Source organism: Protomyctophum parallelum (genome assembly GCF_964188405.1).
Source record: "Protomyctophum parallelum genome assembly, chromosome: 13".
Classification (NCBI taxonomy): domain Eukaryota; kingdom Metazoa; phylum Chordata; class Actinopteri; order Myctophiformes; family Myctophidae; genus Protomyctophum; species Protomyctophum parallelum.
In genome coordinates this window covers 14,822,385-14,888,064 of record NC_139708.1, presented here as the reverse complement: position 1 = coordinate 14,888,064, position 65,680 = coordinate 14,822,385, and the positions used below count along the sequence as shown (strand labels likewise).

General features: G+C 43.5%; 3 protein-coding genes across 5 annotated transcripts in view; 1 reads left to right on the top strand and 2 right to left on the bottom strand.

Moving 5' to 3' along the window:
* Nucleotides 1-22,143: 22,143 nt before the first annotated feature.
* anapc2 (anaphase promoting complex subunit 2) lies at nt 22,144-38,388 on the bottom strand. 2 transcript variants are annotated; one of them, XM_083780192.1, is made up of 14 exons: nt 38,042-38,388; nt 37,161-37,416; nt 35,975-36,302; nt 35,344-35,476; nt 34,594-34,804; nt 33,870-33,989; nt 33,454-33,571; nt 32,740-32,918; nt 31,336-31,477; nt 31,116-31,191; nt 30,509-30,712; nt 30,012-30,144; nt 24,976-25,217; nt 22,144-24,008 (listed from the first exon to the last, which is right to left on the bottom strand). In XM_083780192.1, the coding sequence occupies exons 1-14, from the start codon at nt 38,150-38,152 to the stop codon at nt 23,799-23,801; spliced, it is 2,463 nt and encodes an 820-aa protein (XP_083636318.1). In that variant the 5' UTR covers nt 38,153-38,388; the 3' UTR covers nt 22,144-23,798. The 2 variants fall into 2 exon arrangements, with proteins under 2 accessions (XP_083636318.1, XP_083636319.1); XM_083780193.1 differs by having other exon boundaries at nt 33,454-33,532.
* LOC310869445 (E3 ubiquitin-protein ligase RNF170-like) lies at nt 25,895-26,446 on the top strand (the record flags this gene model as incomplete). Its single annotated transcript, XM_083780195.1, has 1 exon — nt 25,895-26,446. The coding sequence occupies one exon, from the start codon at nt 25,895-25,897 to the stop codon at nt 26,444-26,446; it is 552 nt and encodes a 183-aa protein (XP_083636321.1).
* Nucleotides 38,389-57,790: 19,402 nt separating the features above from the next.
* Nucleotides 57,791-65,680, bottom strand: part of LOC310868410 (xylosyltransferase 1-like) — a 50,828-nt gene continuing 42,938 nt past the window's right edge. For both annotated transcript variants that reach the window (XM_083778852.1, XM_083778853.1), the window contains exons 10-11: nt 65,357-65,680; nt 57,791-60,297 (exon numbers count right to left, since the gene is read on the bottom strand). The exon at nt 65,357-65,680 is cut by the window's right edge and continues 13 nt beyond it. In XM_083778852.1, coding sequence (XP_083634978.1) covers nt 59,975-60,297; nt 65,357-65,680 — 647 coding nt within the window. In that variant the 3' untranslated portion in view covers nt 57,791-59,974. The remainder of the gene's footprint in view (nt 60,298-65,356) is intronic.

The window sequence follows — 65,680 nt, the reverse complement described above, 5'->3', positions numbered from 1 at the left end:
CAATCCCTAAACCTGGCAAAGACCCATTATCCCCAAAGAGCTACCGACCCATTTCCCTCCTCTGCATCACCTACAAGCCTATCCCGTCACACCAAATTGGTCGACACAGCCCTAAATGACACCTGTGGCATCATCATAGGATGCATCAAGACAACACCTGACCCTGTCCCAACACCTGTTTACATTCGAGGGTCGCCGGTCCTCTCGAACGGAACAGTTTAACGTCATGCCCAGGACGAAAAGATATAGAGAACACCAACATGACAAATAACAGCAGGAAGGCATGGGCCACAATCCACCGTCTTGGCAAAGACCACACCACCCATAATTCACAACGGTCACAGCAAACTCTATTGCATCACAACTGGTGTAGTTATTGGATGGAGCCTGCACACCACCAAAAAAAAGAAAAACAACATACTATAGTATGCCCTCCGTGACCATGGACTTTAGCCTTTCGCTTTTCTGCAATTTAACCTTTTTTCAAATCCTCAACAATGATGAAGAATCGCGCACTATAGCGTGCCACTTAATGACCTTGACCAATATCAATGACCTTGAGCAGTATAAATTACCTTCAATAAGACTAGTAAATGACCTTGACCAGTATAAATGACCTTGACAAGTACAAATGACCTTGACCAGTATAAATGACCTTCACCAGTAGAAATGACCGTGACCAGTATATGACTGACCAGTATAAATTACATTCAGGAGACTAGTAATTGACCTTGACCAGTATAAATGACCTTTAGAAGACTAGTAAATGATCTTCACCAGTATAAATGACCTTTAGAAGACTAGTAAATGATCTTCACCAGTATAAATGACCTTGACCAGTATGCGGTCCGTGACCATGGACTATAGCCTTTTGCTTTTCCTTGATTTTCACCTTTAAAAAATCCTCAACAATGATGAAGAATCGCACACTATAGCGCGCCGCTCAATGACCTGAGACCATGGACCAATGAATGAAATACAACACATTGAGCAGGGCACTGCAGGGAGTTGAACCCCGTTCCGGTAAACCAGAAGTCCGACACCAGTGCCTTAGTTTTTGTGTTGTTGTTCATTTAAAGGTCCAGGTGTGCATACGCATGTGCCCCTGTGTGTGTAGGTGCATGTGTGCATGTGTGTGCACGCTTCAATGACCACTGTTGGACCCAATGGCGATCAAGGACCTCAGGGAGCCACCCATAATTCACAACGGTCACAGCGAACTCTGTTGCATCACAACTGGTGGCCAACAGTCGTAACCAACACCGCCACGACCCACAGGAGAATACCATCGCACAGTGGTATCAGACCAACCACAATCAGCCAGCCCTCAAACCAAACCCTTCGACCTAGAAGAACTCAAAACTGCAATGGGAAAGTTGAAACCCGGAAAAGCAGCAGGGATTGATGACATACTGGCAGAAATTATACAGCACCTGGAACCTAACGCAAAGACCTGGCTCGTGGGGATGCTGAACACATGCATGGCACAGAAAACCATCCCTTCTGTCTGGAGAAAAGCCAAAGTGGTTGCAATCCCCAAACCTGGCAAAGACCCATCATCCTCAAAGAGCTACCGACCCATTTCCCTCCTCTGCATCACCTACAAGAGAGGCTGCTACTCCCAACGCCTCATACCACTCATAGACACCAAGCTGACTAAAGACCAAGCTGGTTTCCGTCCCGTCCTGTGCTGGACAGAGCTCAACCTCACCCAACACATTGAGGATGGGTTTGAGGGAAAACAAATAACTGGAGCAGCAACTGGAGGGCGAAGCAAGCACGCAGGCAGCTTGTGCCTGCCTGCGTGCCTGCCTGCCTTCCTCATGTGGAAGCTGCATAGTTGAGTTTGTGTGTGTGTTTCTTTTTCTGTCTTTCTTTCTTAGGACGAAGATCAAGGTAGACGCCGTTGGAAGGCTCAACACAAGCCGATGCCCCTAGAGATCCATCCCAAAGCTTCCCTCAGGGAGTCCAGCAAGCCAGCTAGCCAGCAAGCCCGCCCAGTCAGCCAACGCAGCCAGCCAGCTCCGCCAGTCAGCCAGTGTAGAAAGTCAGGCTGCCAAGCCAGCGCACATCAGCCCTTGCAGTCAACCATTGTAGCCATACCAGCCTTGCTCAGTCAGCTCAGCCAGGCCTCTCTCGAGTCCTGGCTCTCTGTCTGCCTGGCCCGGTCTGCCCCGCCCTGCCTTGCAGCAACAGAACCAGCCTTGCTGGCAAGCCAGCCAGCTCAGAATACGAGCTCAGCAAGCCAGCGCAGCTGGCAAGCACGCAGTTAGTCTAAACCAGTTTCAGACTGGCAGGCCAAGGCAGACAGACAGGAAGACCGAGGCGCCTAGGCAGGCAGACAGGCCAGGAAGGCAACAAAGTGCAGGCAGGGGGACTGTCCGGCCTAAGGCTGCGCTGCAAGGGTTGGAGCCTGGCCAGCTCCTGCTGGTCTAGACTGAGTGGCTGTGGCTGCACAGTAAGGCTGCGGTAACCTAGTCTGGGCTTGCTGCTGCACTGGCTTGCTCAGCTCGCATTCTGAGCTGGCTGGCTTTCCAGAAAGGCTGGTTCTGTTGCTGCAAGGCAGGGCAGGGCAGACCGGGCCAGGCAGACAGAGAGCCAGGCCTCAAGAGAGGCCTGGCTGAGCTGACTGAGCAAGGCTGGTATGGCTGCAATGGCTGACTGCAAGGGCTGATATGCTCTGGCTTGGCAGCCTGACTTTCTACACTGGCTGACTGGCGGAGCTGACTGGCTGCGTTGGCTGACTGGGCAGGCTTGCTGGCTAGCTGGCTTGCTGTGCTCCCTGAGGGAAGCTTTGGGATGGATCTCTAGGGGCATCGGCTAGTGTTGAGCCTTCCTATGGCGTCTACCTTGACCTCCGTCCTAAGAAAGAAAGACAGAAAAAGAAAGACACACAAACCCAACTATGCAGCTTCCACCTGAGGAACCGAGACGCGAGAAAAGAACTGAGCGTCACTTGGGATGGTCACAAACTCTCCAACCATACCCACCCCATGTATCTTGGAGTTACACTGGACAGGACACTCTTCTTCAAAAAAACACCTGGAGAACACAAAAGCCACGGTCAACACCCACAATAACATCCTGTGAAAACTAGTGAACTCCCAAGTGGGGCGCAGACCCACAAACAATCCGTGCAACTGCCATGGCCCTGTCTTTCTCTACAGCAGAGTATGCCTGCTCAAGCTGGAGCCGATCACGTCACACCAAATTGGTCGACACAGCCCTAAATGACACCTGTCGCATCATCACGGGATGGGTCAAGACAACACCTGTCCCGTCCGTGCCTTTATGCGCTAGCCGGCACCTCCCCCCGCACATCAGACGACTGTGTAACGCTCAAGATGAATGGAAAACACAGGAGATAGACAGTGAAGTCTGGAATGAAATGATAGAGAACACCTCACAGACACAGTTTCCTTTCGTGGCCGTTTACATTCGAGGGTCGCCGGTCCTCTCGAACGGAACAGTTTAACGTCATGCCCAGGACGAAAAGATATAGAGAACACCATAATGACAAATAACAGCAGGAAGGCATGGGCCACAATCCACCGTCTTGGCAAAGACCACACCACCCATAATTCACAACGGTCACAGCAAACTCTGTTGCATCACAACTGGTGTAGGTATTGGATGGAGCCCGCACACCACAGGTATAAGAAAGACGTGATGCAGAGGAGGGAAATGGGTCGGTAGCTCTTCGGGGATAATGGGTCTTTGCCAGGTTTAGGGATTGCAACCACTTCGGCCTTTTTCCAAACAGAAGGGATGGTTTTCTGTGCTATGCATGTGTTCAGCATCCCCACAAGCCAGGTCCTTGCGTTAGGTCCCAGGTGCTGTATCATTTCTGCCAGTATGCCATCAATCCCTGCTGCTTTTCCGGGTTTCAACTTTCCCATTGCAGTTTCACGTTCTTCTAAGTCGAAGGGTTTGGTTTGAGGGCTGGCTGATTGTGGTTGGTCTGATACCACTGTGCGATGGTATTCTATGTGAGTCGGTGGCGGTGTTGGTTACAACTGTTGGCCACCAGTTGTGACCAAGACCGCCACCGACCCACAGGAGAATACCATCGCACAGTGGTATCAGACCAACCACAATCAGCCAGCCCTCAAACCAAATCCTTCGACCTAGAAGAACTTGAAACTGCAATGGGAAAGTTGAAACCCGGAAAAGCAGCAGGGATTGATGACCTACTGGCAGAAATGTTACAGCACCTGGGACCCAACGCAAAGACCTGGCTTGTGGGGATGCTGAACACATGCATAGCACAGAAAACCATCCCTTGTGTCTGGGAAAAGGCCAAAGTGGTTGCAATCCTTAAACCTGGCAAAGACCCATTATCCACAAAGAGCTACCGACCCATTTCCCTCTGCATCACCTACAAGGCTATATGAGAAGCTGCTACTCCAACGCCTCGTTGCCACTCATAGATACCAAGCTGACTAAAGACCAAGCTGGTTTCCGTCCCAGCCGCTCCTGTGCTGGACAGAGCTCAACCTCACCCAACACATTGAGGATGGGTTTGAGGGGAAACAAATAACTGGAGCAGCATTCAGAGATCTCTCTGCTGCCTACGACACTGTCCAACACCGCACAATGGTCAGGAAAAGCCTCCTCAACAACAGGCGCTTCTATGTCCAGTTAAATGACCAGAGGAGTAAATGGAAAACCCAAAAGAACGGCCTCCCACAAGGTAGCGTGCTCGCCCCCCTCCTTTTCAATATCTACACAAACGACCAGCCACTACCCAATGCCTAATGCCAGCATTTCATCTACGCCGACAACCTCTGCATTACGACCCAACAAGCAGACTTCCAGAAGATTGAGTCTGTCCTTGAAAGTGCCCTCCAAGAAATGTCAAGCTACTACAATACAACCACCTGAAACCCAACCCATAGAGAACACCTCACACACACATAATTTCCTTTCGTGGCTGTTTACATTCGAGGGTCGCTGGTACTCTCGAACGGAACAGTTTAACGTCATGCCCAGGACGAAAAGATATAGAGAACACCAACATGACAAATAACAGCAGGAAGGCATGGGCCACAATCCACCGTCTTGGCAAAAACCACACCACCCATAATTCACAACGGTCACAGCAAACTCTGTTGCATCACAACTGGTGTAGGTATTGGATGGAGCCCGCACACCACAGGTATAAGAAAGACGTTCTTTGTTGAAATACTGACAGCGTTTCGATCCATTTGATCTTTATCAGGTCATGTGTACACAAAACATACACTTTTATACTAAGGGAGTGCCCCCATTAAACAATCAAAATACCACATTTTGGTGCCCCTCCCATCACTGCAGGTGTGACACGTCAACCCTGAGTGAGTAGGTGGGGACCCAGACATATTGATGTAAATATAGTCTGTTCAGAAATTGTAGTGCCTCTCATAGAGCTTGTAGGTGATGCAGAGGAGGGAAATGGGTTGGCCACCAGTTGTGACCAAGACCGCCACCGACCCACAGGAGAATACCATCGCACAGTGGTATCAGACCAACCACAATCAGCCAGCCCTCAAACCAAACCCTTCGACCTAGAAGAACTTGAAACTGCAATGGGAAAGTTGAAACCCGGAAAAACAGCAGGGATTGATGACCTACTGGCAGAAATGTTACAGCACCTGGGACCCAACGCAAAGACCTGGCTTGTGGGGATGCTGAACACATGCATAGCACAGAAAACCATCCCTTCTGTCTGGGAAAAGGCCAAAGTGGTTGCAATCCCTAAACCTGGCAAAGACCCATTATCCACAAAGAGCTACCGACCCATTTCCCTCTGCATCACCTACAAGGCTATATGAGAAGCTGCTACTCCAACGCCTTGTTGCCACTCATAGATACCAAGCTGACTAAAGACCAAGCTGGTTTCCGTCCCAGCCGCTCCTGTGCTGGACAGAGCTCAACCTCACCCAACACATTGAGGATGGGTTTGAGGGGAAACAAATAACTGGAGCAGCATTCAGAGATCTCTCTGCTGCCTACGACACTGTCCAACACCGCACAATGGTCAGGAAAAGCCTCCTCAACAACAGGCGCTTCTATGTCCAGTTAAATGACCAGAGGAGTAAATAGAAAGCCCAAAAGAACGGCCTCCAACAAGGTAGCGTGCTCGCCCCCCTCCTTTTCAATATCTACACAAACGACCAGCCACTACCCAATGCCTAATGCCAGCGTTTCATCTACGCCGACAACCTCTGCATTACGACCCAACAAGCAGACTTCCAGAAGATTGAGTCTGTCCTTGAAAGTGCCCTCCAAGAAATGTCAAGCTACTACAATACAACCACCTGAAACCCAACCTATAGAGAACACCTCACACACAAATAATTTCCTTTCGTGGCCGTTTACATTCGAGGGTCGCTGGTCCTCTCGAACGGAACAGTTTAACGTCATGCCCAGGACGAAAAGATATAGAGAACACCAACATGTCAAATAACAGCAGGAAGGCATGGGCCACAATCCACCGTCTTGGCAAAAACCACACCACCCATAATTCACAACGGTCACAGCAAACTCTGTTGCATCACAACTGGTGTAGGTATTGGATGGAGCCCGCACACCACAGGTATAAGAAAGACGTTCTTTGTTGAAATACTGACAGCGTTTCGATCCATTTGATCTTTATCAGGTCATGTGTACACAAAACATACACTTTTATACTAAGGGAGTGCCCCCATTAAACAATCAAAATACCACATTTTGGTGCCCCTCCCATCACTGCAGGTGTGACACGTCAACCCTGAGTGAGTAGGTGGGGACCCAGACATATTGATGTAAATATAGTCTGTTCAGAAATTGTAGTGCCTCTCATAGAGCTTGTAGGTGATGCAGAGGAGGGAAATGGGTCGGTAGCTCTTCGGGGATAATGGGTCTTTGCCAGGTTTAGGGATTGCAACTACTCCAGCCTTTTTCCAAACAGAAGGGATGGTTTTCTGTGCTATGCATGTGTTCAGCATCCCCACAAGCCAGGTCCTTGCGATAGGTCCCAGGTGCTGTATCATTTCTGCCAGTATGCCATCAATCCCTGCTGCTTTTCCGGGTTTCAACTTTCCCATTGCAGTTTCACGTTCTTCTAAGTCGAAGGGTTTGGTTTGAGGGCTGGCTGATTGTGGTTGGTCTGATACCACTGTGCGATGGTATTCTATGTGGGTCGGTGGCGGTGTTGGTTACAACTGTTGGCCACCAGTTGTGACCAAGACCGCCACCGACCCACAGGAGAATACCATCGCACAGTGGTATCAGACCAACCACAATCAGCCAGCCCTCAAACCAAACCCTTCGACCTAGAAGAACTTGAAACTGCAATGGGAAAGTTGAAACCCGGAAAAGCAGCAGGGATTGATGACCTACTGGCAGAAATGTTACAGCACCTGGGACCCAACGCAAAGACCTGGCTTGTGGGGATGCTGAACACATGCATAGCACAGAAAACCATCCCTTCTGTCTGGGAAAAGGCCAAAGTGGTTGCAATCCCTAAACCTGGCAAAGACCCATTATCCACAAAGAGCTACCGACCCATTTCCCTCTGCATCACCTACAAGGCTATATGAGAAGCTGCTACTCCAACGCCTTGTTGCCACTCATAGATACCAAGCTGACTAAAGACCAAGCTGGTTTCCGTCCCAGCCGCTCCTGTGCTGGACAGAGCTCAACCTCACCCAACACATTGAGGATGGGTTTGAGGGGAAACAAATAACTGGAGCAGCATTCAGAGATCTCTCTGCTGCCTACGACACTGTCCAACACCGCACAATGGTCAGGAAAAGCCTCCTCAACAACAGGCGCTTCTATGTCCAGTTAAATGACCAGAGGAGTAAATGGAAAGCCCAAAAGAACGGCCTCCAACAAGGTAGCGTGCTCGCCCCCCTCCTTTTCAATATCTACACAAACGACCAGCCACTACCCAATGCCTAATGCCAGCGTTTCATCTACGCCGACAACCTCTGCATTACGACCCAACAAGCAGACTTCCAGATGATTGAGTCTGTCCTTGAAAGTGCCCTCCAAGAAATGTCAAGCTACTACAATACAACCACCTGAAACCCAACCTATAGAGAACACCTCACACACACATAATTTCCTTTCGTGGCCGTTTACATTCGAGGGTCGCTGGTCCTCTCGAACGGAACAGTTTAACGTCATGCCCAGGACGAAAAGATATAGAGAACACCAACATGTCAAATAACAGCAGGAAGGCATGGGCCACAATCTACCGTCTTGGCAAAAACCACACCACCCATAATTCACAACGGTCACAGCAAACTCTGTTGCATCACAACTGGTGTAGGTATTGGATGGAGCCCGCACACCACAGGTATAAGAAAGACGTTCTTTGTTGAAATACTGACAGCGTTTCGATCCATTTGATCTTCATCAGGTCATGTGTACACAAAACATACACTTTTATACTAAGGGAGTGCCCCCATTAAACAATCAAAATACCACATTTTGGTGCCCCTCCCATCACTGCAGGTGTGACACGTCAACCCTGAGTGAGTAGGTGGGGACCCAGACATATTGATGTAAATATAGTCTGTTCAGAAATTGTAGTGCCTCTCATAGAGCTTGTAGGTGATGCAGAGGAGGGAAATGGGTCGGTAGCTCTTCGGGGATAATGGGTCTTTGCCAGGTTTAGGGATTGCAACTACTCCAGCCTTTTTCCAAACAGAAGGGATGGTTTTCTGTGCTATGCATGTGTTCAGCATCCCCACAAGCCAGGTCCTTGCGATAGGTCCCAGGTGCTGTATCATTTCTGCCAGTATGCCATCAATCCCTGCTGCTTTTCCGGGTTTCAACTTTCCCATTGCAGTTTCACGTTCTTCTAAGTCGAAGGGTTTGGTTTGAGGGCTGGCTGATTGTGGTTGGTCTGATACCACTGTGCGATGGTATTCTATGTGGGTCGGTGGCGGTGTTGGTTACAACTGTTGGCCACCAGTTGTGACCAAGACCGCCACCGACCCACAGGAGAATACCATCGCACAGTGATATCAGACCAACCACAATCAGCCAGCCCTCAAACCAAACCCTTCGACCTAGAAGAACTTGAAACTGCAATGGGAAAGTTGAAACCCGGAAAAGCAGCAGGGATTGATGACCTACTGGCAGAAATGTTACAGCACCTGGGACCCAACGCAAAGACCTGGCTTGTGGGGATGCTGAACACATGCATAGCACAGAAAACCATCCCTTCTGTCTGGGAAAAGGCCAACGTGGTTGCAATCCCTAAACCTGGCATAGACCCATTATCCACAAAGAGCTACCGACCCATTTCCCTCTGCATCACCTACAAGGCTATATGAGAAGCTGCTACTCCAACGCCTTGTTGCCACTCATAGATACCAAGCTGACTAAAGACCAAGCTGGTTTCCGTCCCAGCCGCTCCTGTGCTGGACAGAGCTCAACCTCACCCAACACATTGAGGATGGGTTTGAGGGGAAACAAATAACTGGAGCAGCATTCAGAGATCTCTCTGCTGCCTACGACACTGTCCAACACCGCACAATGGTCAGGAAAAGCCTCCTCAACAACAGGCGCTTCTATGTTCAGTTAAATGACCAGAGGAGTAAATGGAAAGCCGAAAAGAACGGCCTCCCACAAGGTAGCGCGCTCGCCCCCCTCCTTTTCAATATCTAAACAAACGACCAGCCACTTGAAACCCAACCCATCAAAAACCCAAATATGCAGCTTCCACCTGAGGAACCGAGACGCAAAAAAAGAACTGAGCATCACAAACTCTCAAACCATACCCACCCCATGTAACTTGGAGTTACACTGGACAGTTTAACGTCATGCCCAGGACGAAAAGTTATAGAGAACACCAACATGACAAACCCTACACTTAAACCCTCTATATTTAATAAAAAACAATTCTGGACAGGAATCCTGTATTGCAGGGGTGCCCAAAAGGTACATCGTGATCTACCAGTAATCACAAAGGCTGTGCAGGTAGACCATATGGCATGCCCCTGTATATAATCTATCACTTGAATTAAGGTGACTTGACACCAGCTCAAATGTTGCACACAAACATCAGTAGCAAAAGTACAAAGTTATTGTGACAGTAATAATTGCTATAGTGTGTGTTCAGTAACAGGAATATTCCTGTCTCTCCAGCTCTTTAATAAATAGAAAAGGGTTTAATCAGGAGTTGTAGTAGCCACAGGATAATCAAAGCGGTGGATATTGCTCTTGTCTTCATGTCTTTATGTATGTAAATTGTCTTGTTGTTTGTGTTATGTCAAATGCGTGTATACGTGTTCTGCATATACTTGGCTGCTGTGTTGCAAGATAATGGGAGTTACTGATACTATGGGACTGAATGGGAGTGAAAGGGAGGTACTGTTACTATGGGACTGATACTATGGGAGTGGATGGGAGTGAATGGGAGGTATTGTTACTATGGGACTGATACTATGGGAGTGAATGGGACTGAATGGGATGTACTGTTACTATGTGACTGAATGGGAGTGAATAAAAGTGAATGGGAGTGAATGGGACTGAGTGGGAGTGAATGGGAGGTACTGTGACTATGGGACTGTGTTTAACAAAAAACTGGAGAGACCGGGAGACCTCTGTTACTGAACAAACACTATAGCAATGATTTTGTCACAATATAGAGCTATTTAACACTGTTACTGAACACACTATAGCAATGATTACTGTCACACTATAGAGCTATTTAACACTGTTACTGAACACACACTATAGCAATGATTACTGTCACACTATAGAGCTATTTAACACTGTTACTGAACACACACTATAGCAATGATTACTGTCACACTATAGAGCTATTTAACACTGTTACTGAACACACACTATAGCAATGATTACTGTCACACTATAGAGCTATTTAACACTGTTACTGAACACACACTATAGCAATGATTACTGTCACACTATAGAGCTATTTAACACTGTTACTGAACACACACTCTATAGCAATGATTACTGTCACAATACAGAGCAATTTAATTTAGGTAACCAAATTGACCCCAATAGTAGATCTTTACACTCTCAATAGTTCAATTGTTGTTAAGCATCTGCTTAATTTCCAAAAAAAACTACACAATTAGAGAATGTATAAGATTGCTACTTTTGATCCTTCGATTATATAATGCTGATTGTAGCATAGTGGTTAGTGACTGAGCTTTGTTAACGTGAGTGCCATCCCGGGCACTCACGCTAACTCTTTTCACCTCTAGTCGATTATTTATTCAGCATTTGAGCCACGGACCACCATTTGAGCCCATCTAGTCTCTCAGTCAGACCCATTTGAGCCACTGACCACCATTGTGAGAGTCTATTAATGTGAAATGGTGGGTAGCTCAAGCATGTTATCGCTTTTGAAGTTACTTGATGTGTTTATATATGTAAATACTACTACTCTTTAAAGCCGTGTTTCAGTAGTCGAGTGGGTACCGTCGACGGTTAGTCAACATTGAGGCCGGGGATTCTTACAAAGCAAAACATTGTTTTTGCATCTAGTCGAGGTCCATTCAGTATCTGAGGCTGAGCCACTGACCACCATTGTGAGTCTATAAATGTAACATGGTGGTCCGTAGCACAAATACTGAATGAATAATGGACCTCGACTAGATGCAAAAACAATTGTGTTTGTTTGGTAAAAAGGAAAAACATTCTCGGTCCTCGACGGGACGTGAACTCGGGCCCGATGTTTATAGACCGTCGACACTAACCATTAGGCTACTGAAACACTGTTTTAAAGTTTTGTAGAAACATCATATATAAACATCATAACAAGTAACTTCATAAGTGATCGACGTTTGAACACAAAAACAACAACAGCGTTAAGTATTAAATAACATACCTGCTCCGAAGAGGGAACCGATGGTGACGTGGCACTTCCAAACAAACACTGACCAAACTCACCTCCACGCATCTCTTCCGTATTTGAGGGTTCCGTCCGTCACTTCCTTCCGGGGTCAAAGGGTGAGGCCACGCCCGCGAGATTTAACTGTAAAGTGTCCACGATAAAGAAAATAGATGACGTGGAACTTCCTGGAGTAGAACCCGGAAGTGGCTGACGTCACGCTTAAATACACAATACAGAGCTTGATCTCTAATTTGGCAGCGTCCTTGGTAGTCTAGTGGATTAGTCATCTGACTTAAAGTCCTAATGCCGTAACTTTGCCTGTTCAAACCCCGTTGGTAATTTTCCTACAACACGGACCACTTGTTTTTGTGAGGTTATGGTTAGGGCTAGTTTGACATGCATTAGACTGCGGACCCCCATTTAGTGACATTTCTATCTCTGGGACCCCCAGCCAGTAGCCTAACGGGGGTCCCCGGACCCCAGCAACTGACAGGTAGATAGGCCTACTGGGGGTCCCCGGACCCCAGCAACTGACAGGTAGGTACTGCATGGGTTCCCCGGACCCCCAGTCTGTGACTCACTGTGCTATTGTAGGCTATAGGCCTATTGTTATTATAGGTCGTCAGTCCGTAAACAGTAAACACTGAAGTTGGTGCTTTGCATGAAAGTAAGGATAGCACTCCATCCATTGATTCACAATACACAAGTTAAGTTGTATGGCGTCTATATCGTATGACGCCGAGAGGCTACAGCGGGGAAACGTTTTAGCTGTCAGACTCGCTGCTTTAGTCGTTGTCTGCATGAGAATCACTGCTCCAGGCCAGGGTGCTGCTTTTGTTATGTTTTATTAAAGTTAGAGAACATTACCACAGTGAATCACAGCATAGTAACTAACGCCTCTCTCCTTCCATTCATGAAATGCCGCCTCGCGAACAGCTGACTTTACTATGAGTGACGTAGGTTATAGTAGCACGCAACACCACGTGACCCATATAACTGTCACCAACAACACTTTTAATTATATTACATGAAGCAGACAGCCCTGTGATGAAACCTTTAGCGTTACACTGTGGTTAATACGTTTTTATTCACAATGGAATGTTATTGTACTCTTAATATATCACAGCACAGTAGATTCATATTTCAATTGATCTGGGATGTTAAAATTGTGCAAAACTCTGTTCAATCAATGACCTCTTCTGCTACATTAAACATTATGTAGCCAGGTGAAACACTGCCAATATAGACCGATTCACAGAGGGGTGCCCTGGGCGCGGCCATTACTGAGGTGTAATCCATGGAGCAAGTGCTCCGTAGGCCAGGTGTAGCTAATCAGTGCTGTTGCGCTTAATGGTACACCTCAGTAATGGCCGCACCCAGGAAACCCTCTGTGAATCGGTCTATACCTATAGCCAGGTCTAAAGCATACTGAAATACTGCCAATAGATGGTGCTAGTGCTCTGGTTAGTGCAATGCAGGAAGGTAGAATGCAGAAGCAGGAAGTAGGAAGTAAAGTCAGATGCTGAGAGACATATTCCATGAGGGTATTCATGCTGGTTGTTGTGTGAAGATAAATATCTACCATCAAGGTAACTATGTGTACAAATGGTGATGTATTATCAACCATAGTGATGTACGGAGGTACACTGTTCAGTTTTACATTGTAATAATGTTGATTTTCATTGGATGTATACAGATTGTTATTGAGAAGCTGTGATTAAGCTGGGAGCTGTGAACTGATCCTTTGGAGTCTGGGAGCTAAGATTCTGGACTAAATGTAGGTTTATTAACCTAAATGTGTTATGTTTGAATATGTTGTGTTTTTGTTTATTTTTCTGAAGATGTGTTTGTTAGCACTTTGTAAATGCAATATGTGATTGTATTTCCTTTTCTTTTGTGTTCATTTGTCAGTGAGGATTTCCAGTTGGTGTGTTTTCCTGTACACTGCAGTTATTTTAGCAATATAAAAGCCATATCCTATTGTTCCTCTGCACTGTAAAACAGTAGTCTTGCTCATTGAGCCAACACAGAAGCAGTTATTGCCCAGAATAAACAAACCCATTATTTTAGTTTGTGTCCGGTGCTTATCTCATTTTGCCTGGTTACACAATTGGTACCAGGAGTGGGGTTCTGGAAAATCTGTGTTTCAAATCAATTTTGGTGCAGTTGGCTAAGTTAAGTCAGACGGCTTTAGTGCAAATATAAAAAAAAATAACTGCAGTAGGGACCTGGGTGCTGGTGCTGACGAGGACGTAGTCGGTGAGGCCTGCCTGGTGTGATGACTGAAGACCAGTGACCAGCCCAGAGGAAAAGACACCAACGTCATCCCAACGCTTGGGGACGTCGACCACAGAGGAAGAAGACCACACCATCTCATTCTGCCCACTATCAAATAACTTTATCCTTTCACCAGGGTGGTTCAGAGACATATAGCTATGAGTGACAATGATGAAGAGGTGGTGGAAGCGGTAGGAATGGACCATGTGAGAATGCTTCAGAGTGAGTTATCTCAACTAAGTGTGAAACATGATGAAGCTATGGCCCAGATTGCTACTTTGAGTAATGCGTCTAACAGGTCATATGTGTACATGCCAAGGGAGCGGCCCATCCAACCTTTCAGTGGTGATGTGGTGGTGGATGGACGTTCCGTTGATGAGTTTATTGACGAAGTAGAGCGTGCCATACGAGCTAGAGACCTAGGCCGAAGGGAACAGGTTGATTTCATTTTCTCACTGTTGAGGGGTTCAGCACTTGAGGAAGTCAAACTATGCACAGATGGGGAGGAAAGGGAACCTGATGAGCTCCTCACATTTCTTAGAGAGGCCTACAGAGAGAAGCGCAGTGTAGCCCAACTGTTACAGAGTTTTTATGGCCGTCACCAGAAGGAAGGTGAGGATTTCTTTGAGTATTCACATGCACTGTCACAAATCCTTCGCTCCGCTCTTAAACAGAGGCCAAATGCAGTGGCTGACACAAAGCTGGCAGTCAGGGACCAATTTATAGAGGGGGTTAGAGACCCCTCACTCAGACGGGAGCTCCGTAAAATGGTCAGGGAAAAGCCAAGATTGTCACTTCTAGAGGTGCGAGAAGAAGCCATTGCCTGGTCTCTAGAGGACAGGCCCACAGTGGCCAGGAGCAGGCCAATTGTAACAGACAGGGGGGATGTGGGTGCACAGGGTGCTGGTGGTTCACAGGAGAAACAGTCTGCGACTCTAGATGACATACTTAAAGTCATGTCTGAACAGGGGAAGGCTATTGGCGAGCTTGCCAATGCTGTAAAGGAAGGTTTCATTCGCAAGGGGAGATCTGAAAATGACAGGGGTGAGAGACCCAGGCCGAAATTTCAATTTACAGAGGATGGGAGACCAATCTGTCTCAAATGTAGGGGCGCAGGACATATCGCAAGAGAGTGCAGACAGCACCAGCCAGACAACCAGTCAGCCACCAGCAGTGCAAACATGCAGGGAAACTAGCCCCCTCGGTTGCCAAGAGCCAGGCAATTCGAGGTGAGAATCAAGGCTCAAATACACTTACCCGGGGGAGATTCATGGAGCGGGCAGTCGGGGAATGTCCAGGGATTGATGTTGAGGTGGGGGGAGCTAAAACTAGGTGTCTCTTAGATACAGGGAGCCAGGTTAGCACCATCTCTGAATCGTTTTTCCGCGAGCATTTATTGGGGGAGGATAAGGATCTTGCCTCCACAGCCAAATGGCTAAAGTTAACTGCAGCAAACTCATTGCCAATCCCATACATAGGTTACATTGAGCTGGATGTGCAAGCCATGGGACTAATTATACCAGAGTGTGGATTTTTAGTGGTGGGAAATCCAGTCTCAGAGGAGCCTACTATGTCGGATGGCAGGGAGTTTGGTCCAGGGGATCAGAAGGTGATGGAAGGGGGGCCAGCATGTAAAGCTAGGGATGAACCAAGCAAACCCAGAGAGCCTTTACCAGTTCTTATTGGTATGAATGTCGTTAAGAGATGCAGGGAGCTGGCAATAGCAAGTTTTGACACTACACTTGGAGGAGAGCTAGACTCAGTGTGGAGAGAAGCCTTTCAGCATGTACAAACGGGTGAAGTGGTACACAATACATCTTCAGCTAGAGTCGCTGGTAGAGATACTGTCCATGTGCCAGCCGCTTCAGTTGCCACAGTATACGCTATGGGGTCCATGACACCTTCAAATGTGCAGACTTTGATGTTATTGGAGCCTACCAACACTCCATTACCTAGTGGTCTTCTAGTTCTCCCTACCCTTGTAGAAGCTAACATGTCAGTGTTCCCAGTGCAAGTGGTAAACCTCTCACCAGAAGATGTATGGTTATCACCTAGAACTAGACTTGGTGTACTCAGCAGGGCAGAGTGCGTTGACAAGACAACAGAGGTGTATTTTCAGCGCATCTCTGTTGACCATGAAGAGGTGTCTGTAGAGAGAAAGGAGCCTCAAACCCCAGGCAGTGAGCTACAGTCCATGATTGAACAGTTAGACATTGGTGGCTCTCCAGAAGAACAGGCTAAGTTAACAGTACTTTTAGCTCAGTTTGCAGATGTATTTGCCTTTAAGGATGAGGACCTAGGGTACACAGACAAGATCAAACATGAGATACACTTAGTGGACAATATCCCAGTCACACAACCCTACCGACGTATACCGCCAACACAGTACAATGAGGTTAGGGAACACATTGCACAACTTCTCAAGAAAGGTGTTGTTGTAGAGAGCAGTAGTGCATATGCCTCGCCCATTGTAGTTGTGAGGAAAGCAGACAACAGTTTAAGGCTGTGTGTGGATTATCGGAAATTGAATTCTAAGACCAGAAGGGATGCATTTCCTTTGCCCCGTATTGATGAGAGTTTTGACGCCCTACATGGTGCACGGTATTTCTCTACCATTGACCTAGCCAGTGGCTATCACCAGGTGGCAGTACATGAAAATGACAGGCATAAGACAGCCTTTACGACTCCTTTTGGATTGTTTGAGTATTCCAGACTGCCGTTTGGTGTATGCAATGGTCCGGCAACATTTCAGCGGCTTATGCAGGCAACCATGAGTGATTTGATTTTTCAAATTATGCTGGTGTATTTGGATGACATTCTGATCTATTCCCAGACATTTAATGACCACCTTGCCAGACTTCAGACAACCTTGCAGAGACTCAGGAACACTGGGTTAAAGGTTAAGGTAGAGAAATGCCACTTCCTACAACCCACGGTACGCTTCCTCGGTCACCAAATATCAGAGGAAGGCATCAGCACCGACCCAGATAAGATAGCTGTAGTGGAGCAGTGGCCAGTGCCTACTACTTGCAAGGATTTGAGGTCTTTCCTAGGGTTCGGTAGCTATCATAGGAAATTTATCCAGAACTTTTCACAACTAGCAGGACCTTTACATGATGTGGTAAATGCTTGCAGCAAAGAAAACATTTCAGTTAAATCCAAACGCTTGTTTGATTGCTTGTGGACACCAGAGTGTCTGGTGTCATTTAACCAAATTAAGGAGAAACTTACCAGTGCCCCGTTACTGGCTTACGCCGATTTCTCTGCCCCTTTTATTGTCGAGACAGACGCCAGTATGTTAGGGTTAGGGGCTGTTCTCTATCAGGAGCAGGGAGGGAAGAAAAGGGTAATAGCATATGCCAGTAGAAGACTGAGAGGCGCAGAAAGAAATGACAGAAATTACAGCAGCATGAAATTGGAGCTCCTGGCCCTCAAATGGTCTGTATCAGAGAAGTTCAGGGGCTATCTGCTTGGATGTAAGTTCACTGTCATAACGGACAACAATCCCCTGTGTCACCTTAACTCTGCTAAGTTGGGGGCTATTGAGCAGCGCTGGGTTGCTCAGCTGGCTGTTTTCGATTTTGAGGTGAAATACCGCCCTGGCCGATGTAACATTGCGGCAGATACACTCTCAAGGCAGCCGTTGGCAGGGGAGCCACTGCCAGACCCAGATGATTTGGAGTTTGATGGCTGTGTATCTATCTGTAATTTCATCGGGTATGGAACAGCCCTTGATCCAGATTTAGTGGATGTAGGTATCAAATGTTGCAAGGTCAGACAGGTCCGTGCCTCAGAAGTTGGCGATTGTACTTCTGCTGCTGATCCACAGGGTAATACGCCTACTCTGCCAGGTTATTCTGCAGGTGAGCTGCAGCAATTTCAGCAGTCTGATCCCACAATAAGGTCATTTAGACAGTTTTGGGACCAGAAGAGAAAGCCCACCTATCAGGATAGAGCAGGGTTGACCAAACCCGTACTCTCTCTACTCAGACAGTGGCATAGAGTGACAGAGATAAACAGGCTATTATACCGTGTCATTGACGATGGCCACGGGGGTGACTATCAGCAGCTCCTGGTACCGGCATGCCTACAGAAAGCGGTAATGGAGAGTGCACACGATCACCTAGGGCATCAGGGAATAGAGCGTACTCAGAACCTATTGAGACAGCGCTGTTTCTGGCCAGGGATTTATGAGGATGTAGAGCAATGGGTAAAGCAGTGCCAGAGGTGTGTACTTACTAAGATGCCATCTCCCAAGATTCATGCTCCCATGAAACCCTTCTTGGCTACACGGCCCCTTGAAGTGGTGGCTGTTGATTACACACTGTTGGATCCTGCTTCAGATGGCCGTGAGAATGTATTAGTGATTACTGATGTGTTCACCAAGTTCACTCAGGCGTTCCCTAGTAAAGACCAGAAAGCTGACACAACTGCCAAGATCCTCCTCCGGGAGTGGTTTCTTAAGTATGGCGTGCCTGAACGTCTCCACTCAGATCAGGGAAGGACGTTTGAGAGTGAGGTTGTTCAAGAACTCTGTAAGCTATATGGGGTTAAGAAAACTCGTACCACACCTCATCATCCACAGGGTAATGCACAATGTGAACGGTATAATAGGACGCTGCATGACCTCCTGCGTACTCTACCACCACCTAAGAAACGCCGGTGGCCAGAACACTTGCCAGAGCTGTTTTACGCATACAATGTGACCCCTCATGCCTCTACAGGGTATTCACCGTACTACCTGCTATTTGGGGTACACCCACACCTGCCTGTAGATGCCTTATTAGGACAGAGACAAGTGTTGGATAGGAAACATGATTGGCTGGTGGTACACCAGGAGCGTCTGAAGGAGGCTCACGCTAGAGCGAGAGAGTATGCTGAACAGAAAGCATTAGAAAGGCTTGAACTAGCTAAGAACAAGGTTTACTGTCCTCCTGTGCAGTGGAGGGTGGCCCTATTAAGAGGGTCCACAGAGCTAACCTTAGGCCTTATGTAGGTCCTGTTCTGGTCCCCAGCGTAGATGAGGATGTGATCTCAACCGTAACACCCGTCCTTGCCCCTCCTGAAGTTACACCAGAGGACTTAGAGACGGAACCTGAGTATGTAATGTTGGATGAGTTTAATTACCCAAATACTGTCCATGAGGAACATGGAGGGGGAAATGAAGTCCCCGGTTGGGACATGGAAGGACCAGGGGTCATAGACGTCACGGGAACTGAGTGTGTTGATTCGGTTGTTGAAGTAAACAATCCGGAGTTAACGGTGCCTGATACCTCTAACATGCCTGTTAGGAACTCTGAGGTTACTACACCGATTCCCCTACCACGAAAAAGTCAGAGACTTAATGCAGGAAAGCACCCCAACCCACATAACCTCCCTCAGTCGGTGTGTGATAAACTTGCTAGCGAAGTTGAGAGGGCAGTCACCGAGGACGTTGACTGTTAAAAGCAGGGGAGTATGTAGCCAGGTGAAACACTGCCAATATACCTATAGCCAGGTCTAAAGCATACTGAAATACTGCCAATAGATGGTGCTAGTGCTCTGGTTAGTGCAATGCAGGAAGGTAGAATGCAGAAGCAGGAAGTAGGAAGTAAAGTCAGATGCTGAGAGACATATTCCATGAGGGTATTCATGCTGGTTGTTGTGTGAAGATAAATATCTACCATCAAGGTAACTATGTGTACAAATGGTGATGTATTATCAACCATAGTGATGTACGGAGGTACACTGTTCAGTTTTACATTGTAATAATGTTGATTTTCATTGGATGTATACAGATTGTTATTGAGAAGCTGTGATTAAGCTGGGAGCTGTGAACTGATCCTTTGGAGTCTGGGAGCTAAGATTCTGGACTAAATGTAGGTTTATTAACCTAAATGTGTTATGTTTGAATATGTTGTGTTTTTGTTTATTTTTCTGAAGATGTGTTTGTTAGCACTTTGTAAATGCAATATGTGATTGTATTTCCTTTTCTTTTGTGTTCATTTGTCAGTGAGGATTTCCAGTTGGTGTGTTTTCCTGTACACTGCAGTTATTTTAGCAATATAAAAGCCATATCCTATTGTTCCTCTGCACTGTAAAACAGTAGTCTTGCTCATTGAGCCAACACAGAAGCAGTTATTGCCCAGAATAAACAAACCCATTATTTTAGTTTGTGTCCGGTGCTTATCTCATTTTGCCTGGTTACTAAACGTTACTTATACCTGTTATTGAGACTCCTATAGAGCATGTTGACATGGATAGCTTGGTTAGTAGTATCTCTGTTATAGTTAATGCAGTTTGATTAAATGAATAGCCTATTTTATTAGACAAAAATGTCAACAGACAGATGTACCCTCCTGGGTTCCTAGAAAGATGTCCGTGAGGGCTTAGCAGTCACTACTTATTGAAATGACCAGTTGCCCTCTGAAAGATCTGAGGAAACAGCAGTCCTACCTCCACCACACCCGGATATCGAGGTATCCCTATCTGGTCAGCATATAACTCAATCCTGGCATTTGAGAAGCCTTTGACAGAGAGAGGTCTTCGTGCTTTGCATTTGAGATGAGATGAGATTCAATGTATTGTCAATGTACTGTACAGTACAGTACAGTACAGTACAGTACAGTACAGTACAGTACAGTACAGCACAGCGAAAAGTATTTTCGCATCTCACCAAAAATACTTTTCACTGTAGGCCTACTGTACTTGTAGGCCTACTGTGATTTGATTGCAGCTCTACCTTATGAATGGCAAACACTGATAACAGTCTTGAAGCAGACACAACGGATGTAGGCCTACTGCATGATCACTGGAATACCGATAAGCTTGGACCCAACACCATAGATAGAAGATAGTTTATTGTTTATTGTTTATTGAATGGATCCCCATTAGCTGACGCCGTGGCGACAGCTAGTCTTCCTGGGGTCCATATAAAATACATACAAAAAATACATACGGCAATTACAAATACATTCAACAAAGGTAAATTCATGAAAATACATAATAACAATTTATTCTATAAAATTAATTGCAACATAATGAGAATAACATTATGGTCATGTGGTCAGCTGTAGCAAGTGTTCCTTTAAAGCATATTTGAAAGATAATTTATGTTGTGTTATATTAATGTGAGGTGGTAACATGTTCCAAAATGATATTGATCGATACATAACTGTTTGTTTAAGGAGGTTCGTTTTTGGAGCAGGGAGTGATAAATGACCGAGGCTTGCAATTCTGGTGTTATGATTATGTCTGTCACTCGATTTTAATAACTGTAACTGGCTTGATGGAGCCTGGAAATAGGCACATACAGTATAATGGCCCTACCACAACAAGGCATATACTACCACCATTAGATCTCCACATATGGAGCTGACCTGTTCTGACATTCCATATGTTGATCTGACCTCATCAAACCCTGTACACTCAAGATACGCTCCATATTATGGCCAGACCTCACCAAACCCTGTAAAGACACTGCCCCCGCTGCCACCCTTAGATCTCCATATATGGAGCTGACCCGTTCTGACATTCCATTATGTTGATCTGACCTAATGAAACCCTACACACTCAAGACACGCTCCATATATGGCATGTTCTATTCAAAAAACTGTTAGGCGATTTTTCATTCTGTGAATCCATAGTTGGTGTCTTTGAAGGCTGATAACAGCAACTAAGCTACCACTTGGGAACTGCTATCATGTTGAAATATTATCTATTTAAATAAATAAAACATTTGCCACCTTGAATGTCCCTCACTAGTGAAAATCCTGGTCTGAGCCCATGGACTATTTTAAGCAATAATTAAATCACCAAAGCACCAAATATAAATGCTGCAACCTGAGAAGGGAAAAAAAATACATCATTGTCTTCAGTGTGAATCAACTTCTTTATTTGTTTCTTCTTTTTTCGTTGTTATTATTATTGATGTCAGGTCAGCCATTTTGACAGCAAAGGAAAGGTTTCAAGGTGAACTTCACAGGGAATGTGTTCAGTTGATAGTGAGGGACAAGCATGCATGGCAGAGGCTCCAGGTGTGGATAGTAACAGTTTAATAGCAAAGCTTTATCGGTCTGTTATTACAGTGCAATACTGCCACCATTTGGTGGCCAGTTATACTGGTGTGATGTGCGCTGGCCTCAAAGTGGCACATCACGGTATGCTGCCTCCAGTTGACTGGACACTACAGGGCCTCGTGTGGGGAAAACGATGCGATTATATTGGCTGTCAGTGAGTTACAATACACGTGTAGACAGCACAATAGGTCTAATTATTAGGGTGTGATAATAATGGTACAGTTTTTGTTTTTGACCCAAACTGCACAGGACAGATTTATGTGACTGCTTACCTCCTTGGATATTTGTTTTCAGACAGGGAGACAAAACTTACAGACATTAATTACAGCAATGAGTATAAGTCCAGATATCAGGGAAATCGGTACACATTATCTTTACAGTCATGTGATCAAGATGGGTCAGATTGTTTATATTCTATGCTACGGTAAGACATTTGGCTATTAACAATGCACGCCCATAACAAGCGTTCCTGACCTGGTGGAGAGCACCCGGTGAACAGACCTGTGCTCTGAGGAGCACTTTTTCTAGTTTTGCTTCACACTGTAGTATGACAAAGTAGGGCCTTACGCAAAACAAAACATGAAAAGATTAAATGATTTACAAAAATAAAATAAAAAACAGCAATGATACGTAAATGAAACGTATTGATAGGTTCCATGTGTTAACGTTTATTTTTTAAAGAAATCTACATTGGTACCACATGTACTGTAGGTGCAGAACAATCGCTTTGTTCCTGGTTGTTGGTTCAGGGAGAGAACATGAACTCATACAAGCTTCAACTGTTTTAGCCACAAGAACCCTAGTGTCCCTATTATTGGGCAAACACTTTGCAAAAATAGATTTACAAGCTCAATGCATCACGCTGGGAGCTTGTAGATTAGCCATTTTTCAGCAGAGATTTGGTGTAGAGGGGAAACGAGGGGGTCGTCGGCAGACTCCAGTCAAAGTATATAGTAGGGTTAAACTTAGTGGTTAAGGCATTAGACAACTTTTGATGCTTTCACTCAAACTTTAGATGGGTTAAACTGGAACAGAAGTTCAATTCAAAAAGTCCTGGTGTATTTTGAGTCAATGCCTTTGTATTAGTTCAGCACTTGAAGTCTCCTTCCCACTCATTCATAGAATGGTAGATCCTGTCAAATTGTTCATTGGATAAATACAATTCCATTGGCTAAAACCTTTAACCAGGGAATGGTGTTTCACCTCTGCCATCTGACACATCTTCAACTCATGAGATCTTTCCAGTAAAACTGCAGTCATAGAACATTTGGCCAGTAGAACCTAAATACTTTATTCATCGTGTGATACATTCAAGACAAAAGAAAAGAGGAGGGGGGCCTAGTATAGACCCCTGGGGGACTCCGGTCAACGAAGTATAATAGGCTTTAAGTGGTTAAGGGGATTAGTTCTGGCTCACGGGTCTCTGGACATTCGGTGTGGAGTCGACAGACAGGGTCATGGATGAATCCATCAGCCTGAAGAACAGAACCGGTGTACGCACACGCGCGCACACACACAACCGCATCCTCCATCTTCGGATTCTTCTGAGAGCAGTCCTCATTTCAGTCCATTTGAAGTCCTTTCTCTGCCCCTCTGTCTTCCGTGGTGGTGGTTCCTCAGTTGGCCTTGGGTAGTCTGTATACGCCCGAGGTGGTCATCAGCTGGTGCTCTCTAACCTTCCTCTGGAGGAAAGCCTCCAGCTCATTGACGTCCATCTCCGTCACTACGGGCCCCGTGGACACGAACATCCGGAGCATGGTGTGGATGCGCTCCAGTGACATGCTCTCCAGGTTGGTCAGCATGGCCTGGATGTAAGCCCAGAACAACTGCACAGAAAACAGACAATGGAGTAGTTTATTTACCGTTAAATATCTGTGCCAGACCATTTAACACATGGAGTGCCGTGATTTTTTCAAATATTATTGCGACTGTAGGTCTCAGATTACTTTGAAAACCTGCAAAACCTGTCAGTCAATCCGGCACGCCTTGTGACACGCTGCATATATGGCCATCTCCATATATGAAGATCACGACACCGACCTCATCAAACCCTGGTTAGCCATACATGGAGAAGACTGGATCGTCACCTAGATTTGCATACAGTATATGGAGCCGGCCATATGGAGCCAGCCAGCCAACCCTTAGATCTCCATATATGGAGCTGACCTGTTCCGACATTCCATATGTTGATCTGACCTCATGAAACCCTGTACACTCAAGACAGGCTCCAGTACAGTATTAATTCCATATCTGACCCCCACTATGCCAAAAGCACCAGTGCTCGCCCAGCTGTCTGATGTCACCCAGGCGGATGTGTGCAGGTCGCTTGTACAGTATGTACACTTGTACAGTATTTGTTCAAATGTCGTTGGGACATGCCCACTAGTTCATTATGTAGCCTGGTTTGCCTGGTGGGTGGTGATCCACCTGAACTGAACTTCAGAAATCCTTTTAGAAATCCTAAATACAAAGGGAAGACATCATTGCACATAACCACACCAAGGGTTCTAATGAAGTTCTGTCACCTCATAAACACATGAAAAACTGGAAAAAATCACGGTGAAAAAACAGATTCATAATTCTACAAAAATAGATCTTTATATAATATATCACCTTATAACTGGTGTTAAAAGGTCTTACAGTAATTACAGTAGGAATAACCCAATTAAGAGCTTTATTTCCATTTTATATCAATTTATTTAGATACTTCAAAGCACTTACTGTGACTGAATCATGGCAAAGGTGTTTAGAAACTACTTGTGTGTGTGTGCACATGCACGCGTGTGGTCCCACCTGCAGTTTCTCCTCTCTCTGCTCTGACTGCGTTGTGGTGTTGGAGTCTCCCTCCTCGTCGCTGTCGATCAGCATCACTCCCCTGTCCAGCCTCTCCTTGGATGAGCCGGTCTCCAGCACAGAGTAGCGACTGCCCGACTCCTCTTTCAAGACGCCCTGCTGCTGCCACAGGGCCAGCTTCCTGTGAACCATCTCCTTAGGGACCCCCAGCTTTCCGCTCAACTCCTCCAGGGTCCAAGAACCTGACGCAAGCACACATCAAGCACAAGAGGAAGCAAGAGGAAAATGACAAATGAAAGAGGGGAGAGGAAACGTAACTACATGAACAGCAGAGATTTGGTATATAGGCAAAAATCACACCTGTGTGAAGTGAGGGGTGCTCTTATCATCATACATCATCATGATGTAAAATAGGCACTAAGTTCGGGTTGGTTTGTTCTTCACGCCCTCATCTCTGGTCCCACCCAGGGGTCCCACCCACGTGTTACTCCACATTTGGGCACGTTACTTGATGACGTAAGATGTGAGTCAGCTGGCCTAAATGTGACTACATTAGCTGGGGAAGGTTCAGACTGCCCCTCACCCGTCTGAGGAAGCATTGCTAACAGAGACGTCTCTGTTTTGCGTAGCAAGAAAGCCATCGGTGTGTGTGATGGAGCAGAGTCTTTGCAGCGGGTTGGACTGCCTGATCCCGGGTGAGGACATGCTCATCGAGGGAGTCAGCAACCAGGTGCTGGTTGCGGTGGTGCTCGCGCTCTTCGTTGTGCTCCTGGGAGCCTTACAGACTCTGCTGTACTGTACATGGCAGCAGAACATTCACCCCGAGAACCAGGAACATGTCCAAGCCGTCCGACAACAGCTCCGCTCAGAGCGGGATGAGAACCGTCCTTCAGAGGCCAGGCAGCGTTATTACACGGACATGTCCTGCCCTGTGTGTCTACAGCAGGCTATGCTGCCCGTGGAGACTAACTGCGGACACCTCTTCTGTGGCCCTTGTATCATAGCCTACTGGCGATATGGAACTTGGCTGGGGGCGATCAACTGCCCCATCTGCAGACAAACGGTGACGTTATTCTTCCCTCTCTTCCGCGAGAGTGACCCTTCCCCGCAGAGAGCCCAGGACGAGGAGGCGAGACCGCAGCTCATCCTCAGAGACGTCAACGACTACAACCGCAGGTTCTCTGGACAGCCACGATCTTTGATGGACAGGCTCAGGGACGTTCCTACCTTGCTCCGTCATGCTTTCAGAGAGTTGTTTACAGTGGGTGGATTGTCCTTGATATCCAGGATCCGGATATACCTATGTCTAGTCGGTGCATTCGCCTACCTAGTTTCACCAGTTGACTTCATTCCCGACGCTCTCTTCGACAACCTCCTGGGATTCATGGATGACATCATCGTCATCATTATTCTGTTTATTCACATCTCCATCATGTATAGAGCGGTGATAACACGGAGACTCGATGGCTGAAAGGTGCAGCATACTCCAAACCAAATAAAACCTTTAGCCGAACTGAACAAACTTAGAGCACTGTTTTTCAAAGTCTGGTCCGAGGCACACGAGGCATCTAAAGCTATCGTTACAGAACTGTAAGTCTGATGGAACAATTATTTTTTAATCTTTGGGACCGCAATCTTGCCAACTCCGGTCTGCTTGCCATCCGGATGCAGTTCTGCATTGGCTCAGGTTAGGATGTACCCCTGAGAGAGCATAAACACAACCTGTCACTGGAAAAGACCCCGTGTCTGAGAGTGTACAAATGGTTCTATTTGTACACTCAGTGGCTGGCTTGAACGAGTTGCTGTGTTGCTAGGCAGACTACCAAACGGGTGTGGTTTACCCTTCAGAACTTCACATTTGTGAAGTGAGGGGCACCCACTGTCGCTGCCACATGTCACAGGGGCATTCATTCATTGCAGATTCACTGCCACTATATACGTTATGAGACATGAATGCAGTGTGTTATTTATTATTGTATAAAACGGAACTAGTCACAAGATATATTTATATTGGCCACATGGCGTCTCATGTTGTCATTTAGTACCCTAAACAAACATTAAAGGTCCATAGACTTGGCTTCTGTTAAAAAAACTCTGTAGAGTGCTTTAAACAGTGCTTTAAACACTTGGCTGTCATATGACGTAATTTCGACTGGCTTACTAACTTATAGGGAAGTAACTTATAGGGAAACGTAGCCTCGGTCCCAGGCTTACTCATCTGCAAAGAGAAAAGCCTGGTCACAACCTAAGGCAGAGACGCTATCGACAGAAGTGTCAGTCCGGAACATCCGTCAGATGTATTTCCCCTGGATACGATATTATTCCGACCAATCACAACACTGGTTTCATTCACGGAGAATGTAAACTGATTTGTAAAGCATCAACATCATTTCCTGGAGCGGTACTGTACTTCCGCCAAAATCCTGCAACTTCCGCCCAAAACAAATGATACAGTGTAGGTCTTGCCCAGTGTGAGGGAAACACACTACCGTCCAGGCACTTGATGTTAAATGGCTGGTATTCCAAACAGTCTTCACATAATGTTATGCTGGATAAAATAATCAATTTATCCAATAATAAAGTTTCGTATTGACCATTTTTGGTTAACTTTTAAAATGAATTTTAAAATGAATGTACCATTGCAGCCTTTTCTTCTCTTGAGTTTGGTATCACTCATTCAGTAATATCTCAAATTCTCAATGCATATCAATTTATTGTATCTTGACTTGAACAGGTAAAGACCGGCCACATGGGAAGGTCATTTTTCAGGTCCGAGAACTGAAAAATTAACTCCATATTTGGACACGACTGATCATACATTGATGTGAGATGTGAGGCAGCTCTGCTTAAATGCGACTACACATAATGTGAGGAAAGAGGATTTGCTTTACAAGGCAAGAAAAGAAGGCCATCGGTATGTGCGATGGAACCAGTCTTTGTGGTGTGTTGGACTGCATGATCCAGGATGAGGACATGCTCATTGAGGGAGTCAGCAGCAGCCAGGTGCTGGTGATGCTCGTTCTCTTTGCTGTGCTCCTGGGAGCCTTACAGACTCTGCTGTACAGTACATGGCAGCAGAAACACGTCCGAGACGCTCGGCTCAGAGCAGGATGAGAACCCTTCTTCAGAGGCCAGGTAGTGTTATCACACGGACAGGGTATGATGATGAGATCATCATCACACATCAGCCAATCAAAGCCTTCGACTCCGTGCCCACACGGACACACACAAAGCTGCGCATAGGCCACTCAAAAATAGCATGCTTAACATTTGTGGTCAAGAAAAAAGTCTATATCAGTCACAGAGGTTTGACTGTATAAGGTGGCATGTCTGATAAAACAATGACTATCAAATATCTAAATACTGAAACAAGCAACTAAAAATGGTCTGGGGTGCACAAAGGCCCAAGGAGAGTAGTTTGAAAGTGAAATACTCTATCCCTGTTTAGGCTTGATTTATACTTGCATGTGGGCTGTGGCTGTCACGCACCAAAAATAGCCAACATATAACATTTTAGAGCTTCTAGATCAGCTAGTTTTGGCTAACTAATCAACTATCTATCATAACTATAACTATCATCATATGCATCTAAAGTTGCTTTTGAGCTCATATCATCAGTTTAGCCAATAAGGTTTTGTACCGCCCATGTTTGGTTAACTTTTAAATGAATGTACCATTGCAACCATTTCTTCTCTTGAGTTTGGTATCAGGGTCATTCAATAATATCTCAATGTGCATATCAGTTTATAGTAACTTGCAGCGATTTACATCTGAAGACCGGTGCCACATGGGAAGGTCATTTTTCAGTAGGGGTGGGACGATTCACATACCTCCCGATTCGATACGATATCGATACCTAGGGTGCTGATCCTATTTATATATTGATCTATATTACGATTTATTGCGATTTTTCCACAAGTTACTATACTTTTATTATACTTGAAGTACATTTTACAATTCTAAACAATAGACCATGAAAAGTTCAATCTTACTAGAACATGTTATAACAATTTCAAGGAATATAGACGCACACACACACGCACGCACACACAGTCAAGTGCAAGTCCCGGTGATGACGGCAGCTTTGCAGCTTGGAAATATAAACATTATTTTGAATTTGTGGAGAATAAAATGAAGAAATAACAAATTGTGGTCAAATGTAAACTGTGTATATCTTGTTGTATTTGTTGTATTTTTCCACTACATTTCATAATGATAATTGCTTAGCAGAGTTCAGTGATGCAAATGCATGTCAAGTTGATCTACAGATTGTATTATTCTCATAACAGTACTGAAATTAGCCCTTTTTTCAAGTAACTAAGTTACTTTTCTTACCGGTTTTCAGTAACTAGCACAACACTGCCTACAACTGATGTAGGGTTAAGGTCATTACACACTGGCGAATTAGCGACGCGATGCGAATAAGCGATCTGAAAATGCGAAATATTGCATGTTGCAGTTCGCCTGCGAATCTCTGCAAAATACGACACCAGAGCGAACAAATAAAAGCGAAAACGGTCGCATTTTCGCACATTCGCCACTGATGTGGAAGCTTGCATGGACTTCAATTGGGTTTTTTTTAATGCGAATTATTCGCACGAATATATCGCGTCGCTAATTCGCCAGTGTGTAATGACCTTTAGCCTGGGCAGTATTCCTTTTTGGGTTTATGATCCGGTCGGGAGCGGATGATATCGTTACATCACGTAACGTTGTTTGTAGTCATTGTTTTGTAGTCATCAGGCAGGAACCATCAATCTGGAACTTCCTTTCCCTCAAACCAATTTTTTCCCAATAAAAGCCGCAGGTTTGAGGGAAAGGAAGTTCCAGATTGATGGTTCCGGCCAGTTGACTACAAAACAAAGACTACAACATGATGTAACGATATCATCCGCTCTCGACTGGATCATACGGCAATTTTGTTACACAGACAAGGCTTTCCTCCGAGGTGGAAAGCCTGGTGAAGCGAGGTTAATGTAGGATAAACCCACTATAAACTCAGATGTGAAGATCGTTGCTCGTGAACAGATACTGACTTTTGTCCTGGAAGTGCAGGATGATGGCAGCGTGGATGGGAGACACGGTGAGGTTGGTGAGCACTCTGTCCTCCAGTTCCACGTCCAGCGTCACTGAACCCAGGAGGGGCTTCCAGCTCAGCGTCCTCATAGCCTGGAGACAGACAGACAAACATACATACATAACACATGGAAAGAAAAATAAACCTTGTTTACACACACCTGTTGCACACTGTGACTTGCATTAAAGCCCTTTAGGGGGACCACTTCCCAAGTTTTCCTGTTGCCATTTAGGCCTGCCGCAATTAATCTCCGGACCGGCATTATTTGAGCTGATAGAAATGACTGCATAATCGTTAGAATGGTTTCCATTCATCTGTAAAAAAGCTGGATGAAATGAAATAAGTCATATTTATTCATCATCTATGCTCCATAAATGATCCCGTTTAAAGCTCCACTAAACTTTTCTTTAGTGAATACACAACTGAGTGTTACAAGAGTGCAGCCTTGTCCCAAACCTTGAGCTTCTCATAGCGGTGCGTATAGGCCTCCATGGCCTGGGAGACGGGTGGAGGCAGCTCCATCTTCTCCTCCTTCAGCTGGGGCCAGAACTCCGAGGACAGGATCATGGCCGACAGGGCCAGCGGCGGCTGTTCCTCCTCCCCGAGGCGTGCCTCCTCCTCGCGGATGTTGCTGTTGATCCTCCTGGAGTCTGCTACATCCTGGAAGACAACGAGAGACTACTGTATTTTCTGTTTTCTGTTATTGTGGGGAAAAGCTTTCACTGAAAATAGTTGCATCGCAATGTGAGCTTGTCGATGCTGGAGTTTGTGTGATTAACATCTTGCCTACGATATCGCCATGCCTTTTGTGTATTCATAACTACTTTATATCTAAAACAACGGCCACCTTTGTTTCTGGCCTTTAACTTAACAATTAATCTACAATTAGGGATAACTTGTACCTCGTCTTTAGCCTGACCACATTTATAGCTGGTGTTAAAAAAAACGTTATAAACCTGATATAGGAATCTGTCTGCAATGTGTATCTGTGTTAGTATTAGTAACAATTCATGCAGACTGTGTGAGTGACACCAGCTTAAACGAAATAAGACAGTTGGCTCACCTTCAGCATGACCTCACAGAAGTGCATGTGGGACTCCCCGAACCTCAGCTTCAGTAACTCCACATTACGGATCTCCCTAAAGCCAAATAGGGAGATGGAAAAACACAACTCAATCCTGAATCCTTAGTCCTCCTCACAACGCAAACAAAACTGAAACCTTTTGGGGAAGGGGGGGGGGGGGACACACACCAACATTTCCCGTTTCTGCACAGCAGTATACCTAGCGGTGTTGTAGTTGAGCTGGAGCAGCAGCCTGTCAGCCAGGACGGTCCTGTACTCATCGATGAAGATCTCCTTACTGCCATAGATGCTGACCAGCAGGCTGATGATGTCAGAGGAGCGACGCTTGGAGCCTGTCTTATCTGACACCAAAAGACAAGTAAACATGTCGTCTTTTATAAATTATTGCCCTATTTTACACGTTGTTGTATGACAATAGTCAATCTACCAGCTCACAACATGTGATGTAAACTATTTTTCAAATAGATTTGCCTCTAATGACATGCCCAAAATACAAACACCAGGTTTAAAGTGGTTAGGTCTGCTTGTGAGCTTTATAGATAATATGTAACCAATGAAATTTAACCAATGAAGCATTCACGAGTAGACAGATGATCAGAGATCTCCACCAGTCCACCTACCGAAACATTTGTGGGAATCTAAATAAAATGTGTCGGCTAGAACAGTAGCGAGAACATTGGGCAGACAATTGCGGAGTAGGGCGTGTAAACATAAATTAAGCAATAAGCCACGAGAGGTCTCAGGTTACCGGGTATTTTACACTGGCCGGGGGCGTAGGGGTCTTCTACCTCCCAGCCAGTGTAAAATACCCGGTAAGCTGGGGCCTCGAGTGGTGAAATTTACACCGGTCACGTGAAGGTAACCAGCCAATCAGAATGAAGTATTGGGACTACCCGAATTTACATTAGAACATGAAAAAGCTGTTCTTCTGTTCAAATCCAGACTCAAGATGCACCATGCGTTCATCTCGTACTACGCTACATGTACGGTAAGCCAGTGGTTCTCAAAGTGGGGTCCGGGGTTCCCTAGGGTCCTTGAGGGGGTTCTAGGGGGCCCCCAGCTAAATGATAGTTAGGAACCCAATGGACCCTTATGGGACTGTAACTCAGAGAGTGTACACATGGTTACTAAATGGACCTGTACACTCTCAACTCAGAGTTAAATTAACATACATTTTACAATATAAATTGGGGTTCCAGAGATAGAAATGCCATTAAATGGGGGTCCGTAGCTTCATGCAGGTCAAACTGAAAGTAGCCTCGGAAACCCAGACGTTTTTATTTCCAGGGAGGAAAAAAAATGTCTGGGTCCGAGTCCACTTCAATTCGGCATAGAGTAGCGCAAACGTCGATCACTCTCTGCTGATTTCGGATTGTCTGCATCTTTTCGGGAGCTGCCTATGCCATAGAAAGCGTAGGTGGACCCCAGGCTAAACTGAAAGAGACTCCTTGAAATACAAATGTTTGAGAGCCCTTAACATCTTCTCTAATGACAACCTTGACATAGCTTTTCAAATGGGGGTCCACAGGCTAATAAGTGTCAATTTGGGGGTCCGTGACGTGAAAGAGTTTGAGAACCACTGCAGTAGGCCCTGTGTACTGACCAGTGATGGCGTCGGTGGGGTCTGGGCACCACTCCTCCGGGTCGCTGCCCTCGTCGTCGCTGTCCTGCATCTCCAGGGTGACGGGGTCGGCCCGAGACAGCTCATTGGCCAGGTCGTTGCAGCCCTCTGCGTCGCCCGTCAGGCCGGCGACGATCTGTCTGACCGTGTCGTCTCGCGTCCTACACACACGCGCGCACGCACACACCCATACACACGTCAACGTTACGGCACACAACATAAAGTACTGCAATCACCTGCTAAAGGTGATATACTTCGCTGTATGACTTGTGGTGGTTAAACCACCTTATTACAGTCATGAACTTATAACATGTCATGACTCATGTCACCTCACCTGACTTGGAGAGTAGGTATTTACTCGAGAGCCTAAACATGTTCCCCAGCTAGTTGCATTTAAAGTCAGAACAAGCATGTTTGCATCGGTGGCAAGGAAAAGCTCCCCTTTAACAAGAAACCTCAGGCAGAACCATTCTATGGTCGGATTATGCCTCCTGGTTTTGGGGGAGGGCAGGGCTTTTCAGAGTAAAATCTGCCATATCTGCGGGCACTCTAGTGCCTATATTTTGTTGCTGGCGCATCCGTTGTGTTAATATATATAAATGTGAAGTCTGGCACGGTTGTCCAATCTATCCATCCAGCAGCTCAACAAATTCAGTTGAGAGCTAGTGTCACAGACAGACACTATGGCTGAAATACCTGAGATACTTGCGAATGGGCAGGCAAGCCACCTGTAGAATGACCATGGATGGATCCAGCTCTCTGAGGGCCTTGATTGCTGAGATGTACACGGTGAGAATGTCAGTCGTGTGGACTCCTGAGGTCAGTTGACACAACAAGACACAGTATAAGAAGAAAAACTCTCCCTTTGTCCCAGCAGTACCAGTCATATCCTACCCATACACAGTAAACAGCTAAATCTTCAGTGTTAATTCAACTCTGAGTGTGTGTGTGTGTGTGTGTGTGTGTGTGTGTGTGTGTGTGTGTGTGTGTGTGTGTGTGTGCACATTTGTACATACTCAAGAGTTACAAAAATGGATACAATAACTCAGAAGAGGATTTTACTGTGTATAGTGTCTGTTTAATGGAGCACATTGTCCCATGACAAAACTGACCAGGGTGCAAGAGACGACTCTCGAAAGCCGATTTCAGCGAGGTGAGGAGCTGCTGCCTCTGATTGGTTCTCTCCAGGCAGAACTTCAGGTCTTCAATGGCCGGCTTTGACTCTGGGAAATCTGACATGTAAATGTAGACAGTGAGCTCATGCAGACGTACAACTGTAAAATGACATAGATAACGTCCCTTCGATCCTACAGTAGATACTTAAAATATATATAACAAAAATAAATTAGAGGTAGCTTTTTTCTATTATGTCTGAATTCTAGGTATGATCAAATATAATATTTATTGTATGTATATTTATTAAAAAGTAATTACATTTTTTCAGCTGTTCCCTCCTATTTTGAGGGGCTCTTCTATACACAGGTTTAATGTTTGTCTTTAGTTCAAAGTTTGTTTAGTAAAAGCATCGACAATAAAGGGAAAATTTACATCATCTTTATTGTTAATGGCGTTTAATGTTCGTTGTTGGCAACGTTTGTTTTACATCATCCTTACATCACCTAATCAACATTAGTTAGACTTTAATATATTAGCGCCCCTCACTTCACACCGGTGTGATTTTTAAACCAGGAATTGCTTGTGAAAAACCTATATGTGGTTACACCTTTTAATTCGGAACAGCTTCTGTGTCACATTAGTTGTTGCTAACTTGCTATACAAGTTGAAAACATGGGAGGGGGGGGGGGGGGATTCCCGCATTCATTTTAGATGTCTGACCTCTGATGATGCTGAAGAGCTCGTCGATCCTCATGTTGACGTAGATCCTGCAGAAGAACTGGTGCATGTGACACCTCCAGTGCTGCAGCACGGCACTGGTAGGCCTGCCCGCCGCCGCCTCACCGCCGGGAGACGCGAGCACCACGTCTCCCCCGCTGCTCACCTTGCTGCTGAACACTCTGCTCAGCCAGCCCAGCACCAGTTCCAGCCACTGGTCACACACACGGGAGGCGTTTATAGACAGAGATAAGGTGGCCTTTTCTGATGACATCGGTATCGGCAATTATGTTTACAACGTTGCTGCCAGGCAAAAACCTCTTATCTCCATATTCAAACTGTTTGTGTAATTAACGCCCTACTTTCTTGATCACACAGTGGCACACAAATGTATCAAAAGTAGCAGATCCGCATTTTGAGCTTATTGTTAGATGTGCTACTTTTGCGATGTTTATTATTATATATATCCTGAAAGGTTTTGGGGGTTTCCGCCCAACAGTTTTGACTGATATTTTGCATAATTTGCACAATCTTGAATAGAATTTGAAAAATATTTAACTACAATCTCACAATCTCCCCTTTTAGAAGATGAATAGGTGGAGATAAATATGACTCATGGAACTTATGTAACTAAAAAAATGAACTAACTAATTAAGAAATAGATATATTAATGTTATAGTCATTCAAATCTTAGTGTTTTGACAATTATTCAGCGGCCCGAGAACAGCTGAGGTGAAGCAATAAGAGATTTACCTCCTGGAAGTCGAGCAGAAAGGAGCGCTCATACTCTCCTCTGCAATGCTGCTCCATGCGTTGCTCAATCAGCTTGTGGAGGATGGCTGTCACTGCTTCAGAGCTCACCCTCTCTAACAGCTGCAGCCTGGACCTGCAAGCACACCAAGCAGAATGCACAGTTCAATCCTCAAGAAAATGTATTTTCAGGCAACTAAAGAGCTAGAGAGAAAGGGAGACTCGTTACTGAACAAACTCTCCATAGCAATGACCTAAATATAAAACTTGTTAATACTAATAATTTATCTCTGAGAATGTACACGTGTGCCAAATGGAGCCGTTGGTGGACCTGTTTCAGGGGCAACCATAAAGGTGCCCTGTTTAAATTAAATCAGAAAATATTTAAACCACAGTGAGATAACTGCTAGAATAGAATCCATGGTCCTAGCATTTCCCTAGTCTTACTAAGCCAGATGATCATCTGTGCATACTGATACATCAACATTTAAAAACAAACTGCATTGCAGAACTAATGCGAAGACATATTGTGACAGACTGGTGTTCAAAGTAGCGGATTGCTAGCGCTGGTTTTCACTGCTGTTGAAGCCCCAGCTCCGAATTAACAAAGAAAACAAAATGTGAACACACTCACAGTATCCGGCTGAGCTCCTGCAGTTGACCCAGGGCGTCCTGACACCAGCACTGCTGGGTCGGGATGCCACATCCGGCACACACCGCCGCCGCCACGTCCGGTCCCTCCGCCCCGTCCTCTGCTTCGGTGGCGCTCCCCTCCTGGCTCATGTGCACGGAGAAGGTCCTGCTGTAGAACTCCAGCACGCGCTCCTGGAGCATGGTGGAGCTGGAGAAGAGGAGGAGGGCCCTGATGACGGTGAAGGCCCGCTCCCTGAGGCCCCTGACCCCAGGGCCACACAGGCCGCCGCGGCCCTTGTCCTGCCAGGCGCCCAGCCTCTCTAGACCTCCTGGGAGAAAGAGCGAGGGGGGGTTTATTTCTTTATTAAGTCTTTTGTGGGGTGCTCCTACATTTAAATTACATTTGAGCCATTCAGAACAGTGGTTCTTGTCTAGGACCCCCAATTGATAGGATTTTTGCTGTTAATTAGATGTTGTAATATCTGTCTATACCTATACTGTAGGTGGGACATAGTGAAACCTATGATGTGAATAGTCATTCTAAATAATACATTCTCTCCTTGGGATAATGTCTACTACTAAATAATGTGGAATTAAACTGTTCCTCATTTTGCTGGAGACCCTGTGGAACCCCCTTAAGGAGGCCTGGGGTCATTGGACTCCACTTTGAGAACCACTGACAGAAAATTCATAGATTAGAGATAAATAGAGAATAGACTTAAAAGTCAAGACAAACAGTATCACAGCAGTACTGCTTTGTCAGACTATTCACATGTAACTACCGGTAATAGTCACAGTTGTATCTCCATCGTTCATCTTCTTTAATATTTTTTCCATAATTGAATGCCCTTATATTATACATAAGACGGACACTCAAAAGTAGCAAAAATAGCTGGAAACTCAAGCTTGCGGATCTGCTATTTTAGAAATAATATGAACATTTTCACACATACGCAAAATAGGGACACCAGACCAGATTGAAAGTGGTCAAGTCTGTGGGTTTTATAAATATGTAACCAATGAAAGGTACAGTATAATAAGAGCTTGTCACTAAATAATAACTACATTAGATCCATTATATTTCCTGAAAAGTAACAGTGTGTACTGTGTAGTCTACTTTTACCCGTACAGCCCTGGGCCTATGTACAGAGCCATCATAATGTGTCCTATAGGGTGGAGTTACTTGCCTAGGAATGGTTCTAATCTGTCCAGCAGGGTTTGAAAGGCAGTGAGGAGAACCTGAGCCCGGTCTCTCTCATTCACTTCGTTCTCTGGCTGTTTGAGTCCGGCCCAGAACTCCGGGGCCACAGCGCTGGTCAGCCTCGTCTGCAAGGTCTCCAGGAGCCAGGCCCCGAGAAACTGACCCAGGCCCCTGGAACTGAGCAGGACCAGAGACTCCGTGAGAGACTCATCGTCCGACACAGACAAGTCAGTGCCGGACACCTAAAACAACCGTGGAAAAGAAAAATCATTGACTGTAGGCTATACTACTTGTTTAAGTGTACAAATGGAACCATTTCTAGTACAGTCTCTGAGTTTTTAGTCTTTAGCCCTGGGGAAGACCGCTTCAGGTCAAAACATGTTGGGATTGTATTAAATAAACAAAAGGCTGCTGTTCCCTGTTTTAACCTTTTTTATCTGATGTTTTATCCCGTCTGATCCAGCCAGGAGCACCTTTTACTGTTTTAACTTTTTTTGTTTTACTCAGGTGAGCATAAATATTACACCTATTTGATCCCGCAAGGGAATTTGGTTTTCAGCTTCACCCAGCTGATAGCTATAACCAAGTGGTCAGACTTGAGGTCTTGAGCACAGGGGGGATGCAGTTAGGGGTTGTGTCTTGCCTTCTGTTTCCCAGGTGGGCTCTCTACCCCTTTGTACAGTAGTATCCATTTGATTCCATTTGTACAGTCTCAGTCAGACACTTAGTCAGAATTACAAATGCATATTTGTTCAGTCTCATTATAATGAGACTGAACAAATATGTAAAAAAATTAATTATGTAACTATAGTTACATAATTATTAGGGGTGATCATTCACATAATGATTATCATTTACCCTACTCACCAGAGCAGCAATAACAGTCTCCCAGGCTTTAGGTACATCTTGGGCGGTCGAAAATGACATTTCTGTGGCATCTTCTGAATCCATCATACTGTCTTCCATTGCACTCTGCATTCTGTAAAGAACAACGTTGTGATGAAAAGCGTCTAGCTATGGACACATTGCGGTTAATAACTTAATATTAACACATGAAGTCGTTTAAATTCGCCACCTAAAGCCTTCTAAGGGCTCTACGTTATGGTCATTACTACCGATGTTGAAATTAAATAATACATGTATTTGTTTTGTTATAATATCCATGAACACTGTAAACCTAAGCTGTAAACTCAACTACGACTTGCTGCTTTACGTTGTCGCGCTCTCCTTTCACTTCTTCTACCCTTTCTGTGTTGTGTTGGCAACCAAAATGTTACATTACCACCACCTGCTGGAAATGAATAGAATAGAATAGAATAGAATAGAATAGAACAGTGTGTGTGTGTGTGTGTGTGTGTGTGTGTGTGTGTGTGTGTGTGTGTGTGTGTGTGTGTGTGTGTGTGTGTGTGTGTGTGTGTGTGTGTGTGTGTGTGTGTGTGTGTGTGTGTGTGTCACTTAAGTTGTCTTGTGGAACTAAGGGAAGACATACAGTCCAATATCATATTAATTAAACAGCTAATTGTGCGTGAATCAAACATCGCATGGAAAGCTCACGGTGACGTACACAGCAATTAAGGTAGTAGTGTGTAAAATTGTTTATTTGTTTATTTTAAAATGATCCCCATTGGCCATTAGCTGTCATGGCAATCAGCTTCCCATATAGATAGTTGTCTTGTCTGGCTACTACGCGAGACTACCTTGGCTTGAAGCATGAGTACAACGGTACAACCCAACCCATACATACTCTAAACCAGGTACAACCTGGGACCGAGGAGTCAATCTGTCATCGGCAAATAAAGGAAAAACAAAACAGCGCTCCCTATTTTGAATTTAACCGTAACACACGTACGCACACACACACACACACACACACACACACACACACACACACACACACACACACACACACACACACGCACACGCACGCACGCACGCACGCACACACACACACACACACACACACACACACACACACACACACACACACACACACACACACACACGCACTGTAGTCTGTAGTCTGTAGTGTGGCATTTGTAACATACATTGTAATATTTTTTACGTAACTTACATTGTTACTTAAAAACAACCGCTAACGGAAGGTAATTTATTTAAATATAAATAACATTAAATAATAGAAATAATAATATTTATTATAAATAATATTTTTCAACCAACCGCATCCAGATTAGGGGGGGGCTTTCCACCTTGAACGTCTCACGTCATATTAGGGGCGGGCACAACAGCTTGGCGGCTTCCCTGATTGGCCAACCCAAACTGTCGGCCTCGGATTGGCCGAGCCGTGTAACACTGTACAATTAAACGTAGAACCGCGCGGTTTAAACCTTCAGTGTTCATCGCAATACTCGAATAGCTCCCACGGAATTGTTTTCGCTGAGCTAACTAGCAGCCGTTTACTAGTATCATGGGTCACTGTGGAAGTAAACCCCGCCGTCTGACTCCTCCTGACCGTCGGCGTCACACGACCACCGTCCGGTCCGTCTCACCACCACCGTTGGTTCGGTTGGTACCGTTTGTTCAGGTAAGTGTCCGACCGGTCGACCTAGGACTAGGTTTTTAACGAGAAATTGACATGAATTCGTTTGAAATGCATTGTGTTTGTTGTATATTAGTACTCACTTTACTGACATGTTCATCAGTGTCAGTTAAAGATTAATTACACTTTGGTTATCGTCGAGAAATTGACATGAATTCGTTTGAAATGCATTGTGTTTGTTGTATATTAGTAGCCTACTCACTTTACTGACATGTTCATCAGTGTCAGTTAAAGATTAATTACACTTTGGTTATCGTCGAGAAATTGACATGAATTCGTTTGAAATGCATTGTGTTTGTTGTATATTAGTAGCCTACTCACTTTACTGACATGTTCATCAGTGTCAGTTAAAGATTAATTACACTTTGGTTATCGTCGATAAATTGACATGAATTCGTTTGAAATGCATTGTGTTTGTTGTATATTAGTAGCCTACTCACTTTACTGACATGTTCATCAGTGTCAGTTAAAGATTAATTACACTTTGGTTATCGTCGTGTTACCGTGTACCTCTTGCTTGCTAATATTGAGGAGATGTAATGTACGTTACATATGTTACATTTCATTTAGAGCACTTGAATTGAATATTACTGTAGACCTACTTTTCAAACGGACATGCAATTGTCACGTTTGACTCAAAATAGTGTAGTTACACACTTACAGGGAAGAATCAGGGATGCACACGCAGATTAGACACTATGGACGTTTGTGTCGTATACATGCAGAAACGGTTTATCTCTACGCTCATTCTGTAGATCTCGGAGCTACAGAATGAGCGCAGTGCTGAGGGAACATAATACTAGCCTAGGGTTAGGTTAGTGTTTGAGGTAGATTGTCGGTCTAATGACAGCCATGGTAACTTCAACCAAAACATTGATGAGAACTCCACATTGCTGTTAACGGTTAAAACGTGATTCAAATAAAAATATTCTCCCTAACTGTACGAATATTAAGCACATATACAAAAACTATAAAACTATTTTAAAAAAAACTATAAAACTATACAGTACACCACTAAAAGTACAGCATCACATGATATTAATCAGTAAGCATGTATTTACGTGTATTATGTTTAAAAGGAAATATGGTCTTAAATCAGGTTAATACAGGGAAGAAATGATAATTAATAATATTCTGTTTATTTTCCAGGTGGATTTCAAGGACAATGTGCTACCTCCAGCCCAACACAACCTACAGTGGCATGCAATGGGCGGTGGTTCTTCAGCGGAGACCAGGCCTACTAGTATTAGTACTACTAGTACTTTTATGCCAGTCTGCACAGTGCCTGTCATAGACCCACCACAACATTTTGCAGATGTAAGTGTTGACTTATTTAGTTTTACAAAGAAAGGACCATGAGTGTAGTGTGTTTGTGTTGTATTCACTATAACATTACATATACACTATAACATGCTCATTGGCATGTTAAAGAAAAAATTACACTTTGGTAAAGGTTTGTGTATAGGTACCTTTTGCAAGGAATGTGTAACTCCAAATACTGATGACATCTTCAGTAGTTGCTCTGTTTATTAAAACCTGATAATTCAAAATATTGCATGGTGAAACAGTTCTCAGACAGTAACTCTTTTAGAACACAATGCGAAGTGGATTCTGACATGTAGCATTACAAAACTACTGAATTTGTTACAACCCAAACCTCTGCCAAAGTGTCATCTAACACTATACTATAGTGTTAGATGTGTTGATTAACATCAAGAATAAATGACATAATAAGTGCAACAGTACATGTACACTATCACATAGTAGCCTATAATCAGTAAATATGAATTCACATGCATTTTTGTTACCTTGTCTTTTTAATTACCTGCTCTACACTATATAGTCTTAAATGAAGTTAATCTGAGATGAATATTTAATAATAACATTATTCTGTTTAATTTCCAGTTTACTATCATGGGTCACGGTGGAAGCAAACCCCGTCGGACTCCTCCTGGCCGTCACACGACCACCGTCTCACCACCACCGTTGGTACCGTTTGTTCAGGTAAGCGTCCGACCGGTCGACCTAGGACTAGGGTTTTAACGAGAAATTGACATGAATTCGTTTGAAATGCATTGTGTACTCACTTTACTGACATGTTTGTCAGTTAAAGATAAATTACTCTTGCTTGCTAATATTGAGGAGATGTAATGTACGTTACATTTCATTTAATTTTATTCAAAATAGTGTAGTTACACTTACAGGGAATCGGGGATGCACACACAGATTAGACACTGGACGTTGCCCATTAACATCAAGAATAAATGACATAACAAGTGCAACAGTACATGTACACTATCACATAGTAGCCTATAATCAGTAAATATTAATTCACATGCATTTTTGTTACCCTGTATTTTTAATTACCTGCTCTACACTATATAGGGTCTTACATGAAGTTAATCTGAGATGAATATTTAATAATAACAATATTCTGTTTAATTTCTAGGTGAAATCCTACAACCCCAACATCCCACACAGTCACAACCTCTTCAAAGATGAGTCTGACGACGGTTATAGCTCTCTGGAGAGAGAGTCTTTACAGCCAAAGAGGATCCCCAGATTCTCCACCCCTGAAGTCTGTGACTATGTGCTTTCTATGAACTCCAAAGACACTTTGAACATACTGTACATAGCAAAAGAACTATACACACACACACACACCCACCCTGAGAGACAATATGGAGAAGAAAAGCTAAAAGCACAGAGATGAAACTGGTGCTGCTTTGGAGCTTTTCATCAAGAACAGGACGTGACATTTTTGTTTTTTTAGTACAAATTATTATTTTATTTTATTATTATTATTAGTTATTATTATCAGTTTTTCAATGTATTTCAATTCTCAATTATTTGTTTCAAAGGTTATGTGAATCATTGTGTAATCATTTGTATATATTGTATATAGTTAAAAAACTATTGATTGTTTCACTATCATTAAATATAAAATAAAAGTTTTGGGGTCGTAGTTAATTTATTCACATTAATATCCCAGCATAATTCATATAATATTAATGTTAGATCTAAGGTACAAGCGATCACTGTGCTGTCATATTAGAAGTAGTGCCAGTATTAGGGTCGAATATAATTGACACAGTGACCAATGTGCCTCCATTTGGAATGATCGAAATTAAATTGTAAATATATATAAATGTGTAATGGGGCCATAACTGAATGAGTAAAGATGCCGTCTGAGAAACAAGGTTTGTAGTTAGGATGGGTAAATGCAGATAATACACTTCATGTGCAAAGAAGGCAGCTAGTCCACGCACAAATATCCCAGTGCCAAGATAAGGAAACAGCAAACTGACTTTCAAAGCTACATGCCATTATAGAGAGAAAGGTGGTGAATAAAAATGGAAAGGACAAAAACTGTTTTTAATTATAACCTGATGCTTGTAGTACAAGCATCAAGGCATTAGGTTATAATTAAAAACTCATTGGGGTACAAGCCTTGTACCCCAATGGTGTTGATATAGAACCATATTTCATTATTAAAGTAGTCTGAACATTTAAGGTACAATTCCCGGTTTAAGGGATAAAAAAGAATGACAAGTAATTAAACAATAGTAATAAGGTATCAGGCCACCAGATGTCACCCTTGTGTCATTTTAAGTTTCCCATGCTGTAATTGTTTTAGCCTACTGTTTTGGCTTACTCTGACCTGCACACTGCTACTTGCTGGTTCAAGAGAATTATTTATTTTAGGAGCAATGTTTCGGTCGTGAGACCTTCCTCAGGCTACTCTCAGAATGTACACAATTTAAACCAAATGGACCCAACAAGTTAGCATTGAGGATTTTGTTAGTTTTATAGTATAGGGGCACATTGTTAATATAGCTTCTAAATTGGTTTAACCACTTAAATTTAAACCTTTGCCTTGGCTATTTGAAAATCTTCAAGAACAATCTTGAAGGTGTTTTTATTACTTTGGTTTAAGTAATAAGTAAACCAAATAATAAAAACATGTATACATACATACTGTATATTATACTGTATTATATTTGACACATTAAAGGTGGTTGCACACTGGACGTGTTTTTATCGGTAAACCGATGGAGAAACGCTGCTAGAAATCCGAAAAAACGTGCTCGTGTGGGGGCCTTTAGTCACCCCTAAACACATACGCCAAAATGAAGACAAAGAGAATATCATGCAAAAGTTGGTATATTTCCATAATTCAATGGCTTGGTTTAGAGACTGCCTCTAATCTGTTTGTTTCCTTACCAGAAAATAACTTCAGTGCTATATCAGTATGAGTGAGTGACAGATACTTGGTCAAACCCTGCTTGAATCTCTTGAATTCTTATTGCGACGGTAGGTCGCAGTTGACTATGAAAACCTGCATTTCATGTCAGTCAGTCACGCCTCGTGACACGCTCCATATATGGCTGTCTCCATGTTGATCCTTCCCCACCAGTCCTTCCTCTTCGTCTCCCTTTTGACTGATACCTGTCCATTCAAACTCTAGACGGGCCTGCCTCAAAGTCATTAGCGCAGCCGAGACCGGCAGCCAGCAAAAGAGTTCTCAACAGGTCCGAAAATGAAGGCCCGGCCTTACCTGGGCCCTAACTTGGCTGGCCTGAGGCCCCGCCTGACCTTACTAATTAGCACACATTTTACGCCATATATATATACATACACGTCAACTAAAAAGAAAAAAAGAAAAATCCAATATATGGGCATTCTCAGACCTGTTGTTTCTCTAACATCATACGGCAAAGAAGTACATTTACTTGAGTACTGTATTTGAGTAATTTCTTTGAGGGGCACTATAGCCTCTCCAACGTCTTTCAACGGCTTTCAGACATGATGAATCTGATGGGTGAATCTCTTAGTTACACCAGCATATTTATTGTGAACAAATTACCTCTTCAAATTAATTCATCTTTTGTTTAATTTGCTTTTGTTTTTGTCTAGTTTGATTATATTTAATTAGATTTTTTTTAAATGCATTGAAGTTTGAGGATAAACACAAAGTACTTCCATTGTGGTCCTCTCACAAGTAACAATAACTTTAAAACACTTTACTATACAAAATAAATGACTATAACACGCATAAAAACAAATGCTCCACTAACTATCCCTAGACAAATTACCTTTAGCAAAGGAACCTTTTCTAATAGCCAAGCTTTAATCTGCTGCTTAAAAGACCTCAAGTTCTTTCTTATCTTGTCTGTGGCAGACAATTCCATTCCATTGAGGCTACAGCACAACCAAGGTCAAGATGATAGTAACATTTTACATGCTGTTGAAAAAATAAAGACAATGGTAGCCCTGCAGGAGGGGCGAGATCCAATTGCAGACCGACCGACCGTTAATGTAATGTACTGTATAGGCTATACTGAACAGGCTAATACATCTGAACAGTTGTAGGTCAAACGTTTGCACCCCAGAATTTGCAATGTGTAATTTGTCATCCACACACACGTAATCTGAAAAACAGGGGAAAACATTGAGCTTACAGAAATAAAGCACCCACGTGTAAATCGCAGTTGCACACTTAATTGTAATCCAACATTTACAAGAGCCCATTTTCCAGTCCAACTTCAAATCATTTACTTTACTCAAATCAGTAGTTGCAACAGCACAGATCTGATACAAATCACAGATTTGTTAAACTACGACTCGGATATGAATTGCTACATACGTTGCAAAACCTGATCTGAGAAAGCAGGGGACATTGTGCAATCTACACGGCCAAAGAAAGTGTCAAATAAAGCAAACAGAAAATAAATGTAAGCCCTATAAATTAATGTATTAACATTAACTATAGGGCCTAGGGCCCTAGGCCATAGTAGGTACAATCATCAGCTACAGTAAATATGGTGAGCTAATTTGAAGGCATCTTATCAAGTTGCATGGACGGCCTTTTCAAATAAATAAATACAATTTTATACAATATTCAGTGGGGGTCCCTGCTTTGTCTCTCTGAGCTAAGGGGGTTACGGTCAGGGTAAGGCTCTGAGAGGGCAGTAAAAGCCACATAGAATTTGAGCATTGACATCAATTCAGATGCGACGAATTTAGGCTATTACTCATTATCTTTGGCTAATTTCTCCAAACTTGCCTACTGCATATATTATTGTCATTAATACCATGCTAGTTTGGTTTTGGATAATTCTCAGAATCTTTCCTGTATTAATCAATTAATGCATAATGTATTTACACATAGGATTATAAAAGTATATAGACATTAGATTTAATTAGATTTCCTCTTATATTATGAATGATTATTATTACTCCTCTTATTATTAGTCAAACCCCCCATCTTCCAATCCTGGCTTCTCCTCCATCTGACCTTGGAGTTCCTCTCTCTCCTGAGAAAACACTTGACCTGGCCTCGTCTCACTGAAGTTGCTGAGTATGATAGCGATCACTTCACAGGCCTCCCTCCCACTAGAGGAACTCCACCACACTCCTCCTGACAAAAGACAAGACACTGATGTATACCACGTATCTAAAATATGTGTGGGAAATTCCAAAGGGAAACACTAATTCACTAATTTACACACACACACACACACACACACACACACACACACACACACACACACACACACACACACACACACACACACACCCCCACACCCACACACCCACACACACACACACACACACACACACACACACACACACACACAGTCTCACACACACACACACACACACACACACACACACACACACACACACACACACTTGTGCATAGAATACCTATATGCACAAGTCTTAATTAACCGTGCACATCCCTGTATTTGTACATTATATTTTAATGATACACAGTCACAACTCACTTATATGTGTTTGCATTATGTATTTCTCTCTTTATCTACTGTACAGTATCTGTATGCATACAGCATACAGTATAGTAGGCCTATACCTGTCTATTTCTGTTGCTGTCCTGCTTTGCCTACTGCAGAACACCATGACAAGATAGTCACCATTGATAAAGTATACATTATCAATGGTGACTATATCTTCTGGCCATAAAGCTACCGGTATGTGCATTGTCACTGTGCAAATGTGCGTGATTAATAATTAACTTCATAATAAACAGAATAAAATGTTGTTGTGAGACCCTTGTACAAATATTGTACTCTGAGCTCACTGTTGCTTTAACTGTTACCACATTTGATTTAATAGAGAGGTTTTTACATCAGTACGTACGTGTTTCTTCTGTTCCTGATTGCAGTGCCAGTAATTTTTGAATAGTCCAGGTTTCTTGGTAGAATACCCAGTATTGCTTCTGAGAAAAGAAAATAGATGAGATGACTCCGCCTACTACTTCCTATTTTAGGAAAAAAGTAAGAAAAGAGGTGAAACGAAACCCATAACGTCCCATTCAATACATGATAGCATTTGAAGACCAGCAAGGAAAATAAACCTCTATTGTCAGCTTGCATACCGTGCACTTAGGAGGTAAGTTGATGATTGTACGTATTGGAACAGATATTTTGTACTGGCTACTTGTTTCAAACATAATCTGTATTTATTAAACCAATAAGAATAAATTGTGTCACCGGGGCAGCCGTGCCCTACACAATCAAGGACATTGCACACACAGCTGAGTAAAAATGACCAAACACCAGCCGAATGGGAATAGTTCATAAATGACATTTTAGGTAATTTAACAATGATTTAAAGAGTTTTAAATTCAATATGTTTATTGTTTGTTTATATGATTATTTATTGACATTCAATCAAGACAAATTGGAAGGGGCCAAGCACTGTAGGGGACGTTTGTTGATGTTGTTTAGTAGGCCTATTGTGTTTTGTCTTTGTTTAAATTGGCGCCTGGAAACGTATAGTTGAATTTGGTTGTAAATTCCTTTTGATAGTAATTGTGTAAAACTCATGGGCCTTTGGTTGTGTTTGAGTTAATTGAGTTACAAAAATGAGTGTTATATGGTTTGTCCCACCTGTTTAAAGCAGTGCTCCTGCCCTGCATTGCCATTTCTCCTGGATTTGGTAGCAAAGTCCCAAAATTCACCAGAACACAGGAACTTACATCTATGTTCTATGTTCCCAGGCCCCCCAAGCAGGGCATGCAATCATACAGAGATGTTCATTTAAATAATGAATGGTTATTATTAAAGATGGATCTTGCTTTGCTTCAGTCATCAAAAGATCAAATCAATTTATGTAGGTGTACTTTCTGTGTTTTAATGGCTGAAACTGTACCCATCATTTCAATTCATTTTCCAATGCTAGTAAAGCAAGCATGATAAAAGTATCAAACTCCCAAAATTCACCAGAACACGGGAAATGACCTCTACACTGTTAAAACGTTTCGGGGGAGGACCCCCAAATATTCCCAGCAAAGGGATTCTTATTGAGTGGTGCAACCACTGTCTGTGTTCCTGTGTTAATCTACCGGTATGTGTTAACCTATGTGTGTGGCTATGAGTACCAGTAGGGGCAAAAGTGTCACTGTTGTGCCAGAAACAGAGAGAGAGAGATGGGGCTGTATTTTGCGTGTCTTAAGTACCCAGTCTTATTCCCTAACTTGAGTAAACTAAAGACCTGGAGGCGTGATCAATGCCATTTGGCTATTCTGAGTGGCCAAAGAGCATTGATCACGCCTCCAGGTCTTTAGTTTACTCAAGTTAGGGAATAAGACCAGGTACTTAAGACACGCAAAATACAGCCCATAGTGTTGCACTGTTGCCTAGTGCTAATTACAGAGTGTCCCCGCAGGCAGACCTTCGCGCACAGCCGTGCACGTTTTCAGCTGTGCACAGCTTCAAAACTGGGTTTTTAGACAGCTGGTGGATGGAAAAGAAGCTCCACCTCCGTGGCTGACTGACGCGGAGGAGAGTGTTTCTGGGAATCTGTCCGTCTACACCTCCGTGGCTGACTGACACGACGGACAGATTCCTGGAAACACTCTCCTCCGCGTCAGTCAGCCGCGGAGGTGGAGCTTCTTTTCCATCCACCAGCTGTCTAAAAACCCGGTTTTTAAGCTGTGCGCAGCCGAAAACGTGCGCGGCTGTGCGCGAAGGTCTGCCTGCGGGGAGAGAGAGAGGCAGGGGGAGAGGGGAGAGGGGAGTTGCACCACTCAGTTCACACAGGTGTGATTTTATATGCATTTCACTTCAGCTCAATTTATACACCTACTGACAGTGTTTTGACAGTGACACCAGCACCAGTATGTTCCACTGGGCTGAGGATGACTTTCTCCCACCTGGAGTTGAACGCCGCCATGGCCATGACACGTCACCTCCAACATCTGGTAGAACCTACGTCATGTACCATGGAACTGCCAGGCAAAATTACAATTCCATCCTGTCCCAGGGCTTCTTCCAGTCGGAGGACGGGATGTTGGGCCGTGGGGTGTACCTCAGCCGGGATCTGGATAAAGCCAGCCGCTACCCACTTAATCAGCATGAGTCCCAGCGCGTTGTCTTTAAGGTGCAAGTCAACGTGGGCAATGTGATCGCCATCAATTACAACCATCATCCGCAGCAGCACACCTGGCATGACTATGGTTATGACACGGCCTGGGTGCCCCCCAATTGTGGCATGGTGAAAAGCGGTTTGGAAGAGAATTGTGTCTGGGACCCGAATCGCATCTCCATTCTGAGTATCATCTCACCCCAGAAGACGACCTCAACACCACAGTACCACCAGTACTACCAATAAGATTTAAGAGGCCTCACAGTTGTTACTATGTGATCAGAATTTGTTTCATAGGCTCATTTTCAAATTTGGATTAAGAAAGCAAATTGTGTTACTCGATCACTGTATCCTGGCTAATAAAAATAAAAGTGAGCTTTGAGTGAATTTATGAGTGTGTCAGAACAGATATTTTCATTGAATAGCTGTAAATACTGTAATAACAGATTTCATTGGCTGGCCATGGTCAGACACAAGGCATTTAACTTGTACACTATTTCTGGCACATTCTATATACTGTAGAGTAGACATGTTACACTAATGCTCAAACTTTCAATCCCACAAATCCAATTCAACTAAGGCTCTCTGAAGCATAATTCTAGTCTATTCTTTTGAAAAACATTTTAACGGGAAAGTTTCCTCCTTGTAGACTGCTATTGTCAGCCATGAACATTCTCAGGGACAGATCATCCTAATCTCATTTAGTGTTTTCTCCCCAATTTTGATTTATGCTAATTATTTCCCCCACACACATTTGCGTGTCTTTGTGTCACTTCTGTTTTATCCTAATCCTACTAATCCTGCCGCCAGTGAGGAGCCCTCACTGGGAGGACGTAGAGAGCCTTCGTCCTACTCCTGCCCAACACTGCTGACAGGTGACGCTATCTAGAGTCTAGACAGTAGGAGTACATGTACCACAAAGTGCAAGAAAAAGAGAGAGAGGGAGGAGGTGTGAGGGATGGATTCTTTACTTCCTTGTGTTTATGTATTTTTTTTAACCAAACTTAATCACAACCATACCATATCATCTGTGAACATGCCAGTTATGTGACCCTCACATTGAAAACAGACTCAACCTCTGAAGAGTAAGGATATTCTATCTGGTTGTGACTTTTCAAGGGGTAGTTTTAGTTCAGGATTAAGTGTTATAATTGGGGTTAGGTTATTATGGCTTAATGTTATAATTGGGTTGATGTTACCGGTATTAGTGTTTAATTGTGGTATAGGTTTAAAAAACAATTCCCCAGTTTCTGACTGTTTCCTGAGTCTTATGAAAAGCGCTTCTTCAATTACAGTATATGTTGTATAGAGAGTATGCACATGCATGATTTTCCCATCAGGACACGCCCCCTCATCTAGACTGAGTGGCAAAACATTGAGCAGCATGGAGTGTTGGAGTTTGGAAGCGCTCGTTGGAAATCACTCAACCGTCCTGCGTACCACCTGTTTATAAATGTCACATAATGCAGGAGTCAGCAAAATGTTGTGTTATTGAAAACAAGCACTTCCAAACTGTGACACTTAAAAAAATAATCAAATGCAGGGCATTTCTTGACAGAAAGTAGCTCATAATGTTTCTTTGGTGGATTTTCATGAAACAAAAACTTTGCAGATAGAGGATAATTCAAGCTTTTCGTTCAGCTGCAATGTTGGTGAGTTTAACATTGTTTAATGCAATCAGACAGGACTTTTCTGTTTGGATGAATGGGCTGTCAAGGCCAGAAAGTAGTTTTTTGCCACTCAGTGGGCGTTCCCGCATAACTTCCAGGTACGATGATGTCACCCTCTATTATGGTTAGGGGGGTGCGTGTGTGCGTATATGCAAACCTTATTCTACTTCTACATTTCAATGAAGGATTAGGAATCATGTTCTATCTCAGTGAGAATTCAGAAGTCACAACAATGCTGTACCTTTCACCTTCCATATAAACTAAAGAAGTAAAAGGTTCCACTTTCCCTGGCTAAACATTCTTACATTGTGTTCACAGTTTCACACTGATATATATTTCTGTCTGCCTGTTTGAGTCTGTTTTTTATTATATATATTTTCTTGCGGTTTACGCCTTTTATTGGTTTTTTGAAGGGACAGACAGTAGGCTGACAGGAAACGGGAGAGAGATGGGGGAAGACATGCAGTAAAGGCCGTGTCGGGCTCGGGAGTCGAACCCGCGGCACACTGCGACTGGATTACCAGTCGGGTGCCCAGACGGTTACGCCACCGCCTGGGCCTGCCTGTTTGAGTCTGTTTTTTACATTATGTTGATTACTGTGTGGTTTAATTTTATTTACTGTAGGTGGTGAACCCGGCAGCAAAATAAAAATATTGAAAGAGAAAGCAGCCTAACAAATAGTGGCGATCACCACTGAGAAAAGAATGAAGGCCTTTGCTGTTGCTGTTGTTTTGCTGTGCTGCTTTTTGCAGGAGACCAGAGCTGGAGATGCATTTCAGGAGATGCAGCGGAAACTGGCAGCACTCGAAGGTGATGTGGGAAACCATTGTCGCAACTTTGACATTTGAAAGGTCTTGAAAATAACCCAATCCAGGGACATGTCACGTGCAGACTGCATTGAGAGGCACTAGATGTCAAATTGAATGCAGTTATATACGTCTTTAAATAACTTTTTTAGATAAGTGCTAAATTGTCATCATCATAAGTTAAATATTAGATGTTTTGACATCAGTAATATAAATTTAGATTTTCCATTCTAGCAGAATGTGGGAATTTGGTGCAACTCTTGGAGGCGACCAATACTATGGTCCATATGGAAATGATACAATTCTAAGCTTCAAGAATGTACACTATCTATGGAAATTCAACATCGATACAGGTACCGTACATGTCTTTCGTATTTTGTTATAATGCACTCCTGAACATACAATACATTGGACATGCTCTGTCCTCACATCACATTAGAGCTATACCATCTGTAACTTTACTGTTCTACCCTGGGTTCAGGTCCAGGTAGATTTTAACCACTGAGCTAATAGAGGCCTGTCTGCTTGCTCAGGGGAGAAACTGACATTTGCCCTGCAGTCAGTAGCCTACTAGTCTGGCAACCAGGGGTGGGAGTGGGAAATGTGTAGTCTTTTTTTATTGGCCTAAAATATTGTCTATATACTGTACATGTACATTCATGAATCCACTTGCTGACCAGCTGTCAGCAATGCATTGCGCAATATATTTTATAGGGGTTTATATGGGCCCATAATATTAACATCCTATATAAGGCAAAAATTTCAAACTTGTTACTTTCATTGTGCTTTAAGTAGCATGTGACAAATGTAACCGTCAAACTGGGTGGTTTTCATGATTCTGAAGCATTAGTTTTGCACAAAAATCACTTGTTGGGCTAAAACGGCCATAGCCATCATCACAAATGTGATGAGGTCAGCACATTTTGGGTAGGCCTACATTTGGTTAAGTGGCTATGGCCGTATTTAGCCCAAGTAGTGTTTTGGGGGCAAAACGAATGCTTGGAATGGATCCAGAATCATGAAAACCCCCTAGTTTGACATGTCACATATATGCTACATAAAGCATATAACCCCCTATTAAAAAGATTCTCAATGCTGATACCGCTGGTCAGCAAGTGGATTCATGAATGCATGTATATATCTCGTATATCTCATGATAAACACCTGGATCATAGGCTCAGACCTGTATAAACTCACCTCTTTCAATGGGAACCTCATCCTTCCCCTGTGAAGACAGAAAACCAGTAATATTCCATGTTGACTTTTAAAAAGTCCAGCCTCCTCTGCATTTGTCATTGAAGCGGTGGTGGTGGGTGTGATTCAAACTATGTAGACCAACTTATATCTGTTTTCTTTTTTTTTGATAATGCTGCATGAAACATGATTATCCTTACATTTAAATATTACACATGTAAAGATATTTTAAAATATATTTAAAAAAGATATTGTCTGGCTACAAACTTCTAACTTTGAATGGCACGGTGTTTATTTATCATTGTACTTTTTTCCCCCTCATAATTATGAATTGAATACCCAGGGGACCTGAATGGAAACAAGACCGCAAGGACTTCTTTCTGTGATATCGTTTTAGACTACGTTTCTGTGCTGTTTACATTTCTGCCTAATAAAGTATTCAAGTGCAACTGTTAACTCCTCTAGAAACCACTAGGTGGCAGCAGCCTTCTACACAATGCCATTATTGTGCTTATTAATGTACAAAAGTAGCTCTCCCCACACTACATAGAATTGACGTGTTCTACTCTAAGAGACCCTCCTCAGGCATATTTATGTTTTCTTCTGTCCACATCCTATGTTTAATGCAAATAAGAACTTTCCCATGGGTTACTTACTTATTATAAAATACATTATCATTAGGCTATATACCCATACCCATTATTATAATCCATGTGAGATGTATTTGTAAATTTTTAAATGGGTTAATGGGATATTATGGTCTAGGTCCTAGGATGATAGCTCACCACGCAAAACTTGAAATTACTCACATATAGTAACATACCCTCTATTCAGTCCTTTTAAATTCCAGTCCCCTGTCATTTCCCAAGGAAATGTCTTTTGAAGTGCAGCCTGACTCAAAGGACAGCGCAATGTAAAGGCTTATGGTCTAATTAAGATGAGTCCCTGTGATAAGGGAACAGCTATTGAAGAGTTGGAAAGAGTCAAAGAACTGTGTGCCGGTCAGGCACTGGCAATGAAAAGTCCTGTCTCCTAAAGCCATAATCACATACATACACACTGGCAGAAAAAGGAAAGTCTGATCAAATGGACTGTGTGTGTGTGTGTGTGTGTGTGTGTGTGTGTGTGTGTGTGCAGTCTGTGCATGTGTGGTTCATTTGCCTCAGCTGTCAGCAATGCTCTGACCGCCATTGACATTACTGCCCCTGGCCCTGCATCATAACACAACACGCATGCACGCACGCACGCACCAATACGTATACTGACATAGACACTGAGCGTCAATGTAAATTCCTTTTAGTCATTATTTGCATCAGGTCCATTGATTCCATCAGCAGCAGCAGCAGCAGCAGCAGGTTCTGTGGGGGCTGAGGTGTTCAGCATGCCTCAGGCCGTGCTGGGCATCTGGAAGGGGACGGGCCCATGATGCCAGGTCTGTGGATCTGTCAGCGTGGTTACACAGCTGCTCAGGGTGGAATGATGTCAGCCTTAACACTGCTGAAGCCAACATAAATGCTCATAAGAAACAGAAATGTGCAAACATGCATGCACACACGCACTCACGCCCACAGGCACATACACACACACAAACGCACGCACGCACGCACGCACACACGCACACGCACACACACACACACACACACACACACACACACGCGCACACACATGCACACACACACACACGCACACACACACACACACACACACACACACACATCTCCTGTGACGTCTTGTGTTGAGACCAAGCTCAAGGCCTGAAGTCCTGGTGTGATCTCCTACTGTGATACCAGCCAGCATTAAAACAACACAAACTAACTGACCCCATAAAGAACCTGGAAGACATTTCTGTGTAGAAACATGACAGACCACAAGTTACATCAAATTACATCTCAAGAAGAATGTGAAGGAAAGAGGCTGAAGTTCAGCATAATATGATTCAGGAGAGGCAAGTGAAGACTCCATTTGATTCAGAAAGAAAGATTCAGACAGGGACGTATGGCAGACAGACAGTATGCAGGTCTTCACTGCTCTTACTTAGAGAACAGCTGTGTGGTTCAGCTAAAGAAGAGACTATCAAGAGAACTACAGTAGGCTACAGTAATGTACTGTACAATGCCTAAATCAGCCTTGAGTCAGTCGAGCTTTGTGTGAGACCATTTCTGAGCCATACTGCAACACTCTAAATTGTTCTAAAATTAGTGAACTATTAATTAGAAAAATGACTACAATCTCTGACAAAAATGACAGACAATATTGAGATAAAATTAAATCAACTATATTTTTTACTGCCATAATGGAAACAAACCCTCAGGTTTTTAGTATTATCGTGTTAGCATTATTTTATAACCTCTGTACTTTATTATTATTGCAATGCGTATAAGGCTATACCAAGTCAAGAAGCCATTGGATATATTGTTAACAATGTGAATGTAGTTGGTGTTTAGATATTTATGTAATGTAGGCCTATAGGTAATTTCTTTACAAAAACAACGTTGAGTATACAGTCTATGGTATACACTCAACGTTGTTTCTTTCTTTGTGATTTTTGAACAATGAGCAAGAAATACCAGAATATCATTTTATTCCAAAACAGACAAATTACATTTATTCATAAATTACAATCTTCTTCTCATATATTGTAGAATGGTCACAAGGAAATTAATGGTTTTCTATCTGTTGGCAGTAGATTACATGTGATGCTTTTTGCATATTTTGGTCCTCTATAGCATTCATTCTCAAAGTGGGGGGGGGGGGGTCCCCAGTAAAATGAGTTAATATTATAGCGTCACAATTATTTTAACTACTTTTTTTAATACTTTGGCTATTCAAAAAATAACAGATATACAAGCTCATAGAGCTTGTATACCTGCTATTTCTTTACATATATATTTTTAATTTTTACATTGAACATTTTTAACTCAAATATTTGCTTCTATGGGTCCCTGGCATAAAACATTTTCAGATGGGGGTTCAAATATCAATTTGGGGGTCCTTGACATGAAAATGTTTGAGAACCACTGCTATAGTCCAATGTACAGTATAGTCCAACAAGGTAGAGCATTGCACAGCTTTTCACAGTTCACATTCTCAGAATGTCTTTCTTGGCACAGTAAGATTCTGGACATAGATCAAAGCACAAAAATAAAAGTGATTGGATGCTATTTTCATATATGTATTATCAAACAAGCTATAGGCCTATTTTATGGTGAATTATTTAACATACACCATACACTGTTCTTGAAGGTTCCAGTGACATATACAGATCATATTTCTTTTACGATGGAAAAGGCTTTGTCTTACAGATGTTGTCCTGTCCTGTTGACCACTAAGTGCTAAATAACATAAAAACACTGGTTGACGCCAGGCATTATGCATTAAGAATAGGATACAAATAGAAAATCATAGTCATGTCTCCAGTTTGGTCCCATTAATGTAATACGAATGCTTATTGCTTAACCACTTAAACCCTATATACTTTGTTGACTGGAGTGTCCCAGGTGTCAATACCAAGCCCCCTACTTGTTTCCCTCTACAACAAATAAAAAATAAACAAGCTTTCCCTCTACAAGCTCGATATATAATCGATTGAATCAATTAATTAGATTTAACTGTTGAACCCCTAATTTATTATTGATGTAAAGACACACATGACATGATTGAGTGTGGAGTATTTTAGGAAAGATGGAGCTCCCCAATGGAGGAGCAGGATAGAAACGTTGAGGTACATCTCAATGATTGATGGTGTTCCTGTTCTCCTGTCCCCTGATGGGCTGCTCTGCGCTGAAGTCACAGGCCAATAAATGCTTCATGTCAGAAGGTGGAAGCGGAGTGAAAACATCACGCTCCGGGGGAATTGTCATTTTGCTCGGGTATAGAAAAATAATATGTTGTTGCTGTCGGGCAGAAACCATTTCCATAGGCTACTTTAACTATTTTTCTTCTCTTTTTTCCCCTGCGTAAATGAATTCCCTACATGATCATACTACAGCTACATGCTTGTACATCTGTTATCTTTGTTGTTTTTTAATTTGAATCCTTAATAGTAACAATTTTGGAGATATGGGGTTTCCACCTGAGAGAGATATAATAAATATTGCTGAGACAAGTCCGTTGCACTGTTGATTACAAATTGATATTCAAATGTTGTCTCCTCCTCCTTGACTTAAATTTGCCTGCTGAAATAGGTCTCAAAGTCACAAATAATAAACCCAGGAAGCCTAAGTCAATTAGGAGGACACTATTTCTGATTATTTCTAATCATCAAGCAACAGTGTAAAGATATTTTACCAATATCTGGAGTTACACCATGGCAAGGTAACCACACAACCCAAACCTCAACCTTGCGCTTTAAAGCTGCAAGCCATAACTAAAAACAAATGTCAATACCAATCTGTATGGCCAGAGTATGCTACAAATACTGCTGTGGTTGTAGTTGGTCTAGAAGACCATTAGTTCTCAAAGCGGGGTCCAGGACCCCTGGGGGTCCTTGGAGGGGTTCCAGGGGATCCCCAGCATTTATATTTTGGCTATTCAAAAATAGCAGATCTACAAGCACATCATTTTCAGCTATTTTAGAAACAATTTATTTTTTACATAAATCTTCTCTTTTGGGGGTCCCGGGCACAAAACATTTTGAGGTGGAGGTCTGTGGGTTAATATGTGTCAATTTGGGGGTCCTTGACATGACCAGTGGTTTGAGAACCACTGGTGTAGTCTCTAGACCCCCTGCTCTCATATTGTGAGATTTAAGGTAGCATCACTACTGATTGACAAGAGCTATATATCAAAACGCAATGTATACTCGGCTCCAACAGGCTTTCTGTTAGACTAGCTCAACAGTCAGACTTTCAACACTTGCACAGGTGGAGGACCCAGGGGGAGATCCTGGCCAGGACATGAATGTTATGGATTCCACATTTTCCGATTTCAACCCATTAAGACCAGATTCTACAAATGCCTTCGAAATCAGTAGTTCTCAAGATTTTTCAAAAATGTTCAAAAACTAAATAGCAGATGTATCTCTGTGAGCATGTATCGTATCTGCTATTTTTTAATAGCCAACGGAAAGCTAAAATCTAAAACAACACAGATGCTTTCCCTTCCTGTCTTAATGGGTTGATTAAATACTGAATTTTCTAAAACCAATGTTTTGCCACAGTTTTGGGTCGCGGACCCATTCTTCATGGGTCCCGAGTAAACATCCCTTTGTTCCCCGTTTACTACACATTTCTTTTAAAAAATATTATTTCATAAGATTTTAAAAATAAATACATTAAACAATGAATTATTACATAAATTAAAATAAATGTAATTCTTTTCAGAATAATTTCCTCAATAAAAAAAACCACAAACTTAAATAGCCTACATTTCATAAATGTAAAAATATTTTCACTAGTCTCAAGCCAAATTTTTGCGGTCTAAACTTGTCCTGTAAAACACTCTTAAGTTATCATGTTTAACATTGTTCTTGCATTCAATGTCTTGAATATTGTTTTGGCACAAGGTTTGAGGGCAGTCAACATACAGTAGCTGCTATCAGTTAGTGGGAAGTCATGTCCAAGTTGCATGTACAATACTGCAAATCACATCTGACTTGTACTACACCATTCTTACTGTATGTCAAAAAAGAAAACCTACTCAATTAAAAAGGAGAAAGGAATGAATAGAAATGCACTGAAATAGAAGTAAATTGCGCACTTTAGCAGTAACACCAGGGTGCAGAACATAAAACAGAAGGTGGGATGTTTTTAGAATGCCATTTAGAAACACCACAGGGATGAAAATAAATGACCAGAGTGACATGGAATTAAAGATGGGACAAGACCATGCAGGGAGGTGAAATCCATCCCTAGCATGAATTACACCCTGGGTAACCCCTAAAAAGCAGCATCACTGAAAACATCCACAAGTGCACTGTGAGTAACTACTACCCAGTATACAGATCGTCTCTGTCGGTTGGAAACCTCTTATGTCCAAATCTGTTACTTTCTGTTTTTAAAATTAAAAAAAAGTAGCAGATCAAACGTTTCGAGCTTGTAGATCTGCTACTTGTTATGCTTTTGTGTGACACTGTGTGATCAAGTAGGGTGAAAAACCATAAAAAGTTAGAATATGGAGATAAGAGGTTTCGGCTCGACAGCAACGATATCCACTAAGTTTGACTTGTCTTGTGCTTTCAGATCGATCAGTGTCGACAAAGACAGGAGGAGACAGTGTTCAAAACATTGAGAAGCACACAGAAACAGATACACTAAGGTGTACAATGAGGAAATGACAAAACTATTAAAGGAGCCTTTACAAATAAAGGCGTCTGGTTTTTACAAAAACAAATGTCGTCCGCTGCACCAAAAAAACAGCATATTAAAAATTAGTCACTGACTAAAATGAACAAAGAAACTCTATTTAAATTCATATAAACTTCTGAATAAATAGCTGACTTAGCACTGTGCGCTTCCACACGCATGACCACTCTGACAGTGCAGAGGAGAGAGAGAGAGAAGGTCAGAGGAGGAGAGGGAACGAAATCTGTCCGGATCTCCAGCACTGCTGATTTCCCACGCACTTCAAGTCTCAGGGCTCTCTGAAGGACTCATACATGGCACAGAAGAAATAGACGCAAGCTTACGCACGCACGCACACACCAATCCAATAGCATCCAAGAATCTTCCTCGTCCTCTTCGACCTCTGTCCTCATAGTCGCGTCCATACCTCTTCTGTTTTTTTTTAACTCTTATCTTTAACTTCACTCTTTAAATAAATAAATAGCCCATCACACAAACAATACATCCATCAATACGCAGTCACTGTGTCCAATCTGTTCTCCATTTTTATCCATCCATCCATCTCTCTGTCTATCTCTCTATCCACCTGTCCACCTCTCCGTCCAGGAGTCTACCTCTCGATCCATCCAGCCACCTCTCCACCTCTCAATCTATCCATCCATTCACCTTTCCACCTCTCAATCTATCCATCCATTCACCTCTACACCTCTCAATCTATCCATCCATTCACCTCTACACCTCTCAATCTATCCATCCATTCACCTCTCCACCTCTCAATCTATCCATCCATTCACCTCTACACCTCTCAATCTATCCATCCATTCACCTCTCAACCTCTCAATCTATCCATCCATCCATCCATCCATCCTTCAGGCTGGCCCTGTCCTTGTGTCCGTTCGCTACCTAATGCGCCCGTTCTCCGCGGGTGTCGTCAGTTCAGACTTGGGATCGGGTCCCAGGGAGCTCCAGGACGTGAGGTGACAGCGTTGCATGATGGGACAGGCGCTGGGGCCCACAGAGCACACGTCGGCGGGCGCCCAGCGGCCCTCCAGGAGTCGGTCCAGCCAACGGCGCAGCGGGGCGCCCGTCAGGCCGGCGTTGGCCTCCGCCTCCTCCACAGCGCCCAGGCTGACGGGCAGGCGCAGCACCGGGTTGAGGCCGTGGAAGCTCTGCTCCATGTAGGAGTTCCGGGCCGGTCCACCGTGGAGCCGCCGCGCCTCTTCTGGACAGGAGAGAAGAGGGGAGGAGAGCAGGGGTCATCCATATGTGTCCGTACACAGGCTAAATGTGTCCGTGACAAGATTTGTTCTTGTCCGTGGCAAATGATTTATTAAATGTTTTACACACCATTTGGAATGTTCTTATTTTGATCATTACATCCAATTACTGAATGTCAAGTCTCCAGGTTTTCTTCAGAATATTCATGACATGACACTATGGCACATTAGGAGTCCACTAGCACAGCATTTATCAAATGTTTTATTTGCAAGGACCCCCTTACAGCAAGATCGTTTCACGTTAAAACTAGATCCTATACCTGCATAGCTTATTTTATTTAACTTTTAACGTGAAAACACATCCTATTGAACATAATGGACGACTATCTTGCAGTATGGCTCATGTGCACAATTCAATCCTGTTTTTGGGCTGGCACTGTGTGTATTCCCTATGAGGAATCCTGAAATGTACCCGAAGGCGGGGTTGGCGAAAGGGCCTTTCTGTGTGGAGTTTGCATGTTCTCCCCGTGTCCCCTAGGGTAGATACCCTCACAAAAACATGCAGTAATCCTGGTCACTAAACTGCCTCCCCCTGGCCAGCCGGGGCGCCTGATGGAGGGGAAAGGAACTGGTTGGAATAACGTGTTCCTTCCACGCGCTACGTCCAACCAGGGAAACTCCCCCCTGTCAGGTGTAAAGGAGCAACTTGGACACTCAAGCATGAAGGCAGCATGAGTTAAGTCCGTTGCTCTCCCCAGGTTGGCGGAGGGTGTGTAGAGCCCAGGATCACATTAAAAAAGTTTTGGAATATAATAAACACCATAAACAAAATAACACCATAAACAAAATACTACTGCCCTTCCCACTCACCTCAGCATGGGAAATTATGTCCTAACTAATGAAAAAGAAATATGTACAGCTTTTAATAACCACTTTGCTGCTCCGGGCCACTTATTTGACAACTTGCTCATGAGAAATGCCACCTCTGCTGACAATTTGCACATAGGAAATACTGCTGCTGCTGCTGCTGTCTCCATTAGAGATAGCTTTCTGTCTGCCTCAGAAACTCCTTTTTCTTTTACCCCTTTTAACACCAGTGAGGTATTTCATGCTCTTTCCACCAAACACCCAAATAAATCAGTTGGGGAGGACAATCTGGACCCTTTCCTTCTGAGGGCCTCCACTCCCTTAATTACAGAACAAATCTGCTATATTTTCAATTTGTCCATTTCATCTGGTATTATTCCCAGAGCCTGGAAAACGGCTCATGTGGTTCCCCTGCACAAAGGACAAGATAAAAATGACCCAAATAATTATCGTCCAATTTCCAAGTTATCATGTCTTGCTAAAATTCTTGAATCCCTTGTAAATAAGCAACTTAAAGTGTTCTTACATAATAATTCAGTTTTGAGTCCTTACCAATCTGGTTTCCGGGCCAAACATAGTACAGTAACTGCCACGACATTAGTTTGAAATGATATTGCCTCAGCATTGGATAACAAGCTATTTTGTGCTGCACTATTTGTAGACCTATCGAAAGCTTTCGATACCGTGGACCATACATTGCTTTTAGAAAGATTATGTCATATTGGTTTTGATCCTATTGCCTGTACATGGTTTAAAAATTACCTCTCTGAGAGTCATCAATGTGTTAAAGTTGGAACTGTAAAATCAGAGTTCCTCCATATATCTAAAAGAGTACCCCAATGCTCGATTTTGGGTCCCATACTGTTTATTATATATATTAACAATATTGTAAATACATTACAGACCTGTAATGTACATTTATATGCTGATGATACGATCTTATATTGTTTCTCAGACTCTGTGGAGAAATCTACTCATATGTTGCAACTTGCCTTTGATGTTTTCCAGAAATCATTGCTGGATTTAAAACTGGTTTTAAATGCAGAGAAGACCAAACTTATGTTTTTTACAAAGAAATTAGCTTTAAATGAAAATTATCCTCAGCTATACACCTCTAATGGCACCACCATTGAACGAGTACCTTTTTATAAATACCTCGGGATCTGGCTAGACGAGAAACTTACTTTTAAAACACACATTGAAATTTTAACAAAGAAATTGCGAATGAAGCTTGGCTTTTTTTTACCGAAACAGATCCTGCTTTCCTTGGCCTACCAGAAAAAGACTAATTGAAGCACTTTTCATCTCCGCTCTGGACTACGGGGACATTATATACAGAAACGCATCAGCTACCACACTTAAAATCTTGGACCCAGTTTATCATTCTGCCCTCAGATTTATAACAGGCGACAGCTATAACACTCATCATTACATACTATATAATAAGGTTGGTTGGCCCTCCCTTGCGACAAGAAGAGACCAACATTGGTTTTTATTTATATATAAAGCTCTAATTGGGAACTTACCTTCTTATTTAAATTCTCTTTTAAAATGGAAAACCATTTCTTATCATACACGCTCCCAAGAATATTTGATGCTTGAGACCATACATGCCTCCACTACATCTGGAAAGTCTGCCTTCAAGTGCGCTGCCCCACACACTTGGAACACCTTACAGACTTCACTAAAATACAGCTCTCTTCCTTCTCTATATCGCTTTCATCTTGACATATCAACGCTGGTAAATATCAACTGTACCTGTTTTAATTGTTCCCTTATTATTATTATTATTATTATTACCAGTAATATTTTACTCTATTTATCTATGTTTTGTTTTCTTGTTGTTTTCTTGTTTTATGTTATGTTACATTGTAACTGTACTTTGTTGATGTGTTGTAATCTCGGCACCACTGAAAAATAGGGTCCCAGCCCTCAGTGTGTTCTCCGAGAACTAAATAAAGGTTGAAATGAAAATGAAAATGAAAGATGATTGACACAGGGGTGAAAAATGGGTTACAAAATCGTGGGATAAAAAAAAAATATATAAAAAAGGAATCCTGAAATGTGTATGTCGCTGTATAGCAGAAAAACACTGTGGCGTAATTTGTCATAGCACTGCATAGAAGTCTGAATTGTGTTTTATTCTGTTCTGTTGTGACCGGATTCTGTATAACGTAAGTACTCAAACCAATTTACTTTTATTGTCTTTGGTATTGTCAGCACATGTGTTCCTTCACATACAAGAACAGAGGCGTGGTATGCACAAGTGTTAGTATTCGCACCTACGCACGCACGCACACACACACACACACACACTCTCTCTCTCTCTCTCCCTCCTCTTCCTCCCTTTCTCCTCCATCTCTCCTCTACTCTTTGTCATCCTGACCATTACATCTCTCATTAGGCACCGAGCCAACAACAAGGATGACATTGTGTGTGTGTGTGTGTGTGTGTGTGTGTGTGTGTGTGTTACTTGCATCCTTGGAAAGACCAAACGTGCTGAAAGATGAAAATGACATTACAGTATGTAGATACAGCTAATAAATCAAGCTATCCAGCCAGCCTTTATTACCTTAAAGGGATAGTTCACCCAAAAAAAATATTTTTCTATCAATTACTCAGCCTTGAATTAATGGACATTGTTTAGTTTTTGTCACATTCCTAAGCCTAATGAAACTCTGATAGGAGACATAAGAGTCTCCATTGAGTCTCCTGCCCTTTAAACCCTATACAGTATATGTTGCTGTACAACGTCTAGTGACGATACGCCATGTTGTGAGCTTGTAGATCAGCAATTTTGGTTGATTTCGGTCAGTTTCCGCCTGTGGCGACAGGCCCAAAATAGGGATGCCAGAAAGTAGTTAATATGTCACCTCATAAAGTTCACACACCTGTTGACTCTACACTCAACTCAGGGGAGACTCATTCAGATAGAGGTGACCTACTGTGTGTGTGTGTGTGTGTGTGTGTGTGTGTGTGTGCGTGCGTGCATGCTAGTAGTGAGTGACTGAATGACTGGATCCTATGACTTTATATATATATATCAATGTTGTTGACAGCTGAGACGGCATGGCCTCTGAAGTGTGTGTGTGTGTGTGTGTGTGTGTGTGTGTGTGTGTGTGTGTGCGCGTGTGTGTGTGTGTAATTCTAGTCTTAGACATAGCTTCCCCTAACCCTCTACGGGTGTATGGTTCCAACAGGTGTCAGTAGCGGACACAAGCACGCCGCTTGATATCACTATCCAAGGTCAAGGCCAAGGTCGCAGCCGCTTGGGTCTTTGGAGTCAAAGTTCACAACACAGGCAGCCTTTCACTTTTCCGTGTGTGATCCCCCCACACCCCCAAACCGCGTTCTTATTCAATTTGTGTTCTCTTTGCTTTCAAGAATTGTGCGTGTGTGTGGTGTGTGTGTGTGTGTGTGTGTGCGTGTGTGTGTGAGCTCCTTTAGATACATTAGCTCCAGTCCCTCTCAGTCCCCCTCTGTGACTTTCACATTAGTCAACATGAGCTAGTTGAGTTAGCCTCATTAGCCTGTTAACCCCAAACATTGTCCCCATTTGGGACAACCACACACACACAGACACACACACTCTCTATCTCTCTCTCTCCAACGAGAGAGCGACAGAGCACCAGAAATGTTTTTTCACCTTCAAAATAAAAGTACAGAATGAAAAGACCGTGGCAGAGGCGAAATTATAAATGAATTAATACCTGGCAGGGAATATATTAACATACTAAAATACAGTTCCGGATTGCAGCTTTATTAAAACTATAATGAGTGCCTACTGCCTAGCAGCAAAATCACCTTTTATGTGAAAACGTTTCCAGATCAACGGGTGTAAAGCATATCCTGCCCCAGCCTGTGTGATTCCTGGTCTCGAGGGGCGGGTGCCGGTCGAAAACAGCTGGTGGATCCTATTGGTTCACTGATCTGAGTGCCCGCCCCCGCCCACCTCCTCCCCGCCCAGTAGAAAACAGCGGAGAACGATTGGAGAACGAAAGCCTGGTGACGCGAGGTTAGCGGAGAACACTGACGTCATCAAATTTGTTATTGGTTAGCGAAATACAAGTTGGGTCCCAATTCCTATACCAGATTTTCCAATGGGTTTCCCCAGGCTTCCGAATGTGAACAAAAATAAAAGCTGGGGTACCAAGGCTACTGAAAGGGTGATCTCTCTCTCTCTCTCTCTCTCCTCACCTGGGCCCAGGGGCTGCTGGCGGTGATACTCCAGCGGCGCCACCACGAAGGTGGTCTGCCCCAGCGGGTTCCAGTGGTGCAGCACGCGCAGCGTCCACACGCCGGGCCGCAGAGGCAGGCTGAGCGGCGGCCGGTAGTGCGTGTACTCTGCGCCGGCGTCCACCAGGATGTCGTAGGTGGCGGCGATGACGTTGGTGGGGTCCACCCACACCACGGTGGCCGTCAGGTTGCCCGTCCCACGGCTCCAGCGCTGCACAGCGGCCGGCTCGTCCTCGGGCCCCAGCAGCCCGCCCCAGTTCCGCAGGATGCGCTCTTTGGGGTCCC

Excerpts from the sequence above, each read along its gene's own strand:
- anapc2 (XM_083780192.1), bottom strand. The coding sequence starts at position 38,152 with ATGCAGAGTGCAATGGAAGACAGTATGATGGATTCAGAAGATGCCACA. Across the intron at positions 34,805-35,343 it reads TTCTGCTCGACTTCCAGGAG|TGGCTGGAACTGGTGCTGGG; the intron begins GTAAATCTCTTA and ends GTGTGTGACCAG. Across the intron at positions 24,009-24,975 it reads AGAGAGAGGAGAAACTGCAG|TTGTTCTGGGCTTACATCCA; the intron begins GTGGGACCACAC and ends TTTTCTGTGCAG.